The following is a 72,089-nucleotide window of genomic DNA, read 5'->3' as shown; positions in this document are numbered from 1 at the left end:
TTAAAAGTATGGCCAATTATCTGAGATTCAAGAGAAAGAAAAATGAGTTCTTTCTGAGATTTCAGGTGAAATTTAATATAGGAAACTCTGAAAGATAAAGAGCAGGACCAGCGTTAGGGTGAAGTGACCCAGGCAATCTTCTTAAGGGCAAATTTAAGGTGGTGCCAAAGATTCAGAAATCAAGATAATGTTTGTTTGTTGGTTTGTTTTTAATCCAGAAAGTTTGTGGCAAAATATTTATTAAAATCAAAATGGCATACTATGGTCCATGAGCTGCTGACCTGTTTTTTGTAAATACTGTTTTATCAGCTTTCAGCAAGTAAGAATAAAGGGTAAGGGGATTCTGGAAGAGAAAACATGAGAAAAGAATGGAAGATTTGGCAATGGCATGTGAGATGTTTAAGAATGACAACTAATGATTGTCTAAACACTAGACTGTACAACCTGAAAATACAAAATAACATTGAATGTAAACTGTAATTGAAAAATAAAATAGCCTGGCCAGCGTGACTCAGTGGTTGAGCATCAACCTATGCACCAGGAGGTCATGATTTGATTCCTAGTCAGGGCACATGCCTGGGTCAGGGGCTTGATCCCCAGTGTGGGGCATGCAGGAGGCAGCTGATCAATGATTCTTTCTCATCATTGATGTTTCTATCTCTCTCTCTCTCCCTTCCTCTCTGAAGTCAATAAAAATATATGTTTAAAAAAAGGAAAGAAAAAAGAAAAAGAAAATAAAATTTTAAGATGGCCACACCAAAAAAAAAAAAAAAATGACAACTAGCATTTTAAGGTTAAGAAGAGTATGTAAATGGAAGTGGCTGTTTTTGTTTTGTTTAATAATTAATTCTGGATTTTAGAGTCATTTTACCCTCTTTTAAAGTTACCATTCTATAAGAAGTAATGAATTAGATTAACCTTGAAGTTGTTTGTGATTTACTTGAAAACATGATGGACATTTATTAATATCAGTTGAATTGAATATTTTTTTCTTATTTTAAGAACCTAGATGGAAGGAGAGGGAATAGAGAGGGTAAGGGGTATCAAAAGGGGCATTAAGCACTTAGAAGACACACTTTCTTACTATGAAATTATCTAATTTTTCATGCATGAAACAAGTATGACACATGTGAATATGTGAAAGATTTATAGAAACCAGGTATGTACAGAGTACTAAGTGAACATGTAATAAGACCAAAGATAAGTGGAAAATAATTTTCTTTTAAGAAACAAAATTCTGTATGTATTTATATTTAAAATTTTTCCAGCATTATTAAAAATTTAATAAGAATGGTATATATTTAGGTGTACAACATAATTTTTAAGGTAAACTTGATGATTTAATACATTATAAAATGATTACCACAGTCAAGTTAATTAACACATCCATCACCTCACATAGTTACCTTTTCTTGTGTGGTGAGAACACTTAGGATTTACTCTCTTTGCAAATTTTGAGCATACAATATAGTATTAACTATAATCACTATGTGTACATTAGATCTCTAGAACTTACTCAACTTATAACTGAAAGATTGTACCATTTAATCAACATCTTCCCATTTCCCCAACCCACTAGCCCTTGGTAACCACCATATACTCTCTAGTTCATGAAATCAGACTCAGACACACAAAAATTATTATCTAATTTTTATATTGAATCTATGTATCTACTTTCAAAAAAAAAGAAAATACCTATGATGGTATAAGTTAATTGAAAACATGTGCTGTGGGAATGGTGAAGAGTTTGGAAAGGATAAGTAATTTGAAGCACATATACAACTAAATGCTTTATTCCTTTGAGCATTGTTTCCCCCACAGCAATGCTCAAAGAAATAAAAGTTACCAAAAGTGGTTTGACTAGCACTGTACCATATGAAGAATACAGTGACATATATTTTTATTTCATATAAAGGATATCATGTATATATGCATTTGAACTGCATATATATAATTATATCTGGATTTGATATTTAGCTTATTTTTTATTTTTCCATAAAGCTCACTGCTAAAATTTAAGGTAAGCAATAAATTAATTTAAATGTGGCTAATTTTTGGACTCAGGAAGAAAAAACCCTTAAGGATGTAGGGGCACCACAGCCTGAACCACCTCTTCATGACTGCATACCAACAAAGGAATGTAAACTTCCCATTCAACCCCCTGGAATCCAGATACAATATTGAAATTAGAGTGAGTCACACATGTCAACTTAACCTATTGTGTGGCATTCATTAAGTCTGTCTATGGCTGATATGCCTTTCTTAAAAACAGAAATAATACTTACAACAAACTCCATACCATAGTTATCACCAAGCTCCTTATGCGTTTCTTCACTCCCAGGAGTTTACAATAAAAAAATAAATTGTCATCAAGTACAGCATCAAAATGTAAACTGCAGTCATATTCAGATAGCTTTGTCATTTTCCAGGTTCATCATTATTTTTAGTCACAGCCTTGACTGAGAAACCACTATAAATGAACCACCAAAATGAGAGAGACAATACAACAAAGTAAAAGATGCCTAGAGCGATAGACAGGTTTTAATTCTCTTAGTCTCTCTAGTGTCTGTTTGTGATGGTTGGCTTAAGAGAAGACCCCACAGAACCCAGCACCATAAAAATATAACACTCAGTGCAGGAGCGCATCACTCATGGCTTGGGCAGGGCCTACCTCGAGAGCCCAGTCGTGTGGCAGTGGGTCACTTGATATGAATGGTCACTGTGCTGGTGTCTCATCACATGTGTATTTGTCTTCTTCCCTTTCATTTATGCAGAAAGTTATTTAAGTTATTTTTAGAGTGTAAATATTCATGTACGCAAATGTTTTTGCCATGGCTATTTTAAAATTTTGTTAGTTTAGATTTTCCATATTCAATTATATTTATTAACTTCTGCCATGAGTCTTATGATATAATTGACTTATCTACAATGATGATGGCAAAAAAAACACATCCAAATTGAGAGAAAAATAAATGAATGAATTCCCTAGTAGGAAATGAAAAACTTTTAGGTTCTAAACAAAGTCCTGAATAAATCACAGTTAGCCGACCATTACTCACTTCTCTGTAAGCTGCTGCTTACCCATTCTTTCATTACCTCTGGGCTAATTTATTCCCCCACTCCAAGTCCCCAATCTCCCCCCACTTCCTGCCTTAATGATGTTCCATTAAGACTTACAAATCAAATTACTATTTAGCCAAATTTATTCCTTCTTCGGCCAACTTCTCAAAAAAATGCTTGTGCTAGTCTTTCCTACCCTTTCACTTCTTTCAAACTTTTCCTTCAGTTTTGACCAAATCAAACTGATCCAGTCTATTCTTGTGCAAGTTTCTTACTTTAGGAATCTCTTCTTGACCTACTATGTTCCCTTATAAATTCTTTATGCAGTTATTATTAGAATTCCTGTCAGTTTCTTGGGTTGATCGTGCAGTCTCATGTCAACCTAACTATCTGTCAGAGAATTTGAAAAGCTGTGAGCCTGCTGAGACCTGCATTTAAAATGTTATGTAACATAGATGACATTCCCAGTGCGTCTTAGCACCTGAGTCAGGCTATCATGTGGACAAAATGCCCATGTCAAGAGAAGTCCTAGGCCCCGGAGAAGAAAGGCATCAGCCTTGACTTAATATTATCTATTCTTGAGACCTACTCACTCATTCATTCACTCATTAATAATTTATGTTGATTATTGATTTTTAGATTCTAAGTTTTCATATACAGAGTTATTTCTCTCGTCCTCTTCATCTCTCTGTTAGATCTACTAGAATCTTAGAGTTAATGCTTTATAAAGAATTCCTCCCAAACTGGAGGAAAATAATTTTAGTGAGTCTCTTTGTCCAAAGGGTGAACAAGAACAAAATTCAGTTTATGCTGCACTTTTATCCACGGGAGCTTGAAGTGAATGATATAAAAGGAAATAGTCTGATGAAATCTGATTACAGAGAATCTGACACCAATCAGGCACTAAACTCACTTCCCAAATGTCACTTTTCAGGTGACCTCAAATATACTAAATAAAAAGAGCCTGGAAGAAAGCAAATATAAGCAAACAACTACAATCACACACAAGGGATGCCACCAAAGCTATCTATTTAAAAATCTAACTTAATCACAAGGGATTCTTCCAAAGACTCTTAAAATATGTATTATTTTATAAAGATATATAATTACAACAAAGCTGGGTAATGTTACATATTAAAATGTAATTTGCTCTGGCTAGTGTTGTTCAGTGGTTAGAGTGTCAGACCTCAGACCAGAAAGTTTCCAGCTCAATTCCTGGTCAAGGACATGTGCCTGGATCGCAGGTTTGATTCCCAGCCCTGCTTGGGATGCGTTCAAGAGGCAGCCAATTGATGTGTCCCTCTCACGTTGTTGTTTCTCTCTCTCTCTTCCTCTCTTTCTCTCTGACTCTCCCCTATCCTCCCTCCCTTCCACTTTCTCTAAAAATCAATGGAAAAAAATATCCTCTGGTGAGGATTAAAAAAATAAATAAATGTAATTTTAAAATGTGGGAAAGATTTGGCCTCTAGAGAGACCCATAACCTCACATCAACTTTGGCAAAGACAAAGAAAAAAAAATTCCAGAACACAGTCACAAGAATTAAAAGTAGTGTAAAGTTCTTACCACTTTCAATTGAGATAAATGACCAAATGTCAGAGCAAGCTTACAGAATATCATTGTATTTGAGTTTATCTGTTAGCTTTTGATGCATAAAAAATCGTCTTAAAACGGAGAGGCTTTTAAACACACACACCACTTATTTTGCTCACGATTCTGCTAGGCAGTTCTGATTTGGCCAAACTTAACTGATGTTGACTAGGTTAGTTCATGCATCTGTAGGCAACAGGTACATTTTCTATGGGTGGCTCGGCCCAGAAGGCCTCATTCACATAAGTGGTGATTGGTCATTAGTTGGGGCAACACGAGTGATTGGGCCACAGGTCTTTCATCATCCAGCAGGATTAAATGGATTTATTAACATGGTGGCATTTTTCCTCAAAAGTAGCTAGAAAGCAAGCTGCAAGGTATGTTAATGGTCTGGGCTTAGAACTGACACAATATCACTATTGCCAGTTTCTGTCACTTAATACAAATCTTAAAACTCCCACACTCCTCCCCGGATTCAAGGAGTGAGGAAACAGATTCCACCTCTTTCTTGGAAGAGCGATAAAGTATCATGGAGGCCATTTTTGTTGTTGTTGTAATTTACCACATAGATAACAGTAGATGTTTAAAATGGTATTGTCAAGTCAAAAAAAATGTCTGTAGCTATTTACACATTCAAAAAATATTTACAATAAAAGATAATTTTCAGACTTAAAGAATAGCTTAGCTATTCCTATGGCTATTATGAAACTAATGAATGTAACAATTCTTTATAAAGTGATACAGTTTTCACTAACAGCAAGCTGGCATGGTTCTCATCTTAATAAACACCCAGTGATGTGGCACAATTTATTCCATGGCAATACAAAATAAATGAGGTAAGTGATTTGTGCATGTCCAGCACTTAAAATATTCTGTGCTTGATATTAAGTTTAAATGGCAAATACAACAGTTCTGGTCTCCATCCTCAGGGAATATACAGTCTCGTGGGTAAGACAGATAATAAAACAACAACAACAAAAAATAAACGCTTATCTACCATCAGCAAAGACTGGCATGATATATAAAATTCCAAATGGCATCTCTGAGGAAATCATCTGGTAGCTAAGGCCTAGAAAAGAATTAAGATGATTACAATGAACTACTTTACAGTACTATGGTTAGCCATGGCTGGTGTAGCTCAGATGGTTGAGCATCATCCCATGCACCAAGAGGTCCCTGGTTGGATTCCCAGTCAGGGAAAACGTCGGGGTTGGAGGTTCAACCAGCAGTAGGAGGCATGCAGGAGGCAGCTGACTGATGTTTCTCTCTCATCAATGTTTCTCTCTCTCCTTCTCCCTTCCTTCTTTCTCTCACAATCAGTAAAAACAAATTAAAAAAAATACATAAAATACTATATTTATATAAATATTAGAGTTACAAGTGACCACCAAAATAATCTAGTCTCTTTTTTTGTTATTGTTAATTCTCACCTGAGGTTATTTTTTTTTTCTATTGCTTTTTCAAAGAGAGTGGAGGGAAGAAGAAGGAGGAGAGAGAGAGCAACATTGATGTGAGAGAGCCACATGGACTGGTTGTCTTCCGCACTCACCCCAACCAGGGGCAGGGAGCGAACCTGCAACCCAGGTACATGCCCTTGACTGGAAATCGAACCTGAGACCCTTCAGTGCGTAGGCTAATGCTCTGACCACTGAGCACACCAGCCAGGGCTCAATCTCTTTTCTTTAGAGGTGAAGAACAATTGGATTCCAGATGGGAAATAATTTTCTCAAGTCTCTTCTGTAGCTGGGGATGGTATGAGATGAGGCCATGTTCAGTATATGTCACTGTGCCCTCTTTCCCTTTACTTTCAAACACAATTCCACAAAAGTCCCCTTTGCCCACTTGTGAGCTCAATAAATCTTGGCACAACAGTAAAGAATATTGATTCCAGGTGCCGGAGACCAATTCCAGCACTTCGTAATTTCAAGAGTTTCATCAAAAGGTTGATAAGACTTGGGGACTCAACAGGGTTGGAAATGGCTGAAGGCATTTCCCCAAACCTGAATAGGATACATTAAATTGATGCTTGACTGCCAGACAGTTAAAGGGCATCTTAATCTACATGTTATTGCCTCCTACTGGCCAAACACCTGAACAGCCGGAGGCTAATTCCCCCTTTCTGACAATGGACTCTGTACCAAATCCTGACCCTTTGAAGTGTATATCTCAGCCTTGCCTCAGGACAAGTTGTGTTAATAAAAAGCATGGGGTCCTGGGGACGGAGAGAACCTAAGACCTTAGACTTAAGATCTTAGGTCTTAGCTCCTTTAGCTAAGCTCCTCTGACCTCCAAATGCCTTTCAAAATTATATTTTGTCTCTGGACTCTTTATTAGTCTCTGGATTCCTATTTAATCTATGCACGGCCTTCTCCAGATTCCTGAACCCTTCTTGATGTTGGGACAAGAGCACCAACAATACTAGGGACTTTGCAGCCAGTGTGCTACTTGGGGCAAGTGCAGGCTTGTTAGGGAGCTGCAGAAAAGGTTGGTAGTGAGTTAGAGGACTTCGTTCGGTCACGTAGCTAATTTGATCTTGTGAAATCCAGCTCAGCAGCTTACATAGCCATGTGGTCTCTGACCTCTTTGTGCTTTGGTCTCTTTATCTCCAAATTGGGATAAAATTATCAATGCTTCATTCACAGGATTGGTGTTAGGATTAAGTGAGTCAGTAACTGCAAAGCATTTAGAAAAGTGCATGACACTTAATACACCTCTAAGAAATGTCATCGGTGATTAGTCTAATATTCATTCATGAGGCCTGAGGTTGGACCCCAGCAGCCTTTTCATAGCAATCTAACTTGAGAAAGGAATGAATGTGAAAGGGCGAAGGCTACGCCCTCCACCTTCCCCCAGGGTAAGGGCTACGTCCTCCATCTTACCTTGGCCACGTGTTGGGCAAGGAGCTTCTTCACGGAAGTCTAAGACTCTGCTAGCCACACCCAGGAACGGGACATCGACATGTGCCTGGACAATCGGAAAAGCACAGTCCTTTCTCCTCCCTTACTCCAACCCCCCCCTATATAACCGGTCTCTGGGAGGGGTTCGGTCTCTCTTGGCCACTTGGCTAGCCGATGTGTCGGTGGGTCTGGTGGATGGAGAACTCAAGTTAGCTTGAAATACAGATTCTTATGCTTTTGCATCGGATTGGATGGCTCCCTGATGTGGTTTCTTGGGAATCTTGAAATCTGGGCATAACATTTGGGGGCTCGCCCGGGGTTCCCAAGACCATGTAGGGACTCCCCCAATTCGTAGAATCTGCATGGCCGCGGTAAGTGTCTGTGTATTGTGTTTGTCTGTTCTGTGTGCTTTATCTGTTCTGTGTGAGCTCACTTCTGAAATCTGTATCGCCCACATTGACCGTGGACGCACAAGGGGGTCAAAGGGCGGGAGGAGTCGGGGGACGCCTCGATCCTCCATCTGTATCTGTAGGGGTGTAATTTTGCTTCCGAAAAGGCGGAAGGTCTGTAGAAACCCCAATCTGAGACGAGGTGGGTAGTTCCCGCCGGTTTGGCGTAAGCCATCGTCTGTCTCTTCCATGGAAGTGGAAGGCTGTTTTGGGCCCTGTTTGTCTGTGCCTGTTTCTCTGTTTTCTGTGGACTTACTGGACGGATGTTATGGGACGGACTCAGACTGCTCCTTTGGGTATTGTGATTGATCAGTTCAAGGAGATTGCGGGAGGCTTTAGAGCTCCCTCAGAAATTGGGAAGTTGTTAGGAATTGAATGGATTATTTAAACTCTGAATGAATGTCTGGTGAAAGTATGTAAGTGTAAAGGCAGGGGATCACTGTGCCTCGGGCCGCAGGAAAGGAAAGATGCGCCTGGATGCGGAGGCTGAAGCTGGCGCGTGGCTGCCCCGGAGCCCGGCCGCGCCGCGGGCCCAGGCAGCTCGGCTGCGGCAGCGGCCCTGGGGGCTCGGCCTCCGGCCCGGTCGGTGGCGGGTGCTGGGCCGGAGCTCGAGCCCGAGCGGCGCAGCCTGGGAGAGGCCCCAAGGCCACGGTTTTTCCCATTCGGGAGCTTCCTCGCGCCGCACGCGGCCAACGGTCGAAAGGGTTGGGGTCGCGGGGCCCGTCGCAGCGACGGGGTCCCCTTCTCCGCCCCGGTCCTGCCGGGGTTGTGGCTCGCGCCGAGGCCGAGTCGTGCGCGGGGTCGCGCCCCGGGGATGAGACTGGAGAGGCGGCGGCAGCCCAGGCAGCCCGAGCCCCGCAGCTTGGGCCTGCGCTCGGCACCATGGGTGGCGGCGCGCCTTCGGGGGGCGGCCCTGGGGGCTCGGGGCGGGCGCGGACAAGCTCGTTCGCGGAGCCTGGCGGCGGCGGCGGCAGCGGCAGCCTGCGTTGGCGGGCATTGGCCCCGGGCTTGTGGCGAGTGAGTGGAGCCAGGTGGAGCGCGGGGGGCGGGGCCGGCGCTTCGCTCACGGGAGGCGGGAGCAGCAAGGCCCCAGTAGGCGTGTCCGGGGGAAGGTCCCCCTGGGAGCCTGAGGGCCGGACACCCGGGAGGCCGGGGGCGGCGGTGGCTCTGGATGCGAGCCAGCCTCTTCCCATAGAGATCGCCCCAGCTAGAAATGTAAAAATTTTAAAATGCATCCAGGATTTCTGTGCACGTGTAGAGGGAAAAGGCCAATTTAAAAACGAGTGCGCATAGTTTTGAGCTGAACCTGACTTTTTGCTGTGTACAGAATAAAAACCCGAGACTGTTTTGGCCTTAAAAATGGCAGAGATGAACCTGACAAAGAAATCTTCGAATTGAATTGGGAAAAATTGTGTTATTGTGGTAACTAAATGCCTTTGCTTATTGGTACAGCCACCATTTTGGGCTCCAAGCCTTGGCAGCTGTGGCCGCATGGTTTGCTGCTCCCCTGGGGGCCGCCATCTTGAAACAGCAAAGGCCCCGCCCTCTGATTTACTCAGGGGTGGAGCTTTAAGGCGGAGTTTTATGGGGCTGCAAGCGTGCTTGCTTCGAGGATTTATTTTTAAACTAATCTCTTAAATCTAAAAAACCCTGCTTTCCTTAAACTAAGGACAATCAAAGGTTATGTCAAAGTCTTTAAAAGGGACTGATAGCAGTAATCTAATTTCTAAAGTACGATTATTTCAGGTAGAAACTGGTTTCTGTAAATTGATCTGTCCTTATTGCTTAAATATGTATCCTTGTTGTTAAATTTGAATGTATTGTTAATCTGAGGAATGTTAATTATTTACATGTCACCTAAAAATTAAGGCTAAAAGTTTTAACTGGAAAGCATGGCTTTGGTGTGATGGGAGGAAAGAAATGTTAAATGAATAATAGGCCAGTAAGCTGGAACTGGTCACTGGTGGTGGATTGTGAGAAGGGCTGGACACTGCCTAACTTCTCCTTCCTTGGTACCCCTAAAACATCAGAGGGTACTTCTGGCCTTGATTTTCTTGGTTTTGGATTTGTTGGTTTGTTTGTGATAAAAACCGTTTCTATCTGAATAAGACATAGGTCAAGAATCCTGTCCTGGGATGTGGGAAAGGGAAGAGCCCCACATCTTTTCCTGTCAGGCCCCCATCAGGGGACTTGGGGGCGGTGTTCCTGTTATCTGCTCAAGAGCCCAAGACTGTAAAGATACTTATTCACTGAAAAGGTGTAAGTATGTTTGTAAACACCTCTGTCTGTTTGTTTATTGGGAACTTTGATTTTCTATGTAATATTCTGTGCTGGGTTGGGATTTTGGAATTCTAGTCTGATTGGGACATTTAAGGATGGGGCTCACAATTCCTCAAGGCAGAGACTTAATGGGCCTTTCCCCCTGCCTGTAAAGGAAGACAATGGGCCTTGAAATCTGTAAAGATAGGCAAGAATGAAGCTGGTCAGGCCCCACCCCCTATCATTCCTGACTTTCTTGCTGCAAGAATTGTCTCTTTTCTTGAGAGGGCTCCAGAGGGTGCACGAGGACATTTGGCTGCGCCTTGGCGCCACCCAGGCAAAAGGCACCTCCTGGAGCCTCGATGGAAAAGTCCCTACACCCAACTCCGTGGTGCTGACGACCCCCACCGCTCTCAAGATAGACGGCGTCGCGACCTGGGTCCATCACACCCACGTCTGGTCAGCAGACCCATCCGAGATCCGGAAAAACTTCGTCATCTATCGAGAACAACGCAACCTGCTCAAGCTCAAGCTACGGCGTGCTCGACCTGCCTGATGCTGGTAACATTGAATAGACTTAGATAATGCCTGCATCTTCATGGACATGGCTCCAAAGAGACAAGGACAATTTATAAGATCACATGTTTAGTAGCAGAAGATGTGGCTGCCTAAAGCGACCATGATGCCTATATTATGTTTCATTGTATTGATGTGTTATATTGACCTTTAATTCTCTTGCAGGTTTGAATGTATGTTGGCTGTCCTGGAAGGGTACTATGTGGGGTGAACCCCAAAAAGTAAAGGGTGCCTAGCTGCCAAGAGGGCAGGTGCCCACCTGGGCAGGGAACAGTGCCCATCAGGTTTTGGTCTCTGTTGAGAGACAGCTAACAGTTGGCAGCCTGTGTACTGCTTGCAGGCCTTTGTGACCATGCCCATGTCATGGGTAGTCTGAAAAAAGCCTGTTTAGAGTAGAAGGTCTGAGGCATGGTTATGCATAGAAAGAAAGTTTAATGCCAACAATTAAAAGGAATTGGCAAGGAAAGTCAGAAAATCTTAGAGTAGATCAGTATGTCTTTCTTATGTAATTCCTCCGAAATTTGGCAATGCTAACATGGCAATACGTTTCTTTGCATAGATTCAATAAGACCGGTTCCTAATAGTGGTTTTATTAACGGAAAACTTTGACTGGAGTATCATATTTTAAAGAACCCTGTCTAAGCTCTAAAGACTTGAAGCCAGTAAAAATGCCACAAAGAAAGCCTGGTATCCTGCTTGGAAGCCCTGAAGATGGCTGGCGCTGGAGCGTCAGGCCTATGCCCTACCATCACTGGCGGTTGGTAAGAGTAGAAGGGGAGCAGTAGGGATGCCTCTACGTTCCTGCGGAACCCCCACACACTCTGGACTGCAACGGGTAGGAGGGCTACTGAGATGGGCCTTAAAGCCTGGAGCATGGGCTCAGGTGGAGTTGCTGCAGGTGAGGGATTCACCTAACTCAGCAGATACTGCAGGCGGGCCTGATGGCAGCTGGGTGGCGTGGCTTCCTGGCCCTACGGGGCACATTAAGATTCAACCATGAGATTCCAGCAAAGGTAGTCAGTCACCATTCTTGTTGTGTTTATGCAAACATCAGGACAGTAGATAAATTAATCTTGATTTGGCTTTTTGATAGCCATGGAGGAATTTTAAGAAGAAAAATCCTATTTCTTCCCCTTCCACCAGCTAGCAACGGTGGAATGGAAGTGCAGTCCGTCTCATGATTGAGCCGGAAGTTCCAAGACAAAGGGGGGAATGAAAGGGCGAAGGCTACGCCCTCCACCTTCCCCCAGGGTAAGGGCTATGTCCTCCATCTTACCTTGGCCACGTGTTGGGCAAGGAGCTTCTTCACGGAAGTCTAAGACTCTGCTAGCCACACCCAGGAACGGGACATCGACTTGTGCCTGGCCAATCGGAAAAGCACAGTCCTTTCTCCTCCCTTACTCCAACCCCCCCCCTATATAACCGGTCTCTGGGAGGGGTTCGGTCTCTCTTGGCCACTTGGCTAGCCGATGTGTCGGTGGGTCTGGTGGATGGAGAGCTCAAGTTAGCTTGAAATACAGATTCTTATGCTTTTGCATCGGATTAGATGGCTCCCTGATGTGGTTTCTTGGGAATCTTGAAATCTGGGCATAACAAATGAACTAATGGAGGGATTAGAAATTGTGAAAGTTCTGACATCTCAAATAATAGCACGGAAGCAAATTGCCAAACATGTTCTCCTTGATTTCCTGGGAGAGTGAGGGTAATTAAACAAACAAACAAACAAAAAGCAATGTCTTTGTCTCAGGAGTTGCTAGTTGAAATTTCAGGAGTTGGAGGCAAGACTTACGCTAATAAAGATGCTGTGTTTACTTTCATTACCTCTTTACTCTTCTGAGCACTGCAGGACATTCAGTGCAGGCAGAATCATTACACAGAAAACTAACACCACTGTTGTCAAAGTTCTGCAAGAAGTGCATGATTGATGCCTGTCATTGATTCACACTCTGGTAACAATGAGGAGGTTTCAGTGGCCATATGGGGTGTGGGTGGAGTTCAACCACCCTCCTTGCCACCTCACTCACACGAAGGAGATAGCTGCAAATGCCCTCCATGGATGGGTATGTCTGTGAGCTGTCAGAATTACATATTCAGACACTATAATATTTCAGATTTATGTTAATATGTCACAGGGTTAACATGAGAAGTCAGGAAGTGTCATTCACACATGACTTTGGGAACTACTTCTATGACCCCACCACACGTCTTTCCACATTCCATGCTGTTCTGGAAGTGGCTGATGTTGTAACGCTCCACATTATCATCAGATTCTTCTTCGAGAGTCCCTGACATTCCTTAATTTCTGAGTTGTGCAGTCCATGTCTGGTTAATCATAACATATATCCTCAAAAGCCTCCAGTCAATTTTCATTACCATCTGCCACACATTTCAAAGTCATTCCTGTAACGGGGTGGCCAGACTGGCATGTGTTGTAGCAAACCCTTCATGTCAAAGTGGAAAAGCTAGCTTTGATAAACTTCACTGAAAGGCAATCTGTTAAAGGGACATTACCCTTTGCTACATATATGCATCATTTAAATTCGTTTCTCTCTTTGTTCTTTTGATTAGTTTTTTCTTGTTTGGGGAGATCTTAAATCAACCATGTTTTCTTTTTCTTTAAATTGCTAGACAGAGAAAGAGAAGATCTACAATGGAAAAATAAAGGCTGCTCTGACCCCTGGAAAGTTGTTGAAACATTAGAGCGATGTAGAGAGCTGGAAAGAAATGGAATCGGGATGTTTGACGTTAATACTGAGACTTTTTGAATTTACCCAAAGAAAAAAAGCCCATGCTTATTTAGTTAGCAGTTAGATGATATTGCACTGGATAGGGTTGGGAGAATCCATTTTCCTTCCAAATTATTCTCATCTACATTAATAAAAGACAAAGATGCTAATTGACCATACCTTCGCTATGCCCAATCAGACACTATAATATTTCAGATTTATGTTAATATGAAATCAGAAGAGTATGATCGTCTCTGGACTCTTTATTAGTCTCTGGATTCCTATTTAATCTATGCACGGCCTTCTCCAGATTCCTGAACCCTTCTTGATGCTAGGACAAGAGCACCAACAATACCAGGGACTTTGCAGCCAGAGTGCTTCTTGGGGCAAGTGCAGGCTGGTAAGGGAGCCGCAGACTCTTCTGATTTGGAGGTTCAACCACCAGTAGGAGGCATGCAGGAGGCAGCTGACTGATGTTTCAGCCAATCAGAAGAGTATGCAAATTAACCCGTTAAATTTGCATACTGCAGGCGGGGTGGGGGGCAGCGCAATCTGCTGCCTGCCCTGCCGCCAGCCGCAATCTGGGCCTGCCATCTGAGACCCGGGGAAGCAGGGCAGGCACCGAGGGATCGGGCCTGCCATTTGCCACCCGGGGAGTGGGCCTAAGCCAGCAGGTGGTTATCTCCCAAGGGGTCCCAGACTGTGAGAGGGCACAGGTTGGGCTGAGGGACACCCCCCGCCCCCCACCAGTGCACAAATTTCTGTGCACCGGGCCTCTAGTCTTAAATATAACACTACTCACAGCTTAAATGTAAGTATATCTATGGTTTAAAAAAATGAATTATTGTCACAGTTTTTTATGCAATTTGTCCCAGTCTTTATCATCCTTGGTGTTACCATCTTTATCAGCATTACCCTGGCAAACAGAAAGCACTCAAACATTAGCTCTTGTGATCACTGGTTTAGTCCATTCAGGCTGCTATATCAAAATATCCAGACAGGTAGTTTAAACACAACAGAAATCTATTCCTCACAATTTGGAAGGCTTGAAGTCCCAAATCATTGGCACGTGAGGCCTCTCTTCAGGGTTACAGACATTTCTCGTTGTATCATCACATGACTAGACGAGGCTAGGGAGTTCTTCAAGAGCACTAATTCCATTCATGACCTCCCCAAACTCCCACTTCCTAATAATATCATATTGGCACTAGCATTTCAATATATAACTTTGGGGGGACACAAACACTGAGACCATACCAATAATCCGCCTCTAAGTTTTATTTAGATTCTGCTATTAATAAATCACTGTTATACATCCAAGGACTCATATAGAAGGTATATACAATAATTTCTGTTCTTAAAGAATTCCTAATTCTAATTTGAAGGAGGAAATCTGTTCAAACAAATCAATACCAAGAACAAAAGCTGCCTAATGAACATTCAAACAGAAAATATCTTTATGGAACAGGGAACCTCCTGGACTTGGAAGATTTGTTTTTGGGTCTATAATTCCAAGGTACTTAGTTAATCCCTATTATATGCCAGGCTCTGTGCAGAGTTCAAGCTCTTCCCATCTTCCGACTTATACTTTCTTGGGAATGGGATCATCAGAGCCTTGGAGAGGCTGCATCCAGCTAATGGAGGGAGGTGAAAACTTCACACTCTAATGAAGAGGCTGCTCTTCATTTATACAATGAGCAGGGGTGGAGAAGGAGCATGTAGGGGCTGTCGAGGTCTCTCATTTTCAATGAAATGCTTAGCCCCAAGAACAGTTTATCTCAAACAATAACTTCCTCCTAATCTCAGCAGATACCCCCCGTCTATGAAACTATAGAATTTAATGGGGTAGAGATTGAATGAAATACATTTTTTTTACAAGGCTTTTCAATTGATAGGATTTCCAGTTTCATTTCTTGTTGTCTCTTAAAATGGGGTTCCTCCAAGTGTTAGAAGCAAGAGTTGTGTTCTCAGGAGCAGAAATTCCATTGTTATGCAAAAACAGTAATGTTGATTTGCTGACTGAACTCTGACTTACAATGAAGGGGAGAAATACTAGTAGATTGTTGGCCTGTGCCTAATTTCTATAGCCTTGTGCATGATGGTAAGATTGTGTTACAAAATTTTCAACTGGCCTTCCCTACTGCCGTAGAAAGCTGAGGTCCTTGTTTTCTCTGACTGGCTTATTTCACTTAGCACAATGCTCTCCAGGTCCATTCCTGCTGCCACAAAGAGTAAGATTTTCTTCTTTTTTATGGCCCAATATATTCCATTGTGTAAATGTACCACAGCTTTTTTTATCCACTCATCTACTGTTGGGCATTTGGACTGCTTCCAAATCTTGGCTATTGTAAATAACACTGCTATGAACATAGGGGGGATATAGTCTTTGGAATCAGTGATTCAGGTTTCTTTGGATATACTCCAAGAAGTGGAATCTCTGTGTCATAAGGAATTCCATTTTTAATTTTTGAAGTAACTCCATACTGCTTTCCACAGTGGCTGCACCATTCTGCATTCCCATCAGAAAGGGTTCCTTTCTTCACATCCTAGCCAATACTTGTTTGTTGATTTATTGTCAATAGCCATTTTTTAAAAAATGGGACAGAGATAGAGAGCCAGAAACATCGATGAGAAAGAAACATCGATCAGCTGCCTCCTGCACATCTCCCAATGGGGATGTACCCGCAGACCAGATACATGCCCCCGACCGGAATCAAACCCGGGACCCCCCAGTCCGCAGGCCGACGCTCCATCCACTGAGCCAAACTGGCTTCGGCTGTCAATAGCCATTTTGATGGGTATGAGGAGATATCTGATTGTGGTATTAATTTTTATATTTCTAATGATTAGTGACCTTAAACATCTCTTCACATATCTATTGGTCACCTATAAGTCCTCTTTGTAGAAGTGTCTATTCAATCCTTTGCCCATTTTTTTTCATTGGATTGTTTTGGGGGGTTTTGTGTTGAGTTTTATAAGTTCTTTATAAATTTTGGATTTTTAACCCCTTATCAGATGTATTGTCAAATATATTTTCCTATTCACTGGGTTGTGTTCACATTTTGTTGATGGTTTTCTTTGCTGTGCAAAAATTCTTTAGTTTGATGTAGTCCCTTTGTTTAATTTTTGTTTCCCTTGCCCAAGGCGATATATCAGAAAAAATATTTCTATGAGAAAAGTCCGAGATTTTACTTTCCATGTTTTCTTCTATGGTTTTTATGGCTTAGAGTCTAACATTTAAGTATTTAATATGCTTTGAGTTTATTCTTGTATATATTGTAAGAAGGTGGTTTGTTTCATTTTTTTTGCACGTTTCTGTCCAATTTTCCCAACACCATTTACTGAATAGACTATCTTTACTCTCTTGTATATTTTGGCCTCTTTTGTCAACTATTAATTGACCATAAAGGTGTGGGTTTATTTCTGGGCTCTCTATTCTGTTCCATTGATCTGTATGTTGTTTTTATGCCAGTACCATGATGTTTGTATTACAATGGCCTTGTAGTATAGTTTGATACCAGGTAGGGTAATTTATTCCACTTTTTTCTTCTTTCTCAAGATTGCTGTGGCTATTCAGGGTCTTTTATGTTTCCATATAAATTTTTGGAATATTTGTTCTAGTTCTGTGAAATAGGAATTGGGTTGAATCTTAGATTGTTTTGGGTAGTATGGACATTTTAATAATGTTAATTCTTTCTATCCATGAACATGGTATTTGCTTCCACTTACTTATACCTTTTTCAATTTTTTGTTAAGTGTCTTATAATTTTTTGAGTTCTATTACATTCATGGTTAAATGTATACCTAGGTATTTTATTCTTTTTGAAGCAATTGTAAATGGAATTGTTTTCTTAGTTTCCCTTTCTGATAGTTCATTATTGGTGTTTAAAAATGCAACGGGCCGTAGCTGGTTTGGCTTAGTGGATAGAGCATTGGCCTACAGACTGAAGCATCCCGGGTTTGATTCCAGTCAAAGGCACATGTCCAGGTTGCGGGCTTGATCCCCAGTGTGGTGTGTGCAGGAGGCAGCCAGTTAATGATTCTCTCTCATTTTTGATGTTTCTATCTCTCTCTCCTCTCCCTTACTCTCTGAAATCAATACAAATATTTTAAAAAAGAAAAAAATTTAAAAATGCAACTGGTTTCTGGGTATTCATATTGTATCCTGCTACTTTACTGAATTCGTTTATCAGTTCTAGTAGTTTTTTGATGGAATCTTTAGGGTTCTCTATATACTAGTACAGTATCATGCCATCTGCAAATAACACTTTTACTTCTTTTTCAATTTATATGGCTGTCATTCATATGAAATGGAATCTAATAAACAAAATAAACCAACAAACAAAATAGGAACAGACTCATATATAGAGAACAGACTCACAGCTGTCAGAGGGGAGGGAGGTTACAAGGCTAGGTTTAAATAAAAAAAAAAACTAAACAAAGAAACTAACAATTCACAGACAAAAGAGAATGGTGATTATCAGAGGGAAAGAGGGATGGTGGGGTAGGGGGGGTGGGATAGAAGAGGGTATAGGGAGAATAAATAGTAATTAAAGGAGACTTGATGTGGGGTGGTGAACAGATAATACAATATACAGATGATGTATTATAGAATTGTACACTTGAAACCTATATACTTTTATTAACAGACAAGAGGCGCAGTGCACAAAAATTTTGCACTCTGAGGGGGTCCCTCAGCCTGGCCTATGCCCTCCTGCAGTCTGGGACCCCTCAGAGGATGTACACTTACTGGCTTATGCCCGCTCCCTGGGGAATTGGGCCCAAGCTGGCAGTCAGACATCCCTCTGGCATCCCGGCAGCCCTCAAGGGATGTCCACTTGCCAGCAGAGAGCAGACCTAAGCTGCAGTCGGACATCCTTAGTGCTGCTGAGGAGGCAGGAGAGGCTCCCACCACAACCGCTGTGCTGGCAGCCATCAGCCTGGCTTGTGGCTGAGCAGAGCTCCCCCTGTGGGAGCCCACTGACCACCAGGGGGCAGCTCCTGCATTGAGCATCTGCCCCATGGTGGTCAGTGTGTGTCATAGTGACCAGTCATTTCCAGTCATTCTGCTGTTTGGGTCAATTTGCATATTACCCTTTTATTATATAGAATAGAGGCCTGGTGCAGGGTTGGGGCCAACTGGTTTGCCCTGAAGGGTGTCCTGGATCAGGGTGGGGGTCCTGCTGGGGTTCCTGGCCAACCTGGGTGAGGGGCTGATGGCTGTTTGCAGGCTGGTCAAGCCCCCCAGTAGGGACCCACACTCAATGAGGGTTTAGCCAGCTGGGTGAGGGGCTGATGGCTGTTTTCAGGCTGCCCACACTCCCTTCAGGGTGGGGGTTCCCACTGGGTTGCCTGGCCAGCCTGGGCAAGGGGCTGATGGCTGTTTTCAGACTGACCAAGCCCTCAGGCAACCGAAACTCCAAGCCTTTCTTTTTTCTTTTTTTATCCGCTCCAGCTCCATGGCCATGGTGACTGGAAGCAGATATCTGGGATTTATTTACCTTCTATAATTGAAACTTTGTTGCCTTGAGAGGAGGCAGCAGCCAGCCGGGAAGCTTGGCTTCCTCCATTATTGGGGCAACCAAGCCTCCTGCTTGCTCCAGCTCTGTGGCTGCCAGCCACCATCTTGGTTGGGTTAATTTGCATATAGTCGCTCTGATTGGCTGGTGGGCATGGCTTGGGGCGTAGTGAAGGTACGGTCAATTTGCATGTTTGTCTATTATTAGGCAAGATATCACCCAAATAAATTCAATAAAAAAAGAAATCTTTGGTCCAATTCAATAAAACACTCCCCCAATAAAACAAAAACAACTTAGGTAATTTAGTTAAAAATAACAGGATTTATTAGGAAAGATTCAATGTGATGTTCTATCTATACTAATAAAAGAGTAATATGCTAATTAGACCAGGTATACTGGACATCTTCTAGGAATAAATCCAGACGTCCTTCCTGACAATGCTGGGGGTGTGACTGGCCTGCAAACCGACTGCGGCCCCTCACTCAGGCTGGCACCCGTGCACCAGGCCTCTATCCTATATAATAAAATGGTAATATGCAAATTGACCCTAACAGCAGAACAACCAGAACAACCACTAGACCAGTCACTATGAGGAGCACTGACCACCTCTTGGTCCCTTTCCCAGCTGGCAGACTCTGATTGCCTGATGGCCACCCATGGCAAGGGTGGGGCTGGTGAGCAGGTGGGAACCGCCCACCTCTCAGTCCCTTCCCCCAGCCATCAGGCACTGATCACCCAATGGTGAATAAGGAACCGGGGGTGAGTGGTAGCAGGGGGGTGCCAGCTGCAGGCAGCTGGGGAAGATGGCCCTGATCACAGGCCAGGCCTAGGGACTGTACCCGCACATGAGTTTTGTGCACCAGGCCTCTATTCTACACTAATAAAAGACAAACATGCAAATTGACCATACCTTCACTACACCATAAGCCATGCCCACCAGCCAATCAGAGCGACTATATGCAAATTAACCCAGCCAAGATGGTGGCTGGCAGCCACAGAGCTGGAGCAAGCAGGAGGCTTGGTTGCCCCAATGATGGAGGAAGCCAAGCTTCCTGGCCGGCTGCTGCCTCCTCTCAAGGCAACAAAGTTTCAATTATAGAAGGTAAATAAACCTGATACCTGCTTCCAGTCGCCATAGCCACAGAGCTGGAGCAAATTAAAAAAAAAAAAAAAAAAAAGGAAAGGCTGGGAGCTTTGGTCACCGGGGGCTTGGTCAGTCTGAAAACAGCCATCAGCCCCTCACCCAGGCTGGCCAGGCACCCCAGTGGGAATCCTCACCCTGAAGGGGGTGTGGGAAGCCTGAAAACAGCCCTCAGCCCCTCACCCAGGCTGTCCAGGCACCCCATGGGGACCCCCACACTGAAGGGGGTTTGGGAAGCCTGAAAACGGCCCTAAGCCCCTCACCCAGGCTGGCCATGCACCCCAGCGGGATCCTCTACCCTAAAGGGGCTGTGGCCAGCCTGAAAACAGCCATCAGCCCCTCACCCAGGCTGGCCAAACCTCCATGGGGTGAGGGTCCCCACTGGAGGGCTTGACCAGCCTGCAAACAGCCATCAGCCCCTCACCCAGGCTGGCCAGGAACCCCAGCAGGACCCCCACCCTGATCCAGGACACCCTTCAGGGCAAACCAGTTGGCCACCACCCTGCACCAGGCCTCTATTCTATATAATAAAAGGGTAATATGCAAATTGACCCTAACAGCAGAATGACTAGAAATGACTGGTCACTATGACACACACTGACCACCATGGGGCAGATGCTCAATGCAGAAGTTGCCCCCTGGTGGTCAGTGGGCTCCCACAGGGGGAGTTCTGCTCAGCCACAAGCCAGGCTGATGGCTGCCAGCACAGGGTTTGTAGCGGGAGCCTCTCCTGCCTCCTCAGCAGCACTAAGGATGTCCGACTGCAGCTTAGTTCTGTTCCCTACTGGCAAGTGGACATCCCCTGAGGGCTACCGAGCTGCCAGAGGGATGTCTGACTGCCAGCTTGGGCCCGATCCCCCAGGGAGCAGGCCTAAGCCAATAGGTGTACATCCTCTGAGGGGTCCTAGACTACAAGAGGGCATAGGCTGGGCTGAGGGACCCCCTCCGAGTGCACAAATTTTTGTGCACCAGGCCTCTAGTATTTAATAATTTGTAAATTCTTCTATCCTTTGGGAAGGGAATAACCAAGAGTTGAAACTTTTTTAAATATATTTTTATTGATTTCAGAGAGGAAGAGAGAGGGAGAGAGAGATAGAAACATCAATGATGAGAGAGAATCATTGACCAGCTGCCTCCTGCACACCCCACACTGGGGATCAAGCCCACAACCCAGGCATGTGCCCTTGACCGGAATCAAACCCAGGAACTTTCGGTCTACAGGCCTACGCTCTAACCACGGAGCCAAACCAGTTAGGGCAAGAGTTGGAACTTTTACAATGCATCTAAATGTGTATGTAGCCATTAGCAAAATATAAAAAAAAAATAAAGTTCATGCTATTACTATTCTTGGTTAAAGTTATCACAGTAGCATGATAAAGAAGCCAAATCAAATGCTTTTTAACACAAAGAAGGGTGCATATTTAAACTAATACAAAATAATATTTAATGTAAACTATAATTAAAAATAAAATTTAAAAAGAATTAAAAATAAACCAATTAGCATGTACTTTTTCAGTCAAGTATATATTAGAAGAGCAAAAAGGAAGTAGGGCTTTCATAGAAATGTGATGCTTTCCCACAGTGTGTAACCATGGACCACAAATTGGTACGTTTATTTCAAATAGGTCCTATTAAGTCAGGCTTGGCTTTAAAAGTGTTTTGTCTTGCATTTTTATAATTAATCTCATTTTGTCATTTGCATGACACGTTTTCCTAAAGGGTATGAAGATAGTTAACAAACCTAGGAGTAGAGGCAAAACAGCATGATAATTGATATTAAGTGGGTCATTTGTTAAAATGTTCCACTGCAGTAGTTCATCTCTTCCCAGCTTCAGTCTTTTTCTCCTATTCCCAAGTGATGCCAATTATCTAAAAACCTGAATAATAATTTATTAACCTTCACTTGTCACCTTATTAACTCAGCCCTTCCATTCTTTCTGCACCCTCTTCATCACACAGTTCTCTTACATCCAGCAATACTTTTAATTAAAAATAATTTTAATCTGTAAAGGTATCTATCAGGGTCCATTAATAAGTGGACTCCAAATCCAGCTTTGAGTTTTGCAGATCCTTTAAACATAATTGTGTTTTCAGTCCTCTTTTTGGCCTCTCACAGGAAGTGATTTCTTTTCTCCTCTCTGCTTTGCACTAGTATCAGATGACTTTATAGATTCAAGTGGCTTTTCTAAAGGTTTGGCAGGAAGTTTAGGTCCTACTTTGCTTGGAAACTTCCTGGCCTTATTTCTGCCACTTTCCTTGCCATTGGACTTTGTCTATAAAAACAATATTCTGCGTTTAAAAACCTCTTCGTTTCAGAGTTTGTTTTTAAAAGGCGATTAATTCTCCCTATAGACCTGTTGTAGGCACACACCTCAGGTAGGCATATTAAAATAATGAATAGCTGAGGCACATTTTGAAAATAAGTGATTTTCTATTTAGCATAGTATGTAGTAGTTGAAAAGTGAAAGAGAGATTCAAGTCATTTACCAAAGAAGATATGAATATGTAGCTACTCTGCTATATCTGCAGTTGGCCTATGGAAACATAACTCATTGATCTGGAATAAAAGCCTGAGTAGCCTACACAAAGTGGGCTCTTCTGTAATGTCAACATTTATAGCCTATAAAGAGGACAGATGTTTTTCTGACTTTCTTGGTGATCTACTGATGTCCAGGTCCCAGGTCCATCTATGCAGTGCCAAGAACTCCGAAGGAAACTAACAGTTCTGATTCCAGATATTCAGCCACATTGTCACGATAGGTTCACTTATACTTCCTAAGCATGTGTCCTTGCTTGGGATTAAGAAAATAATATACAGTCCTAATGTGAGTGACTCCAAACTTGCACTCTTCAAAGGATCAGGTTCTTAGGCAGAAAAATGTATATCTCATTGTCATGGAAAACCATTAGAAATTGAAAATATGCTTATCTCCACATTTGCTTTGGCCACTGTGTTTTTGGGATACTCATGGACCCACCCTGAAGGAGGTTGGAATTTTTTTAAATCCCTACAGTAGCTTTGGCTGCCAATCTCGGCTTAGTCAAGACACCAGGCATGTGGGTAGCACATTAGCAGTGGCTGTGTGCTGATACTATTCTCCAGAGCAAGTCTGAGGAAGATTCTGATTGGGAGAAATTTTTATTATGGAGATGAGGAAATAAACATAAGATGTGGTGAAGTTGAGCTTTTAATCCAGATTAATGGGGCTCTAAAATTAGGCCTATTACTCCTTTACCTTCATGGCCCCTGTATTAGCTTCCTAGGGCTGCTATAACAAAGTACTAAAACATGTGTAGGTTAATACAAAATAAAATTATCTCACAATTTTGGAAGCCAGAAGTATGAAATCAGGGTGTTAACTGGGTTATACTTCCTTTGAAACCTGCAGGAGGGAATCTTTCCTTGCCTCTACTAGCTTCTGGTTTTTATCAACAATCCTTATATGTTATGTCCTTGGCTTGCAGATGCATCCCTCCAATCTCTGCCTCCATTGTTTCCCAGATTGTCTTTCTCTTGTGCCTCTTAAAGGCACCAGTCATATTGGATTAAGGGTTCACTTTACTCCAAGATGACTTCGTCTTAACTGATTATATCGGCAATGACATTGTCCAAATAGGTCACGCTATGAGGTACTAGAGGTTAGGACTTCAATATATCTTTATGGAACACAAAATTCAACCTATAACTCCTCTCTTGTCCTAGTACAACATCTTCAAAGGTAATCTTGAGTCTTGTAAAAGCCCTTCTTAGCCCCAGGGAAGTTCAAGTTTAGGAGGCAGAAAGAGATTTGAGAGAGATATTTCACTTCACATAGCTCATGATTATATCTGGAGAATTTGCAGTATTTCATAAACACTAAGAACATGCTTATCTAATGCTAAACAAAATTTTTCTTGAGTTTTAACCATGTTATGTTATTCCTGCATTGTTTCAAAATTTTGTTTTATCACAGTCTCTTTGTTGGCAGTGATCAGGATTTATATTTCTTTGAATCCCCTATGACACTTAACCTAAAACAAAATAGATGCTCTGTTCAGGCTTATAGATTTAAATTGAGTTATACTGAATTGTCAAAGAGGAACAGGTAGAGCAGCAGAACATTATCTAGGGATGCCCCTTCCACTTCTGTAGATGGATTCTTAGGCTCTAGGCCAGGGGCCCTCAAACTTTTTAAACAGGGGGCCAGTTCACTGTCCCTCAGACAGTTGGAGGGCTGGACTATAGTTTAAAAAAAAACTATGAACAAATTCCTATGCACACTGCACATATCTTATTTTGAAGTAAAAAAACAAAACGGGAACAAATACAATATTTGTATTTGCATGAGGACCCCTGCTCTAGGTTCTTGATGCAGCACTTCATACAGAGTCTAAGTCTATGTTCAAAAGGGAGTGATTCTACACCATCTACTGATCCAGAGAAGGGTGCTGGGCTTATATTCCCATGAGATTAAGACAGTCCACATGGCCCAGGCTGGAGGAAATTTTAGTCAAGATTTACTTAGAAAGGAGGTTAAGATAATGGTATATAAGTCAGGTTCTTCAGATAAACAGAACCAATAAATTTTGTTTATGTTATTATTGTTATTTAATTACTAGTGGCCCATTGCATGAAGATTCATGCAATAGGCCTTCTTTCCCCTTGCTGCTGGCACCGGTTTTCCTCCGGCACCCGGGACCCAGGCCTTTGGTCTGGTCGCAGCAGCGAGGCTTGGCCTCTTCACTCTGGCAGCTCCCAGCCCCTCCTTTTTTTTCCCAGCTCCTCCAGCAGAGGCCAGGGCTGGCTGGAAGCCTGAGTCACCCCCGGCAACCCAGGCCCCCAGCCACTCCTTGAGCAGAGTTTAGGGCCAGCAGGAAGCTTGGCTTCCTCCGTCGCCAGGAGCAACCCAAGCTTCCTGCTCACTCCAGCTCCGTGGCCCTGCCATCTTCAGTAGTCTTCAGTATTTGCTCAACACCTGTGTATGCAAATTAACCACCATCTTTGTTGGGTTAATTTGCATAGTTGCTCTGATTGGCTGGTAGGTGTAGTGGAGTGGCAGAGTGATGGTTAATTAGCATGTTTTTCTTTTATTAGTGTAGATTATTGTTATTTCTATATAAATTTATTATAGTAAATTGGCTCATGTGATTATGGAGGCTGAGAAGCACTGTAATCTGTCTGCAAACTAGAGAGCTTGTGATGTAGTTCCAGTTCCTGTTCAAAGGCTATAGAACCAAGAAAGCCAATAAGATCTATTCCAAGAGCAGGAAGCCAATAGCTCAACTCAGAAGGAAGAAGGCAGAAAGAGAAAAAATTCTCCTTTTCTCCTTTTTGTTCTATTTAGACCTTTGACAGATTACCTTTCACAAATTAGACGATACCTACCAGTTTGGCTCAGCAGATAGAGTGTCTGCCTGTGAACTGAAAGGTCTCAGGTTTGATTCTGGTCAAGGGAACATACCCGGATTACAGGCTCGATCCCCAGTTGCAGAGGGCATTCTGCTTTCCTCTGTCTACCTATTCAAATTTTAATCTCACCCAGAAACATCCTCACAGACAGAGAAATGTTATTTAGGCAAATATTGTGGCATCTCATGGGCTAGTCAAATTGACACATAAAAATAGCCATCATTAAATTTGTGAGAGAATCATTCTTAAATATTTACCCATTATTTAGGAGGCACATTTCCACTCCCCTTTTTTGTACCCTGTTTTTGATTTCCCAGGCCAACTGTAGGAGGTGAACAATATTAGTGGAGATGAATGCAGAGAACCCTTTGTTGTCAACACAGGAAGCAATTCTGATGACAAAGAGCACATTTTCCCTTAAATCATAGATATGCCCACACCTATGTTTTTTCTCTCATTGTCCTCTAGGATTCCAAATTTGACCTAGAACTTTATTTCCGAAGTATATGAGAATTATAGACAAAATACATAATTGAGCAAAACAGGAAGCCAAGAATTCAGAAAGACTCACTAGAATTCCGGATTTGTTTCTCATTACCTGGAAGCTCTGGGGGCATGGCTTGACCTCTATGAACTATCAATTCTCTCTCCTAATATCAGGAGAGTAAGACATTTTTAAAGATTATTTTTAGGACTAACTGAGATAACAAAGTGATATATACGGCAAAAAAAGCTCAGCATCACAGAGCTAGTGTACAATAGAGCTGAAATTTGAAATCAGGATTTGTCTACTTAGCCCATATTCTAAAACAGGAGTCAACAAATGTCAAATCCAGCCTACTTTAGTTATAAATAAACTTTTATTGGAACAGAGCTATATGTTCATATTTTAAAATGTATTACTTAGCCCTAGTCAGTTTAGCTCAGCAGATAGAGTGTCCATCTGTGGACTGAAGGGTCCCAGGTTTGATTCCAGTCAAGGGAACATGCCCGGGTTGCAGGCTTGATCCCCAGTTGGGGATGTGCAAGAGGTAGCCGATCAATGATTCTCTCTCATCATTGATATTTCAATCTCTCTCTCCCTCTCCCTTTCTTTCTGAAATCAATAAAAGTATATATTTTAAAATGTATTACTTATACTGTTTTTGCAATGGCAGAATTTAATAGTTATGATATAGAAAAAAAACTTAAAATATTTAGTATTCATTTCATACAGAACAAGTTTGCCAATTTCTGGTCTAAGACATCACATTGTATTGTTGAAGATACGATGTTTGAATTTAAAAATATATAAAATAGTATAATAATGTTGTGTTAATGTAGGTTCATCAGTTGTAACAAATGTACTATTCTGTTGTGGAGTATTAATAGTGGGATATGGATTGTGCCTGGGTGGGGATATAGGCTATATGCAAACTCTCTATACTTCCTGCTCAGTTTTACTATGAACCTAAAACTGCTTTAAAAATTTTTTGATTTAATTTAATTAATACATATAGCTCTGACAAATAAAAATTGAAACTACAAAGCATATTAAGCCCAGCCAGTGTGGCTCAATGGTTGAGCACCGACCTGTGAACCAAGAGGTAACTGTTGGATTCTTGGTCAGGGCACATGCCCAGTAGGGGGTGTGCAGGAGGCAGCTGATAGATGATTCTCATCATTGATGTTTCTGTCTCTCCATCTCTCTTCCTCTCTCTGAAATCAATAAAAACATATTTAGGAAAAAAAGCATATTAAGAAGTGTACTTATTTCAGCAAATGAGGCAATACCTGGTCCATTCTCTGTCTATCAAGTAATTAGAGATTATATTTGGCAGCAATTCAGGTATATATTACCTCTAGACACATTCCATTTTTTGAGGTGATTGCTATTCTAATAATAAACTATTTTAATATGTCCTTACTGGTGTAAGTATATGCCATATTTGTGTGTTATGACACTATGTAATGATAGTATCTATAATAATAAAAGCATAATATACTAATTATACCAGATAGTCAAACGACCTGACGTCCTTCCAGACGACCTTCCAGACGAAGCCTGGGCTGCGAGGGCCGAGGCAAGCCGCCGCAGCTGTGAGGGCCACGAATTTCGTACATCAGGCCTCTAGTAACTACTAATATTTATGTCATTATTAACAAGTTGCCATTCTTAGTTTGACAAGGATTGCTCTGTCAGGGACAGATGGACACTATATTCAGCTAACCAATTTCTTTTTTCTACACCATGTCTAAAAAATGTAGCATCCTGTGGGTGTCTGGGTATTTCCAGTAAAGGCAAATAGGATTTAACTGCCTTCTAGCAATCTGAGTGTTGTGTCTCACCAAAAATATTTTTAAAAATAGGTCACCTGTGGATTTTAAAAGGGATGTTCCTTTAAAATAAAACTAATATCTTCCATAGTGCTCACATAAATACTTCCCAACAAATTTATCAGAATTAGAAAAGTCAGTTTCCCTATCGTCCAGATTTGACAAAATCAGTTAAAAAAAAAAAAAAAGACCTTCCAAACAATTACTTTCTGAGTTCCTACAAAAGATACTATTTAACCTGACAGATTGATTTTAAAAATATCAAAGTTAAAAATAATAAAATAAAAAATTTAATGTGAAGTTAAAAAATTAATTGATGCATGCCTGCAGATTTGCAACTGATTTTCATATAGGTTAAAAATCCTCAAGATTTAATTGATGTTCTACATTGTGGACTGAGAAATAGTATTTTGTGCCTCCTGAATGTATAAATGCTTAATTATTCTGGTAGAAAAGGTCAAAAGGACAAGGTAGCCATAAGTTAGCAATGGGTTAGAGGATCTGGATGGAACGTGAACTTAAATTACTGTGTTTCATTACCTTGTTGAAATATTATTGCTAAAATTTTGCACTGGTAGGCAGTAAACTAGGGGAAAAAAAGAAATTGAGAAAGTGTTAATTTTTAAGCAAGTTTGACAAAGATTGAGTTTCATATGACAAATATTGTCAGCAAGACAGGATTCTGTCAGTGGAAGAAGTTTAAACATTAACAATTTCTGTCAGGCTGTTGACACAATCATGGCAGACATTTCCCAAGATGCCGAGATGACTGCTGGCATTTGTCAACAATCCTGTCATAGTGACAGCAATAAGACCATGTCTGGAAATGTGACAGTTTTGGCTTTGTGCTCCCCTGAGCAATAGCCCAGGTGTTCAGAGAAAGTGTGGGAAAACCCATATTTCTGCATTGTCATTCGAACACAGAAAACACAGGAGGAAAATGAGCTGTCACTCCAATTCCCATGATGCCTTGCTGCTTAGCATAACTCTACAGTGCGGCCCTGGGTCCACTGGTCCATACTCTGACAGATAATTAAGAAAGCAGCAGCTTTTTCTAGACGGCTCTTCCTCATGATTTGCATTTTAGCCAGAGGCGACCAGTTATAAAAAAAACATGATGGAAAGATGGTAAGAAGCCAATTAGATGGATGGATGGCTGACTGACAGCTCTCTGGTATTACGACTCCAGATTTCAGACTACATAGCCTGGCAGTTTTCTACAAGAACCAACTTTTTTTGCAGGTTGGTAAAGCTGTTAAATGTGCGACCATATATAGCGCTATATAATTTTTGCAAAGTTGTACATTTTCCTTAAATAACCATGTATTCTTTTCAATCAGGGTTTGCATTAAACAAGTTTTCACAATTTAATCACAACTTGTGTCACTAAATTTAGCAATATTAAAATTCTAGACAACTTGCAGGCACATTAGCTGTGCCAGGAGAGAAGTGATTAAAAAACTGAGAACCACGTTGAGCCAGCAGAGATAAAGTGAACTAATAATTAGAGTGTCTGTGCAAATATGCCTTTGGAACTTTGAAATGTACATTGTTTGGTTTTAAGCAACTGAAAACATAAACCCTAAATTTCCTCGCCATCTTTAGATTCTACACACATATATTCGCTTATCATCTTTGTTCAAGGTTTAATATATGCTTGTGTCTGCTGCTTCCGCTAATTTTGAAATATAAAAAATAAACTGTTAGACTCAAGCTTCCAGTTTGGCTGTGATAGTCTATAGCTTGAAGCCAATAGGAGTTAACTGTTGATAATATTATCCAATTTGGAACCGTAACCAATGTTTCCTGTGTGCTGTGAGCTGTGTATGTGTACGCTATCTATACATACACAGACACACGCTCACACGCACACACTTTCTTAGAAGCAAACCATTTTCTATTAGAGTGACGTTTCATCTGTAGCTTCAAACAAGAGATTTTTTTTCAAATGATACTTCAGATATACATATTTTTTTATTTTGAAATACTAAGGGAAGGCAATTATTTTACTATAAATTGAAGTTTTAGTAAGAAACATTAACCTAAACTAAAATTGTAAAGTGTACTTTCTTACTGTGGGTAATGGATCTCCTAAAAAATGAGGATAGATATTAAACCAATAGTGGGTCTGAATAATTTTAGTTGCTTATAATTAAAATGCAAGCAATGTCCATTTCAAAGTTCCGTGTTTATCACTCAATCTAGATTTGGAAACAAAATCCACAGTACACTTAAAGCATGATTGTGGGACTGTCTTAGCATATGTATTAACCCTTTCTTTCTCTTTTCTTTTTCAACTGCACTGTTATTTGTCTTTTGCTTTATATCATGTTGTTGGAATAAGATAAGCCTGTTATACTTATGACCATTTAAAAAATATCCTACCTGTACATACTTGGAGTGTTTAAACAGAAGTTCAAGGGAATAATGACAGTTCCATAAACTACATCCCAAGTTAGGGAAGAATAAATGCATGTTAGTTTTCATTAGAAACATTTGGATTTTTCCTATAGACATAGCACAATACAAGCATAAATAAAAACTTCTTCTTAAAGAGTTTTTATAATTTTTGAAATGTTTTCTCTCAATAATGGGAACTCTTATGTAATCAAAATACACTTTCATTATTCAACCTTTTAGTTTCCTCCCAATTTGCTATTAAAGAGAGAAATGATCAATATAAAATGACCCAAAAAAGTAATTATTTAAGTAATGAAAGTGCAAACCTTTGAAACATTTGCTTATTTGACTGATCTTTTTTTCCCCATGTCCTCAGCTTGCACCAGCCACTCATACTTTTTGTTGAAATTTCACTGTTAGATTCTCTTACTTATGGCATAAAGTAATGCACTGTGTTTTCTCAAGCTCTAGGGGAAGTTATGTGTATTTTAAAAAAGTAATTAGAATCGAAATTCGAGCAATAATATACTATAGACAAATTTAAAACTAATAGCTTCCCTTATAATGCAACTGTCTTTTGTTTCTAAACTATTCATTAAGAGAGCTTTTTGTTCAAGGAAAATCCGAAGAATGATATTTATTCAATTAAAGTGAGTTCTGAAAATACTAGCTTTATATGAGACCTACTGTGTAGAGTAGAGAGATATATTTTTAAATAACAGCTAAAGTGTGTTAGCATCAAAACAAAACAAAATGCCTCGCCGTAAGACCTGTAGGCTTGTGCCTGGGTGATGCAGTAAAACTCAGTGGAGCTTATTGCTACCATCACGTTCATATTAAACTCATTTGCAATTTGAGTGGCTGGAATTTGAACATAAAACAGCAAATACAGACAAGTTTCTTAAAAATTGCTGTTCTTTAGTGTATCTGTATTTCTAATTGAATACTTGGTTATAGACGTGCTTTGTCAGATTTAAAACAATGTTTTCACAGCATATAATTGTTTTAGGTCTGCCTCTCAGGTAAATATATGCAAATAATGATTTGAGACACATTTTGAAAATAACCAATTTTATTTTCAGTGCATATTATACTAACTGAAAAGCAGAGGATAGAAAAACTTAGGTGAAAACCACATAAGATGTGGACGTTAAAAGTTATTTCCTGCGTGTGTTTTTTCCAGATGGTTTATAGAAATATAGCCTCATTGATCTCTTGATAATACATTTTATAGTCCTATAGAAAACCAAATTTTTGGTTCAATATTTATAGGATATTTCTGAAAGTAATATAACAATTGACCTTTAACATCTTTAAAACTATGTAATCAAGGATTCATATTATGTAGGGAATGTCATTAAAAACCATATTATTATGTAATAATGTTATTTATATTGAATTGCTCTTCAGTACTTCATATATGTATATATATATACACATATATTTATATATAATTGAGAGAGAAAGAGATACAGATAGAGAGAGAGGAAAATACTGGAGGAGCTGAGATAATGAGAGAGAAATAAGTCAGCAACATTTCTTTGTTATGCCATGTTCATAAATTGTTCAGAAGTTCATTAAAATAAATGGTTTGAATTATATAAGAAAGAACAGATATTAAGACATATGTAGAAAAACAGAGCCTTCCTAAAGACTAGAGAGGTATGTCAATCCCAGAAGTAAAACAAAATTTCCTCTCTTTCTGTTAAATTTCTTTTCAAACACATCACAGCTTATGCTTTGTAACTGTAAGCTCTTAAAAGGCAGGGGCTGCATCTCACTTGTCTTTTTATTCCTGCATCAACAGTACCAGGTCATAGTTGAAGTCCAATTATTTGTGATTGAATTTAAGGCAGAGCCAAATTAAAGTATGTACTTGGTTATTAGAAGACTGGATGAGAACTGATGGATAGAGACATGCATGTCCTGGTCATCCTCATCCTCACATCATAATAACCATATTAATGTGTGGATAGCTATCATCATAACCTTATCATGATCTTCCTAAGACATGACCATGGACTAATCATCTATTCTGTAGAGAACCATGTATTCGGTCTTCCATAGCAAAACTATTCTCTGTCTGCAGGTAAAATGGTAGGATATTGGTAATTTCTTATCACTCAACCCAATTTTACCTATTCAGGCATTCAAAACATCCATAACAGGTCACTCTTTTAATCCTCATTTTGCATATGTGATGTCCAAGATGTAAAAAAATAAAAAATTGAACTGAAATCTTTCTGATTTCAGTCTCTGCTCTCTGTACCAGGCCTGACTTTCTAATCAATCCATCCATCAATCAATGTTAACATAAAATAGGTTCAAATTTTAATGCAAGTGCCTGTGGAGAAAAACCCATGAATAAAGAATTAGTAGTGTTATGTTCCTTTGTATATGGACACCAACATTATTTATCTTGTCTTAGTCCCCATGTCATCAAGGCATAACAGCGTTTTTCTTATAACCTGTAGATGCTCAAATTACTAGATAAAAAAAAAAAAGAACACTAATCCTGTTTGTAAACTAAAGTTAGAGAGGTAGAAGGGGAAACATAAGGGAAAACAATACAATCTTTGTCCCCTTGGATCTCAAAATCTGTTGAAAATAGACGCAAATAGCTCTATGCAATACTTGATACACACAGTGTGATGATATGAGGAAATGAAGTTCAGTGATTGCTCTGGGAACTTGGGACGAGGCTTCATTTGTGATAGGCCTTGTTAAGTGATTATACATGTATGCTGACTGAGATACAAAAGTGAGCACTTACAGTGAGAGGAACAGCGTGAGCCTGGATGTGTAAGAATGAGAATATCCAAAGATCACATCTACCGAGAGCATAGAGAGAATCCTGCAAGAGCAAAACTGCAGGAGGCTTGAGGAGAAATGGAAAAAAATCCTAGAAAATCACCTTAGGACAAAATAAAGAGGACCCTTCCTTGCCAGGCTAAGAAGCCTGCACTTTCTTCTATAGGTAATAGCAAGTCATCTATGAGCCTCAATATGATGTGATTGGATCTGTGAATGAGGATAATAACTCTAATAGCAAAATGGAGCAGGATAGGAAAGTAACATTTTGGCAACAGAGTCTGGTGTGGGAACTGCTTTAGTGACAGGGATGGTGAGTAACTGAGATAAGAATGCGACAGTGGATTATAGAGATAAAGGTGTGGGTACAGCCAGCTCTGGTTGGTAGCATTTCAAAAACACCTCACTTTTTTGCAATTTCCTCTAGTTTCCTAACAATAATAATGGCTTTACTTTTACTAGATGTAAGCTCTAAATTTCCTGGTAATTGCCCACTTTGATTGTTAAGCATAGTTCTCTGTCACCGGGGAAGAGCTGGAGCATAGAGGAAAATGTTTCAATATTTTCTTCTTGGGAAAAAAAATATTGTATTAATATTAATTTTTCTATTTTTATTTTTTCAGCAGAAGGTCATACATATGCTATTTCAGAGTTCACAGCTAGCCCCTCACTACTCGAATTGTGGGTGTTGTTGCCAGACTGCAGAGATGCACAGAATGACTCGAGTATCAAGGAGATTATTAATGCACCCACACACACTGTTATCTCGGGGAACTCTTAATCAATGCAGGGTGAGAGCCAGTTAGAGCGACTGAGGTTAGGGCACACGGCTGTTCAGTGGAAAGTGAGGAATTAAAACGTGATTATTATTCAAATTGGGATATGAATTGAAAGGCATATTCCAGGAAAGAAGAGGGGGATGATAATAGAAATATTTACCTTCTGAATCACTTGCTATATTGTGTCTTGTCCTTTGAGGTGCCAAAGACATTATAATAAGCTTTGATAAGAGGGAATGGGTTGGGGGATTTATACTTCATCTCTATTTTGCTTTTGCAGATATGTTAAAATAGAAATTTTTAAATTCTGGGAATGTCTATGAAGTGTATCTAGACATATAGATTAAGCTCCCTTACAGAAAACTGCACTAAAATAAAAAAATCTATGTATGACCCAAAAAGTAATCTGCAAATGATAGTTAATGGTGCAGTAATTATAAAGAAAATAGGTGATGATCCAAAATTCTAGTTATGAAACTGAGAATTTAGATGGCAATTTTGGACATAATGCAATTTGGGGGCATCATGATATTGCATATACCTAAATTTAAAAAAAATTCTTAATATTTAAAAGCATGATATTTATTTAAAAAATTACTTGATTGCAAACTTAAGATGTTTTACTTATAAGTATATGCTTGCTCTGACTTCTTGATGATATTGCTTATGTAAAAACACACACACATTGATTTAAATGTCTATAAATCCTAGTGATCTGAACCATTTTACTTTATTTCTTGGGTTTCCTCCATTTTGTGTGTGTGTGTTTCCTACCTTGTGTTTTCATTCCATGTTTTTACCATATCGTTTGATTTATTGTTGTCATCGTTTTCTCCTCACTATCCAGTTAGTTTCTGGACAGTTTTTTTTCACTACTGAGAATTCAGCTGTCACTAGTGTGTGGCCTCAATGTTCAATAACTTACTATCAGCAATTACTAGAGAGGATAACATATCATGGAAATTCAAATAAACCTTGGAGAATTTTTTTTTTATTTATTTTATTTTTGTGTGTGTGGCTAATATATTTATTTTTATAATATTCATTGCAAATTGATTTTTTAATTGTTTTATTGCTTAAAGTATTACAAAGGGTATTACATATGTCTCCTTTTTTTCCCGCCCTTGACAATCCCCTGGCCTCCCCTACCCCCCAGTGTCTTATGTCCATTGGTTATGCTCATATGCATGCATACAAGTCCTTTGGTTGATCTCTTATCCCGCCCCCCTTCCTGCCCCCCAACCCTCCCCGGCCTTCCCGCTGTAGTTTGACAGTCTGTTCGAGGTTGCTCTGCCTCTGTATCTATTTTTGTTCATAAGTTTATAATGGTCTTTATTATCCATAAATGAGGGAGATCGTGTGGTATTTTTCCTTCATTGACTGGCTTATTTCACTTAGCATAATGCTCTCCAGTTCCGTCCATGCTGTTGCAAATGGTAAGAATTCCTTCTTTTTTACAGCAGCATAGTATTCCATCGTGTAGATGTACCACAGTTTTCTAATCCATTCATCTACCGATGGGCACTTAGGCTGTTTCCAGATCTTAGCTATGGTGAATTGTGCTGCTATGAACATAGGGGTGCATATATCCTTTCTGACTGGTGTTTCTGTTTTCTTGGGATATATTCCTAGAAGTGGGATCACGGGGTCAAATGGGAGTTCCATTTTTAGTTTTTTGAGGAAACTCCATAAAGTACTCTGTTCCCCTTTGTGATCATAAATACAAATGCAAGTATTGGTATGAAATTTGCATGGCAGTAAATGATGAAGGGTGAACTTTATGAAATGATCTAAAATATGATTATATAAACATTTTTCAGGTTATCACTCAAAAACTCACAAAATATGGAAAATTTTTATAAATTATTAACTTTCTTAAGACATCGATTGAACCACTAAGTTTACTGTTTTTGAAAATGCTAAAGTAGGCTGGGTGGGCTGGTAGCAGGAGGCTAGTAATATGTTACCTCCTTAATATTCATATTTTTCTTTAAAACACTTATGAGGTAAGATAATAATTTGATAGATAATAAAATACAAAATCCGATACTTAACTGAAGTTTTAATTTAGGAATCAAATTACTAAGTGCCAAAACCCATGATTTTTCCTAAATGTTTGTAATTCTGCAATAGACAAAATGAACTGTATTTTTATTTATGTTTTATTTTTTGTTAATTCTTACCTGAGGCATTTTTTCTATTGATTTTTAGAGAGAGTGGAAGGGAGGGGAAAGGAAGGGAAAAAAGAGAGAGAGAGAGAAATATCCATGTAAGAGAGAAACATCGTTTGGTTTTCTCCCACAGGCTCTCCTACTGGGGCTGGGGGTCGAACCTGCAACCCAGGTATGTGCTCTTGACGGGAATCAAACCTGTAACCTTTTGGTGCATGGGCCAATGCTCTAACCACTAAGCAACAGCAGCCAGGGCCAGAATGGACTCTATTTTTAAGTTAGCTTTAATAAGTGAATAATTAATTAAAATATTTTGCATATGACATTATTGCACTCAATAACAAAAGGTGAACTTGTTGATAAATACAAGTTTTTAGAATGCCCAGGAGAAATATGAGTTCAGTTGTACTTTTTAAACCTATTCTATCAATGTCTCAGGGCAGGACAATAAGAATTCATCTTCCAAATGTACACCAGAGCACATCCACCACCAGCACAAGGTGAGCTTCCTTTGAGTTAATGTGATGTGGTTGATAAAAGGGCTAATGTGAGCTCATAGTGCTTTGTAAATAGAGCATATTCCCATTCTGACCATACAATGCCTCTTTTACATGTTCTCTTCATTCACTCTATTAGAGTTTGGAGCTACAAGAAGAGCATTCTGACAGAGTCTACTGGAAAAAACAGTGTCTTAAATGTGTGGAGTCAGTATAACGGCAGCATCGTACCGGGTGGGGCAAATAGTAAGTTTACAGGGTTTATTCTTGTATTATTATTTATTAATTAGCGTATTATTTTCCCATACAAACAATTGTAAACCTACTTTTGCCCCACCCAGATGTTGATAAGACAGAGGGATCTTTTAGAACTCAGATCAAGAGTCCAGTTTGAATATTTGAACAGATCTCCTGAGAGAGATGATCTTTGGTCTGGAGCATAAGACATGGCACAGAGTTAGTCAAAGGACTAAAGTAAGCTAGGGTTTTGAGACAGAGTAAATATCGTGAGCAAAGGAATAGATTTGAAATACAGCCTGAGGAAACTATATAGCAAAGGGAAGTACAAAACTGAAGGTAGGAAAAGTTGGAAAATGACACTTGTCAATATGTTTTAAGATATATGTGTAGATTCGTTCCCCAATCTTTGGCGATTGCCCAAATTGCCCTTGCAAAAGGGTTATTTTTCAGAAGCCCTTTTTAAAATACCCCATTGGCCATAATCTCCCCAGAATTACCTAGAAACAGCTAAATAAATCAGGGGACAAATGACACAAGGAAAACCTTCCATTGGAATTTCATTGACCAATTCTCCGGGAGTCTCATGAACATAGCTGTGAGTCATGACTGAAAATTCTACAGTTGAAAGGTGGTAAGTAGTGTTGACTTCTAGGTAATGAATAAAAACGGCTCAAATGGCAAGTAACTGTTGTCCTTCCTAAGGTTGGTTCAGTGTACATCTTCCAGGGCCCAGTGTGGAAACTATGCTGTGGTGTAAGCCTCAGGTATAGGTGTAAGGTCACTTAAAGAGAGACCCAGCCCAAGAAACCTACTTGAGGTGACGTGAGAGCCCCAAAAGAAAGATGATGAAGAGTGAATGCCCAGAGTCTATAGGAGAAAGCATAGCTGGTAGCTGATAGTCTGTACCAGCTGTCAGAAAGTTGTTATAAATGAATCTCTGAGGAGTTAACAAAAGCATCCTCTATAATAAAAGCTTAGGTGGTGCAATGCCCTTGCGCGACATCATCACAAGATGGCTGCCACAAGATAGCCACCACAAGATGGCTGCCCTCACATCGTCACAAGATGGCTGCCACAAGATGGCCTGCAGGGGAGGGCAGTTGGGGGTGAACAGACCAGCAGGGGAGGGCAGTTGCGGGAAACCAGGCTGGTAGGGGAGGGCAGTTGGGGGCCATCAGGCTGGCAGAGGAGGGCAGTTGGGGGCCATCAGGCTGGCAGAGGAGGGCAGTTGAGGGTGATTGTGCCGGCAGGGTAGGGCAGTGGGGACGAGATCAGGCTGGCAGGTGAGGGCAGTTGGGGTGACCAGGCCTACAGGGGAGGGCAGTTGGGGGCAACCAGGCCTGTAGGGGAGGACATTTGGTTGCAACCAGGCTGGCAGGGGAGGATAATATGGGGTGACCAGGCTGGCAGGGGAGGGCAGTTGGGGGTGACCAGGCCGATGGGAGGGGGGGCAATTGGGGGCCATCAGGCTGGCAGGGTAGGACAGTTGGGGGTGAGATCAGGCCAGCAGGAGAGGGCAGTTGTGAGCGACCAGGCCAGCAGGGAAGGACAGTTGGGGGTTACCAGGCCTCCAGGGGAGGCAGTTGGGGGCAGTCAGGCCTCCAGGAGAGGGCATTTGGGGGCAATCAGGCCAGGCTAGTAGGGGAGGGCAGTTGTGGGCCATCAGGCCAGCAGGAGAGGGCAGAGGGGGCGAGATCGGGCTGGCAGGTGAGGGCAGTTGGGGGCGGCCAGGCCTGCAGGGGAGGGCATTTGGGTACAACCAGGCTGGCAGGGTAGGGCAGTTGGGGGTGAGATCAGGCCAGCAGGAGAGGGCAGTTGGGAGTGACCAGGCCAGCAGGGAAGGACAGTTGGGGGTGACCAGGCCTGCAGGGGAGGTCAATTGGGGGCAATTGGGCCGGCAGGGGAGGGCAGTTGGGGGCAATCGGGCCGCAGGGGAGCAGTTAGGAGTCAATCAGGCCAGCAGGGGAGTGGTTAGGGGGCGATCAGGCTGGCAGGCAGAAGCAGTTGGGGCAATCAGGAAGGTAGGCAGGCGAGCTGTTAGGAGCCAGCAGTCCTGGATTGTGAGAGGGATCGAGACTAAACCATTTTCCAAGGGGTCCCAGATTGGAGAGGGTGCAGGCCGGACTGAGGGACATCCCCCACCCCCCCCGTCCCGGTGCATGAATTTCGTGCACCAGGCCTCTAGTACAAGAGATAAGTAATCAACTCTAAACACCTATGACAGTCAAAGAGAAGCAATGAGAAATGACAGCTATGTCAGCTGAGTAAGACTATCCCTACCCCTTATCTCTTCCCTCTTCCTGGTTTCAGCCCTGGAGGATCAAATGACCTAACTACAGTCAAGGACTACAAGGAAGGGGCTAAGAAAGACAAGCACACCAAGTAAAGAAAGAAGGCACACAACTCATGTACTCCCATTTTGGTCTCCAGGCCCAAGTTGGATAAAAAGAAAATTTCTAAGTTTTGGTTTTTATTCAGGACTGAACTTTTTAGTTACTGAAATAAAACTATTCTGGGGAAGAAAAGTTAACAGATATTTTTTCTACCGTGAACAAATAAGCAATAGATTCTGTACAAAATTTTATCTAGGTCATTTTGGGTCAGGTTCCCTAGATGCAGAGCCCAAGATACTATCTTGTCTAAGTAATTCTTGGGGATGAGGGCTCTCAGTAGAAAGTGAATGGAGGAAACAGGACAAGGGGGAGAAGAAAGTTAAACAAGAGAGCAATCTCAGCTGGAGACTAATTTCAATTTTCAATCCGTCTAGCCCAGTGGTTCTCAACCTTGGCTGCACATTAGAATCACCTGGCTGCACATTAGAATCATTCTGGCCCAGAAATCAGGATTTTAAAAAGATTCCCAGGTGATTCTAATGTACAGCCAAGGTTGAGAACCACTGGTTTAGCCTCACCTTCACTTATAGGCTGTGGCCTATCAAGGGAAGGTGACAGGTTAGGAGATCTGGGTGGGGCACTGAAAGAACTCACCACACACGAATAGGGATGAGGAAGAAATCATCTCACAGAGATTTGAATAAGGCACAATCAAAACTGTATTCTAATTGCATCCAACCAGCCCCATTTATGCAACAACCATTTCAGTTATAGAAACTCAGCCTTCTTAATTGAGCTAATAAAGCTAATGTTTTAGGTTTTAATTCTTTAAAACCAAAGAACATTTCCTGGAAAAAAATTGGGGAGTTACATAACCATCGTCCTATTTTCAGCAGCTAAGACTGGGGAAGGACAGAGACGAAATTCTATAAATATTGGTGGAATAAGTAAACAGATGATTATAGCATTTCATTGGTGAAAATCACTTCCTATTATCAATATCAATGTTCCTGTAGTCATGAGAATGAGTTTGACATCTCTGTAAATGGGGCTCACTCAGAATTGAATATCTGTAGGCAGGTAGATAGAACAGGAACACAGGAGTTTAAATAAAATATGAACAAAAAAGTAATTCAAGGAAGAGTTAACCCGAGATTCATTTACTTGCCTTTATGAATTTTAGATTGTAATAAAAAACCTGTAAACAATAGAAGCAGCAAATTATTTAAAAGAGTATGATGCCATATATTTTGGCCTAGAAAGCTAGGGCGTATTTTATTTTTCTCCTCCATTTTCAAGTTCCTATGAACCTTGAATTAATAGCATTTGGTAACTCCTATTTGTTAAAAGACAGTGGATAAGACCAATGTCTCAGAAAAGTCACTCAGAAGGCCATACCCTGGCTTAAATTTCAAAACAGGTGGCATTGGCTATCTCCTTTGTCTCAAAAAGTATTATCCACTAAGGGACTCAAATTAAGCCCTGATCTCACCTGATAGAAACCACCATGGTGTCTAGTGACCCAAAGGCAGCCTGTTTTTTTATTTCACCAGGAGGAGGCAGGCTACTCACACTGTCAAGCTACAATAATCTTGTGAAAAGAGAATTGAGAGTGATAAGAGACCCAGTCTTCTTTCCCAGTGGCTAACAGTATTGCAGGTGCTTTCTTGAAACAGAGCTCTAAAGACTAAGCTATGTCACTGGTAGCACGGAACCCGGGAGAACAGAGAGTGATACGGGGGACAGGAAGGCTCTTGCTAGGGTTTCTTTTCACACTTCAGGTGAACTATGGTGAGGGTACCAGACCTCAGTTACACAGTTTGGGTTTGAGATAAAAGTCTTCGTGATAAGAATATCTGTGCTCCAGCCTGGATCAGAGAGAGTCCTCAGAGTGGCAAAAGAGGATCACACATAAATCCTAATTAGATGACCCAGGCCAACAAGGAGAAATGCAGAGTTCTAAGAGCTCAGGAAAATCAGAAGGAAAAAGACCAAGGAGGCATTGAAATATGAAGATAAAATCGATACAGAATTGCCCAGGAAATCAATAAGTGGGATAAAGGACGTGCCGGGGATGTGAAATACGTGTTCTGCTGCCTGTACAAGGGAGAAACCTGGCAGTGTGTTTTGAACATGCTGCAAAGCTGTAATTAAAGCTCCAGGGAGAGCGGCGAGAGGGAATCTTTATAATCAAGTCAAAAGATGCCATGGCAGTGACTGACTTCTTGTCAGCAAAACCGTTTCATAGGCAAATCTTAAGTTAAATGAACTCATGTACATAGCCAGAAGACAGATCCATACTTGTGTCTGTGCAACTGTGGTAGGAGAAACTGGGGCTTTGTTTTAGAACCATAACCCAATAAAAGTGTCATCTTCCAATAGGCCAAAGTAACTTGCTCATGAGATTACCACAAGTCTGAAGATCACAGCATCATCTTAGGGCAGTGATGGCGAACCTTTCGAGCTCAGCGTGTCAGCATTTTGAAAAACCCTAAATTAACTCTGGTGCCGTATCACATATAGAAATTTTTTGATATTTGCAACCATAGTAAAACAAAGATTTGTATTTTTGATATTTATTTTATATATTTAAATGCCATTTAACAAAGAAAAATCAACCAAAAAAATTAGTTCGCGTGTCACCTCTGACATGTGTGTCATAGGTTCGCCATCACTGTCTTAGGGCATACTGCAACTAAGAGAACATTTCCTCTCAAATGCCCAGGGTATCCACAATGGGACAGAACCCCTGGGGCAGTCTCTGACGGTTAGATGCATTCATAGAAAGCCAAGGAAGGGTGTTTATTCTTACCTTCTTACTTACTTGATACAAATAAAGCAGTTAGAGAAAAGGCCTACAAAAGTACACACACACACACGCACACACACACACACACACACACTACTTTTTGGTGATACAACAAGGTGCCATCAAGGCCTTTGTGTGGGCTTGGCCTGAGGCTGTGGAGTGGTCTTCCCTGGTCTCCTCGCTTACTGACTGCTTCTCTGTCCCCATCCTTCCTGCAGTACGAGTACAAAGAACATTTGATTTAATAAATGCTATTGTTTGCAGCGGTAAAGTACTTTCGAAGTCCAGGGGAAAACATCTTACCTAATAATAAACAAACATGTAAATTAACCGTCCCTCCACTATGCTCACCAGGCAATCAAAGAGAGTATGCAAATTAACCCAACAAAGATGGCAGTTAATTTGCATATGTAGGGGCGAAGCAGCGGAGAGAAGACTGAAGGCTCTGTTCAGAGCTGCGAAGACTGGCTCCAGCTGGAGAGAAGGCCTGGGTCCCGGGTGCCAGAGGAAAATCGGTGCCGGCAACCAGGGAAAGGGAAGGCCTATTGTGCGAATCTCTTCGTGCACGGGCCTCTAGTACATACCATAATCTGTGAAAGTCACTGTTCCTTGAATTGTTTCCCAGAGCTCTTTTCATGGACACTACACTATACATAATAGTCTCGTTCCAGGATTTGTTCAAAATGTACTCCTAATTATATACAAATTGGTCTGAACAGGAGTATGAAAAATGAAATTAGTCTTCTCATTTTAAAAACTTAACCTATCAAAACTTGCAGATTCAAATGCTGTTTGTCTCTTTCATAGGTCTAATTTAGTCAACTTATAATTAAAATGCTGCTGTTGTGCCACTTACTTTTTGAATGTCTCCCAATCCCCAATATTTTCCAAAGAGAATATTTTAAAGTTTGATTATAACCAAGAGTTACATAAAATAAAGTTTTAAGTGTTGGAGACTCTGTAAAATCTCAGGGGTATAATACTTTTTAATGCAACAGATCCACATTAAAATAAAGAAAATAGGTAGCAAAGTGTCAGAAACACAAGACAATACTTAAAATGAAACAAAGATGAAAAAGCATCTCCAGGAACAACAAAATACAAGTTCACTGAGAGAAACCACCAATAGCACAACCTATATGCTCTCAATATCGGTGCTGAAAGAAGCAGTGGGAAGCAACAGGTACCCACCAATGCTAAGCCAGGAGAATCTCAAGGCAGACAATAGATATGTGCTGGATAGTATCGTGGGCCACTATGAGAATAGTATCTGAAACTGAAAGAGGTTTTGTCTTCTCCAACTGTGGGCGAATGCATGGGACCCCTGGTAGGAAGGTCCGAAGGTGGCTGGAGTAGCATGGAATCAAAGCATCCAGAACAAAGTATTACAGAGAAGAGCAGCAGCTAAGTGTCATCAAAACTGCCTGGATCAATAAAGATTAAGGAAAGAGAAGTTCCAGGTAAGATGGGAGGAGAAAAATAGAGACAGAAAATTTGGCCATATTTTTTAACATATTAAAACAACAGGACAAAGAAATTTGTGAGGTGAGAAAAAGCTTTCCTATAATCCATATTCTTCTAATTTCAAAAAAGAAAATGATTGAGGTAGTGATGACCTATGAATCAGTAGGTCATGGTTTGATTCCTGGTCAGGGCACATGCCCGGGTTGAGGGCTCCATCCTCATTGTGGGGTGTACAGGAATCAGCCAATCAATGATTCTTTGATCATTGATGTTTCTATTTCTCTGTCCCCCTCTCTTCCTCTCTGAAAGAAATAAAAACATTTTTAAAAAAGGATTGAGGTAAAATTTCTTATCAGTTTCATGATATAAAAAATAATAACTAGCAGGCTAGCATTGATGTAAACAATAAGTGTATGTAAGAAGTATCTGTCCATAAATACATGGAAGAACAAAATAAATCAGAGTTAGAAACATTCCATAATGAGGAGACTGAATTTAGGAAAATTAGAAATAAAGTAAAATTATGTAAGAAATAAACACTACACCAGAATGATCACAAGAATCACTAAACATACAGATAATACCTTTAGGGAATATAAGATAAAAGGAGAAAAAATTTAAAATGATAAAGAAAGATAAAATATTTTGGAAAAAAGAACATAGGCAAATACTCTTCAACATTTGGATAACGAAATGCCTTAAGAAGACAATTGAAGCAAAGGGTAGAATGAATACTAGAATACAATCTAAAAAGAGTTTACTGAAAAAAAAAGAAACTACATATTGAAGGAGAACTCTAAATTCCAAAAAGGGTCATGCTAGGATGATCACTACTAAGATTTGTTCTGCTAATATCACTGATTTTTTTTTTTCAAAAGGGAAATTCTTTCTTTTGCTAATAATAGAAAAATAATTAAATAATAATGGATAAAATGCAGATTATCATCACATTTTTAAAAATATATACTTTATTGATTTTCCACATAGAGGAAGGGAGAGGGATAGAGAGTTAGAAACATCGATCAGCTGCCTCCTACACACCTCCTCATGTGCCCGCAACCAAGGCACATGCCCTTGACTGGAATTGAACCCGGGACCCTTCAGTCCACAGGCCGACACTCTATCCACTGAGCCAAACCCATTAGGGCGGATTTTTTTTACAGCAGTGCTTTATGCAAGAAAAAAGTGAAGTAATGTATTTGAGTTATTAAAGGAAAGAAAATACATGAATATTTTATTTCCATCAAATCTGGTTTTGAAGCATAAAGGATATGAACTTTTAATACATAAGGATTAAGTGAATTGTATTCATATTCCTGAAACTATACTAAAGAACAAGCATTAGACAACCAATATATCTAAAGAGACATTGATATATAAGGTCTGGGAGTGGTGGTGAACATTCAATATATATCTTACAAAACTAAGACTAAATAAGGGTTTGAAATGAGAAGCAATATTATGTAATGGCCATATTCTCTGATAAACTATAAACATGGCAGAGAAAGAGGAAGTCATATGCAAACACATGCACATACACACACACACACACACACACTTGTTTCAATTACTGGATTGGGATGACAATAGCACTATTGTTGTGGGTGTGGTTTTTTTGTGCTGCTGCACACAAAATGTGCAATAAAGAAAAAGGATAATTATAGAATATTCTACCATGCCTTGTGTCCTTGAAAAGCAGGCTTTTGATATGAAATAAAAGAATAATGACAAATTCTGAATTAGAATTGAAAGTATCAATATAAATATATGACGTATTTCACCTTCAAACATTTCTTAGTTTTTTCTATTGAAAAGTACTAGAAACAATGGTCACCCTAATCAATAGCAGAGAGTATTGACCATTACTAGCAGCTTGATAGTGGTTTTAAAATGAAACTAAACTAAATGAAACTAAACTAAACAAACAAAAAAACAAGTGCTCCAAATTTAAATGGCTGATTCTAGATTTGATGGGGAAAATGTCAACAATGTGCCTGGAAAAACTGTCATACAGGATAGCAAAGAACCTCTCAAAGACTATAGGTCATGTCAAAATAATTTAAAAGCGAATTTGAAGAGATTTCCACTGGCCAAATATGGGGGAATTTGAACTTTAATAAGAATAAACATTACAATGGATTGCAACCCATAAAATATGTTTAAGTCCAGAATTTATAATGATATTATTAAAAAATGGTTGCCTTCAGAAGTCAATATGATAAGGAGTACAAATAACATTTAATTTAATAAATGCTATTTATTAAATTTGTTTTACCAATTTTCAAAAATTGGTAAAACAAGTTAAGAAATCAAGCATTTCTTCTGTCTTTTCAATAAGAATTGTGCCACTGGGTAAACAAATAATAAATGGAGGGAAGTAATTCTTTATTAAGGAGGTCAAACTCAAAATTTTAAAAATGGAAAAAAAATAACAGAATGAAAGTATCACCATTTTACAACCTTTGTGATTAACTAATGTAGGCAATGAGCATGAATAGCTGTGTATTCAGTACAGTATCTTCTTCTCAATAAAAGAACACACTATGGGCACAGTCTTGCCAAAGGGTTCAAACCTGAATCTGATCGAAACTCTGGATTCCAATCTGCGGAAAAGACAAAGGACCAAAATTTAGTCTGATCAGCTCCATAAGTATTGGCATTTGGCAAAATACAAATTGTGAGAAATGCTACAGATCAAATGTCCTGGGTTCTACATAGATAAATTGTGAGCAACATACAGGATAGAGGGAAAACCTATAACTTCAAGAAGACTAGAAAACCTATCAAACTTCAAATGCAGGCAAGAACAAACACTATAGTGTCTAGGGATAGTATCAAATACAGACATTTTAAATAATAACTATGTAAGGAGACACAGAAAATGAATCCATAAAAGTTAGGAAAGTAATTTATTTTGGGGAGGCAGGTTGGAATTATAATTGGAGACAGTTGAGGGGCTTTGAGGGTGGCTGGAAATTTATTTGTCAATTTAAGTGTTTGTTTCAAGAATGTTCACCTTTAAATAGATTTTATATATACATATGTTATTTTATAGTATGTTATAATCATAGCTATGGATTTGTTTGGTGTAGTTTTTCTCCCTATATATTTATCCTATATAATAAAAGGCTAATATGCAAATTGTCCCCTCGACTGGAAGTTCGACTAGGAGGTTGACCAGGGGGCAGGGCCGGCTGGCCAACTGCCCACGTCCTCTCTCCCCGGCTGGCCCAGCTCGATCAGCCCCGATCAGGGCAGGCTGGCTGGCCAGACCCCACCAATTGGTGCACTGGGCCTCTAGTTTTATAATAAAATGACTTTTTAAAAGTGTTATGTATTAAGGAGGATTTAAATAAAACTGTGTTTAATATTTTAAGGTTAAAAACTAGGATGTAATAAAGTAATGAGCCTGATTTTTTGTACAGTTCACTTTTTAGCTAAAAACTATTTCAAAGTCGTTCTGCAAAGGTTTGAATAATAGTACTATTGTTTGAATAAAAATATAATATGCCTTGGTAGCTACTTTTTAAGAAAAAAATATCTTTTGTAGAAATCATTGCAATTAAATTACAAATATAATCTCTTATTACTATGGGGATATAAAGTTGGACAAGGATTATAAAATATCACTTATAAATCTCCTTTTCTCAGAACGAAACTACCTGGACATTATCCCAAAACAACATTTGATTTTGTTTTTCTTTCCCTTTCCTCACCTCTTTTTTGCCTTTCTTTTCTCCCACTCATCTCTTCTTTCCTACTCCCAAAAAGTACCAGATTAAGCTGTAGGGAATCCACTTACACAAGCCCCTCCCAAGGCTCTAGTAGGGTTTCTAGAAATGTGTCTAAAAGGACATATTTTTTAAAGTTTGAAAAAGACATTTGGTCAAGATTTGCCTTATTTCTTTTTGCCAAATGTCCTCATACCTGGTGGCACTGCCAGATAAACTAAGGTGAGTTGGGTTATTGGGAGTATTGCATATTCTCTTCAGTTTCTTACCTGGGGAAGGAATGTCTTCCACTATGCTGACGTATCACGGTGAAGTAAAGGGGCAGCGTCCAGATAACTATGTGAAGCCGTCTTCTAGCAACAGGTACTGGAAGTATATCGGTCCTAAGACAGGTACATATTCTCAGTAGAGACTTCTGATCTCGGTGCCTAATCACCCTAACAAAAGGGCTACTGTATTCCCAGTAATGCAGAACATACAATTATAAACACAATTTTTTCCTCTTTTTTTGAAGAAAATCTTACAAATTGAATTTTTCCAAATTCTTATATTGATGTTTGTGGTATTAGTCAGCTTTAAACAATATAATTTCTTTTTAAATTCTAAATGAGTAATTGCTTTTCTAGGTAATGTTGTATTTTATATTCTTTCTCTTAAATCAGACCCCCAAATTGTTAGAGATTTAGATCTTTCAAAACCTGCATCTGCCCATCTTCTCAATAGAGATCAGAGGTGATGGGAAGGCATATTGATTTCTGGCCCTTATTTCATACTTCATTCTTAAGGGACCAAAGTTAAAAGGATAAATGAATTTAATTTTGGAATGACCTATGTTAATGAATTTCTTATCTCTCACCCAGCATTCTACAGGCAGAGTATATTTATGCGCAGGCCAATATTGGGCTAATTTTTGCAATATAATATTGATTTCAAGATTAGAAAGAATGCCATCTTTGAGCTCTAAGAGGTCATTGCCCAGGGGTCAGGAGTTTCTTGTTCTACAAGAAAAAGAGGCAATATCACAACATACAAACCTGATCAACAGTGAGTAGAGGGACTCTGTTTAAGAAGTACCTAGTTAAGTCACTACTTTTAGAGGTGTGGTTTTGTTTTTTTTCAGACCTCTTGCTAATCAATTTTTACGACAGCTCTGGGAGGTAAGTGCTATCATGCACATTTTGCTAAGATGAGAAGACAAGTTCAAGGGTGTTATGTCCCTGCTACAAAGTAGTAGCAAAGTCCATATTTGAACCCAGGCCATCCTGAATGCAAAGTTCATGTGTTATTTCAAGCTTGTGTAACTAATTAGCCACATTTAAATGATCTAGTCTCAGTTTCCTTATCTGGATAAATATAACATTTGACTAGAGAAACTTGCAACGCCCCCGCCACCCAGTCTTCAATTCTGTGAAACCAAGTCAAGCAAATTTATCATCTCCATTGTTAGCTCATCCCCATTTCATATAACTTAGGAAATTTGTCTCAATTTCCTTGTGCCTCCTCTAAATTTGGTAATAATTAAAATCCATCTCCTCTGGATCTGTCCTTTGCAGAGGTGTAAAATAGCTAGTTAGTCAAAATCTTGCATAATAACTTTCTGTTATGATGAGAGAAGCAAAAGCAGGTAGGGAGGGATGAAGGAAGCCCTTGAAGTGAATGTCTACTAAGAAACCTGGACATGCTGGGGCTTCATCTCATCCCAAATATTTAAATGAGTCTCAACCCTGGCAAGCAATAGAAGAAGAAAATAATGTTTTTATTTTTTTTCATCTTTTGAGTGTTATAAGAAACATAAATGTCTAAACAACATCTAGAGAGATTTAAGTAATATGTAAGTAATAACTTGCCGATTAGTACATTTAAAAGGCATGCAAAAAGAGACTGCGCGTTTCCTTCCCCAGCTATCTGTGAAAAATCAGAAAATGTTTTTGCCAATCTGGCAACAGGAGTGTGGGGGGTCCAGGGAGGGACTCTGATTCTGTGATGTCTTAGTGGCCATGACAGGACTTTAGGCTGCAGCTTCACCTCCACTGTTGTAGATATGGCATCCATTTCTGACTCTGTCTCTTCCGCCTTATGGTGGGCTCAGCAATTGCTCTCGCTGCAGTTCCTTTGTTAGAGATTTGCCCCTTGACATATCCAAATGAAGAAGTTGCAGCGCGAAAAGAAGATTGGTGACAGAGCCCGCAATGTCATTCCCTGTAGTAGGTCCTGAAATCATATCTACATGTCATCTGGCTAATCAGAGGTCCATGGTGAGATCTGTCAGAGATTCTGTTTTAAAAAAGAAATTCAGCCAAGGTTGACAGGAGAATTGGAATGTTTTCCCCTGGTTCTGTGGCAGCTACCAGCACTGTCTATTATTATGCAAGTGCAAGCCTGAGGCTGTGGCAAAAGCATTACCTCAGGGTGGCCTCCTAAGGACATCAGCACAGGTGAGAGGAGTCCCCTTCCCCTTCCACAACAACAGAAAACAAAGAGGAACCAAACACCAAGAGCAAAAAAACAGATACTAGGTAAAAACAGAACAGTGTTAGCTGGTTTATAAGACAATATAATGCAATTCAGGAATTACACAATTAGTGAGACCATTAGTGTGAAATGGGGTAACACCATCTTTTCAAAGGGTTAGAGAGTCATACATGTAACCAAGCCAATAAAGTCCCCCAGTAGAAAATGCCTTTTGTGACTTGTGGAATTTGCAAAAATATGGAAATGAAAAGATTTACAGTTACAGGCACACGTTGGAGATTTTGAGGGTTCAGGTCCAGACCACCACAATAAAGCAAGTATCTCAAAAAGGCGAATCGTAATCGTTTTGCCTACCTTCAATTTGTAAAAAACGCAACATCTGTGAAGCACAGTAAAGGGAAGCTCAATAAAACGAGGTGTGCCTGTACAATTCTTGGCTCAGAAAAAGCAACTCAGTTCTTTGGAAGCTCTTGTCTTTTCCTCTTATTAAAGTTCAAAGTGCACTGGCCTTGGAGTCATACATCACTAGAGATGGGATGTAGACATTTATTAAACTTTTTGCAAAGTCAGTCCATGACTCTGAATAAATCCTTCTTTATTTTCTGATGCCAAGAAAAATTTTGTCTACTTAGCATGATAGGAATCAATGTAGGCTACTTTTCAATGTATTCCATTTTAAGCTCAACAAAAAGTCCATTCATTATCTTGGCTGTCATTCGCAAAGTGAAATTTGAACTTGGGTCCTCAATTATAAAAGGAGAGTAAGGCATATTAAAAATATTAGCCTAGTGTTGCCTGTTCTGTTGGATACCAGCCATCCTCATCTGCCACTCCAGATGGACCTTCTGCTTTAGAGAAGCACATGGACGGGGAGAAATAACTGAGTGGACTGGCAGGACAGTGAATGCAGCAGCGACTCAATCAACACACATTCAGGAGCAGTTATTTTAACAAAACGGGTTGAATGTGAAAAGGTTGGGAAGCATGCCTGTCATTTTGGATTGGGCTAAAAAGAAATAGGGAGAAAAACAGTGACAATTCCTCAAACATATGCCCTCCCATGGACATCCCAGGATCTCGCCTCACATTGGGGAGCAACACTTGACCCAAGAATTATTATGCTTTATGAAAACAGCCAAAGCCCCACCTGGACTCTGCACTTCAGGGTGGGCAACATTTTCAACTAGAAAGCATCCTTTTTCCCCAAAAATTATGTTTAGTCCTAGGAATGTAGCGTGACAACACAGAGTGTCTGTGAACTAGAGTTTGCTCTAAACAATGGTCTCTCTAGGAAGTAAGTCATGGAACTCATAGGAGAATAATTGCCTATTCTAGCCTGAAATATCTTTTTATTTGATCAACTTGATAGAGTTATAAGGAAAAAAAAGATATCACTTAATGAATAAATATTGCAATCCTCTGATTTTTTGTTTACCTTTCTAGATCACATTGACTCTTGTCTACCACATCCAGCCTCCTAGTGCTCACCACTCCAGCCCACACAAAGCTTTTCCCAGTAGTAATCTGATAGATTACTCACATCTAATAACACAGGCAACAGTTACATGTGGTACAGGCACTGTTCTAAGTGCTTTACATACAATATTATCCCCACAATAACCCTGTGTGGTAAGTAATATTATTCCCCCTATTTTACAGATAAGAAAAATGGTGTCAAGGCATGGTATGTCACTTGTCCAAAGTCACACAGCTAATAAGTAACAAATTCAAACTGAGGGAGTGCACTTTCAGAGTCCTTCCTCTTAACCTTAAATTGTGTTTTTAAATATAATGTTATCATTATATTTGGAAGATCTTTTTATCCTTCAATGCCTAGCCAAGTTTCATCACCTTGAAAGGCTTTGACCTTGTCTTCTTAGAAAAGTTATCCTTCACCCCTCTTGCCTTCATCACCCTGCCATTCTTTGCTAGGTTAGGCATAAGTGCCCCAGACTGCTGAGATTGCCCAGTTAGTTGTTGGTCTCCTACTTTAGACTGGGTAATTCTGCACACCGAGGCAGTATTCATTCATTTGTACATTCATGTACATGTGTATCTATGGCACACAATGGGTTTCAACAAATATTTGTTGAGTAATCACTGTAATAAGTAGAAGGAGAATATGTGTAAGGATTGAAGTTATCTTTCGTTCACACATTGGTCAGTGATCTTTAAAATATAGTTAAAATTATTTTCAGTGTTTTTGAATGGGTGTAGCTCAAAACTTCAGCTAGCACACACAAAAACCAAGTGAATTCTGTTGATATGCAGGTGCTTTTCTGAGAAAAAGAAACACTATCTATTTTTAAACTATTTTACAGTGTTTCCAAACTTAATCCACAAAGTGACAAATTTCTATGTCTTTTTTTCTAAAAAATACAAAAAAACAGCTACTCTTGGGACCTAAAGAATGCTCTCTTTAGTTTTTACAGAAGAAAGGAATATTAACCAAACAAAAGCAGATGTTTGCAACTGTATTATATTTGAGGAAAGGCTTTAGGAGACTTTTTTACTTTTATTTTTTTTTTTCCAGATACCTAACAATTCAAATCTCAAAACCAAAAAGGAATTCTGATTCCAAGTTTGAACTAACAAATATTCTTTGTGTGAAGTCTGATGACAGGAGTCACGGTGATGCTTTTAGACACCATGACATTAAGTCAATAGCTTGTTCTGAAAACTGTGCTGATGTCAATGACATCTTTATAGTAAGCAGAGGATCCAGTGTGCACTGCTATAAAAGAGGATGTCCCTCGATGATGTCACTTTCAAACGTCTCTTTCCTTTTGACCCCAACTGAGAGTGGGAAAACCACAGTGTCCAGTAGTCCCAGGTTGGAGGCATCTCACTGTCTTCATTATGCATGTGCCTCTGGAAAGAGCACAGGTTTCAGAGCCAAAACTGCCAAAACCTCAGTTAGAATCCCAGGAGAATCGTCTTCAGAAAGGCACTTCTCCCTTTCTTCTTCCTCTTGTGCTCCTCTTCTTCCTCTTCCCCCTCCTTCAGCAATTTGGAAGGTTTGCTTTATTTTGTTAAGATTTATTTTTTTAATGTAACATGGGACTCATAACAGGTATCTCATAAAGGTTTTTAAGATGAAAATGGACAATAAAACTATAGATAGTGCCTGGCACAAAGCAGCACACACACATAGTAACTTCTGTAATTGTCACCCACTATGCATTATCTGAGGCAGCAAAGGCAGGGTAGCCAATATATTAGGGTATCCTGATTTTTTCTGTGTTGGAAGAATGTGGCCTAGACTATTATTCATGTAGGAACCAGCAAGATGGATCTGAGAGAAAATCAACTTGCAATGCACCAAGCAGGCTGCAGGGCATTACCTCAAAGCTTCACACATCTGTGAGGAAAGCCCAGCAAACCCCAAAGTACCTACAGTTACAGTAACAGAACATCCCTTCCTACCCTGGGTGAGTCTCAAGAGTTTCCATCTATTGCAAGGGAGAACTTCTTTATCTTCACTGGATTTAAAATATTTATACCCTGTCCAGTCATGATAGATGTTTTGTGAAATGATAAACTGCGTGTGGAAGAGGGAAAGAAGATCTCAATGACAAAGAAGGGAAGAAGCCATTTGATTTTCATTTTATGCGTCAGTTTCTGGAAAGACCAACAGCTCTACCTAATTTTCTCCCAATTTTTCTCCTTCCCTTTTTCCATATTTGTCTCTAGCATGTTTGAGCTTTAGAAAATAAAGCAGCAACTCGAATGCCAGGAAAGTTTTTGTACAGATTAAGTAATTTGAGAAAGCCTACCATTGGATAGCTTAGGTGGAAGTCATGAGCCTCCTGTGCCTGCTCCTGTTCTGCCCTCCCTTCTCCTTGTGTTGTGGACACTGTCCTCTCTAAGGTTCTTGTGCCTTGGGTCCCGTGTCCTGAAACCTCTTCAAGATTCATTCACAATCCAGTTTCTCCAATCAGTTGTACCCTTCTGTTGATATAAAACATCATTCAATCACCACCACGTTAGAAGGAAGGAAAAAGAGGAGTGAAGGAGAGAGAGGAAAAAAGTCACCTTGTCCCTAATGCCCTTTCATGTGATACATTTTCACTATTTGTTCACCACATTTTCACATTTCTTAAAGCATTCTATACCTTTTTTTCTATAGTTTCTCTTCTTTCACTCTTTCCTCAACCAAGTGTTATTACAATTCCATTTATTCCACAAAATAGATTTCACTAAAGTCACCAACAACTTCTATGGCTTTAAATTCAATGGGCATTGTTAGTCATCATCTTATTTGACCTCTCACCTCTCAATCTATCTATAAAATGTTGGAGTTCCTTGGGGTTGAGGCTTAACCCCTTTTCCTTCCCAATCTAAGCTCTGTCCTTAGGAAAATTCATCCATGTTTGCAGCCTTAACTACATAGCACATGTTAATGAACACCAAATCAAGTCTGCATTTCTCTAATTTCCAGACCCACTAATACATGATTGCTTTCTGTTTGGTAGCTCCATTGAGGTGTCTCTAAAGTCCTTCAACTCAATGTCAAATACAAAGTGCATGTTCTCTTCAACCTACCACCCATTTCTGAAAGGTATCTGATCTTATTTCAGTGAGAGCGTCCCCAGATGTTAAAGTCACTCTAAGAAACTCTTACCTCCCATCCCAGGCCCTGAGAAGTATGTGTCTTAAATTGTTTTCCGACACACCCCGTTCTGTCCCTACACTATCATTACCCATAATTATCCAAAGCATAATCTTTCTCGATATTTCTACTAGAAAAACACCATTCTCAACTGTGTGGTTCTGAACACTCTCTATGTGTTTTCAAGTGCATCTTATTCACACCACCTCTATCTATCCTTTGCTTGAATAGACCAAGCATTTCTAGAAAGCTGAAGTTCAATGCACAAACATGCTAATTAATTGGCTATTTGGGAAATGATAGCTCATTTTCTGCTTGTTTAAAAATGGATTATTTAATGCATATGAGGTAAAAAAAAATCCATATTTATTATACATAGAAATTTGGAACTATAGATTTTCCTAAAAATGGAAGTAGTTTTGAATATCTTATATATTTTTTTTGCCCCAAAGCTTGTTTTCAGACTTTTCAAGGTATTATGACAAAATGAGTTTAAAGTATTTCCATAGTTATTACTTCACTTTAAAATAAAAAATTACTTTCTCTTTTTTATTAGAAAATAAATTTCAACTGTTAAATATGAAATCTTTATTTTTTACAAAAAGTGTCCAAAAAGTATGTAGTCAACCTTCTACATGCTCACTTTCCCTGAAATTTTCCAGGAATGATTGAAACAGATTTAAGATCATTTATTTCTTTACTCTTCAATTATGAACTTATTGAATTTTACAGAATCCTGGTAGAATTGTGTAGGCAATTGTGGAAGACAGAAGCAGAAAATCGGGTAAGAAAGAACTATTCCTTGGACTCCATACAAGATTCTGTTGGAGGAGAAAAGCATTCCACATAAAATAATGCATGCAATTATAGTAAACAGATAGAAAAAAAGTAAGAGAGAATTCAATGTCCCAGTGGATTGTGTTTTTAAAAATAGCATGATATTTCAGTGGACAGAGGAAATAGAGAGGGAAACAAAAGCTTCATGAAAGAGTGAAACTTGAACTGGGCTGAGATAAGCAGGGAGGATCTCTATGTAAAGGAAAAAGTTCAAGTCAAACTCATAGAAAGCGTGCCATTCATTTATTGACTCATTTGATTCACTGAACAAATATGTATTGCTAATTACTGTGTGCAGACATTGTTCTATATTCTGGGGATATATGAATAAGCACAGCAAAAGATAAATAAGTTCCCGTTCAATGGGACTTAGATGCTAGTGCATGGAGACCACAATCTAAAATCAGTCAATAAAATGATAACATCAAAGCACAAGAGCAAATAAACAAACAAAATTTAATATGCGAGAGTTTTAAGCACTCTCAAATAAAAATAAAAAAAGAAATGGGTTAAGATGTTGCATGTACAATTTAAGGTATTCTGGGAAAGCCTGGATGAGAAGATAACATTTCTGAAAGACCTAAAAACAAACAAACAAACAAACAAAAAACATACAATGTAAAAATCTGAAGGAAGAGCGTTCTAGTCAGTGAGAACAACAGCGTCAACAAAGTTTTTGAGATGGAAGTATGGCTGACATTTCAAAGAGGCCATTCGTGATAGGACAGAATGGGAGAGGAAGATTAAAGGGTAAGAGCTCAGATCTGTCAGGGCTTCGAAGGCTAGGATGAGAACTTTGCTTTTACTCTGAGTGAAACAGGGAGCTATTAGAGGTTTTGACACAAGAATGGCTTGATCCCATTTACCTTTAAGGAGATCATTCTAGCTGCTGTGTTGTAAATAGGTTCAAGGTGTAAATGCAAAAGCAAAGAGAACAACTAGAAAGATATCATAATAACTTAGGCAAGAACTGATTGTGTTTTGAACCAGGGTGGCAGTGGTAAATGTGACAGCAAGTAAATAGATTCTGGTAGGTGATGATGTGGATATAATGAAGGTAGAACTGACAAGACTTGCTGATGGATTAGAAGATGAGGTTTAATAGAAAGGGAGTGAACGTTGACTCCAAAGTATTTGTCTTTCAACAACTGGAAAAACAGAATTGGCATTTGCTGAGGAAAAATCTGGGAGGGAAATGATTGGGGATGGAGAAAAGATCAGTAAATCATTCAAACCTATTAAGTTTAAGATGCTTATTAGATATTAAGGAAGAAATGTCAAGAAGACAGCTATATGTATGAGACTGTTCTTGAGGAATGGTCTGGGTTGAATAAATAAATTTGTGAGTCATCAATATATAGGTAGTATTTAAAGCCATGAGCTGGATAAAATCACCAACAGTTTAGAACACATAGAGAAAAAAAAGAAGGGCCAAAGAATAAGTCAAATATAATTCAATACTTAAAAGTTGGGAAGATAAAAAGAAATCAAGGAGAAGGGGTATTCTATACAACTTTTGCCTGTCGTATAGACGATGCAGGGAGAAAAAATCAAGAGAATAAGGTGCCTTGAGAGCCCACTGAAAAGAGCATTTCAGGGATAAAGGGGTGATACTCTTTGTAAAATATTGTTGTGGGGTCAAGTAAGATAAACCTTAAGATTTGCCATTGGCTTCAGTTACACAGAGGTCATTAGTGACCTTGTTAATGCCAATGGAATTTTGGAAAACAAAGTCTGGCTGGTTGGAATCAAAGAGAGAAATCAAGGATAAATATTTGCAGAAGTTTTGCTGTAAAGGGGAGAAGAAAAATGGGGTAGTAGCCAGGTAAGAATGTGAGATCAAAAGAGTTATGTTTAAGAAAGGAGAAATTACTGATTACAATTATAAAGAAAATTCATGATTCAAGAAAAAGAGAGGAAGTGACTTGATCCATATCATTGAGCAGGCAAGAACAAGCTAGGTTGAACCATGCCTGTAAACATTTTGGTAATCAGTCCAGGTCAGCATATTTCTTTGGAGACCCGGACAAACTTAAAAGATTGCAAGGAAGCTGATATCTCTACTCCCTCCATTAAGAGTACATAAAAATACCTTCTACCTTGCAACGTTGAGAGGAGTGAATAAAAAGAGATAACTGGGACTTTAGAGAAAAAGTCCTAATTTAAGCCGAAACCGGTTTGGCTCAGTGGATAGAGCGTCAGCCTTCGGACTCAAGGGTCCCGGGTTCAATTCCGGTCAAGGGCATGTACCTGGGTTGCGGGCACATCCTCAGTGGGAGATGTGCAGGAGGCAGCTGATTGATGTTTCTAATTCTCTATCTCTCTCCCTTCCTCTCTGTAAAAAATCAATAAAATATATTTTTTTAAAAAGTCCTAATTTAAAACATTTACCCAGTTGTTGTTGAGGTAAAATAAATTAAGCGTTCTGTTTATTAAATTTATATACTTCTTAAATTTAAAATCTTTATCACTTTCCTTTCCCTCCTAAGTCCACACCCCTTCAGTTCACACAATAAGAATCCAGGATAGAATGAACTCTAAATGTGTTAGCTCTTCTAAATGGTGATATGTAATATTTAGCACTCTACACTATTTTCTTTAATCTTTAGGGCACCCTTTATATAAAAATATGTTTTTATTGATTTTAGAGAGAGAGGGAGGGAGGGTTGGAGGGAGAGAGAGAGAAACATCGATGTGAGAGAGAAATATCAATTAGTTGCCTACCATATGCATCCTGGCCGGGGATTGAACCTACAACCTATCTATGTGCCCTGACTGGGAATCGAACTGGAGACCTTTTAGTGGATGGGGCAATACTTAACCAACTGAGCCACACAGGGCAGGCTTGTCTTTAGACACAGAGTGATTAAATAGCCTCATCAATCAAATAAAGCTAATAAGCATTGAAACTCTGTTCTGCCTCAGTCTATACCTGTGCTTTACCTGTTTAATATACCAGGAACCCTCAATTGAAGATAATAAAATGTAGGCCTCTTTTAAATAAAGAAAAACAATTTTTGATGGACCAAGACTCAAAGAATTAAACAGTGCATGAGTGGTATTGCTTAGACAATCTAAAAGTTACCATACTGAATGGGGGGGGGGGGGTACTTAATAGTAAAGAAATTTGCCCTAATACACCTTTCTAGACACAATCCTGGCCATGTTCCTGACCTTGTTCCTTTCTTAATTCCTTTCTTATTCTACGATCCCTGTTCATAATTTCCCCTGATCTTTCCAGTGTAGTCTGTACTTCTCCCACCAGGTGCTACACGTGCCTGGTCCCTGATTACTAAGTCATGACTCCCTGGTCTGCTGTGCTAAGGTTTCTTAGCTCTGCTTTTCTTATGCTTAAACAGCTGTAAGCCTATCCCCTTGACTATGAAGCCGACTCTGTGTTATTTTATATACATATATGAAACCTTTATTGTCATCTGGCCAGGTAAACATCACTTTCCTTAAATTATAATGAAAAAAAAACTAGGGCTATGAGCAGTTGAATAACTTGCCTAAAATACAGAACAGTAAGGATACAAAATTAGTTCTGACATCAAAGGTTTAACCACACTAACCTGACTTGCTGCATAATTATTTAGTTTATGTACAACTGAATATACTGAAATTTCTTCTTATTAATTAAAAATCAATTCACACCCACCTGACTTGTTAGTCGCAGCCCCATACAGAGACCCCTTGTGATTGTGAGTCATATCATGATTTCACACCTGCTAGGTCTATTTAATGTGGGCTTAATATTATGGAAAGAGGATGTAATAACTCTCCAAGAACTTCAGGATGAGGGCTTAGCTATTTCTATGGGGTGAGGGAGGAGGGAATATAGTATTTCAGATAGAAGAATGTGAGTTTATGGAGCAGTAGCATAGTTTAGAGGTGAAGCATTTTGGCGGAGGAACAAGCACATGGGCCTGAATTCCAGCTCTAGCACCTGCTAGTTCACTGTGCCATAGTTCCCTTGACTAAAAGATGAGGATAATATTAATAAATGTATGTAAAGATTACCTAAGTTAATATATGTAGTTTTAAAGTACTACCTGGTGCACATACAGGGCTATATTATGATAATAATTATTATTATACTAGAGGCCCATTGCACGAAGAGATTCGTGCAATAGGCCTTCCTTCCCCTGGCTGCTGGCACTGGTTTTCCTCCTACACTCGGGACCCAGGCCTTCGCTCCGACCACAGCAGAAAAGGCAAGCCTTGAGGCTTCAATGCTCCAACTGCAGTGGAGAAGACAAGCCTCTTCAGTCTTCAGTCGTCTTTAATCTTCAATCCGCACCTGCATATGCAAATTAATCACCATCTTTGTTGGGTTAATTTGCATACTCATCCTGATTGGCTGGTGGGCATAGTGGAGTGACTCCAATTTGCATGTTTCTCTTTTATTAGTGTAGATTCACACTTTTGGTTGCTAGAGATGGTACTGGGTATTACCATTCATCTTCTAGCAATTTTAAAGGATCTCAGAACTACTGATGGTCTTCTTTCTCACTGTTGGGGCTAGAGTGGGTTTCCTGGTTAGAGGGAGCCTTAATTGAATCAAACTCCATATGTTGTTTTATTTCTCTGAAAAGATGATTTTATAACAGCACTGTCATTTAGAAGTAAAATAATTTGATTTTTTAATATTGACCCACTTTTAATGATGATCTTTCCTCAGCTTTTGTGCTTTTATAGTAGCTATGCTCATACGGTGCTGGTGCTTAGTCAGATTTTTACATTCAGGCTTAATTGCTTGACTATTCTAGGATTCCTGTTCATCAGTCGCTTAATCATGGCATCACATTTCTTCTGACCACTTCCTAATTTGCTTACATTGGTTTCAAAATGAGATGTCTATACGCAGTCGGGGCTCTGAGAATGGAATTTCTCTGTTATTAGAGGGGGAGCGACCATCTTCCTGATCCACAATCTGATGGCTCTATATCTGCATCTCTAAGTAAGGTTGGGCTTTTCTGATTCAATATCACTCCTCTAACAGCTTATAGTGTCATCTCATAAACTGTCCACCTTCCTGTTACAAAGGTCTTTGGCAATATCACTTTTTGTATTTTATTCTTCTTCTCACCTGTCTACATGCCAAATATACAAGTTTGCTTTTTCTCTAAGTGGAATCTCATTTTGTCATTTTCAGCTCCTCCTTTAAATGACATCTAATGGAGAAAGCAGTACATTGTTCTTGATACTTTAGTAGGTTACCTCCTTGCATCAGGGTCAGCTTTCCAGAGCTCAGAAGAAATAATTTCCAAGCATATATACAGGGTGGGGTACAAGTAGGTTTAACAGTTATGAGTACATGAAACAGTTTATTCTTGTATTATTATTTATTAATTATTGTATTATTTTCTAACTGGCAACCTATTTTTGTCCTACCCTGTATTTTTATTTTTTCTATGTGTGAAAAAATTGGTGCCATGTTTTATAAAATGTCCCAACTTTTTAAAATGCTTGTAGCAATTCTGGTCCAATTGTAGAAGTAAGAGGCTCATGTCATTTACTTACCAGACTGTTTCACCAGGTACACAGTTTGATAAGCATCCATAGGATAACTGATTTATATTTTGTACTAGAGGAAGAACTTGCCTTGGATAACTATGGACATCTTGTTACATTCCATTCCCAAATCTGTCAACCATTTAATGACAGCTAGAGCACATAACAATATTTTGCTTGTTCATAAGCAACAAGGCCCATGAGTAGAAATAGCTATTTTTCTAAGTGTTTATATGGCCATGGACAAGCTATATTATCCAGTCCATGTTCCTGGGAAATCATTGTAAAATGGTATATGCTGTGTTCATTTTCCATGTGTCTAATCAGTAGGATTGTGTATGCATGGCTGTCATACTGCTTAAATAACTCTGAAAAGGAAAACTCAGTGAAAGCAAGTTCTTGATGAATTTGCCCATCAATATAATTCATTTATTTCAAGAGAACATATTCAATATGCATCAAATGTAATTCCCATGATCTGAAAACCAGAATCCTCTCAATTAAGGTTTTTAAGAATTTTAGGCCACCACTATTTAAAATTAGTGTTTTGGCCAAGTTGCAACAAAAGTTCTATCATTTCTTTCACTGAACTGAACAAAAAACATTTATGGATTAGAAACTTACTATGAAAAACATTCTTACTTTTCGCCATAAAATTTGATTTCTTTGTCAAATGAGCAACACTGTTTTCCTTCTGCTCCAGCCAGACTGGAAGCATGGAGCAGCTTTGCTCTTTCTAGGAGACATGCATGCCTTTGTTAGTTCTTTCTCATCATCTCGATCTCTCAACTGTGGAGTGTAGCAGCATTTTGTTCTGGGCCTTGACTGTTTTATATATCCTCACTTACTGCTTTGGTGATTTATTGCAGTCTAGTGACTTGAAATACTATCAATGTATTCTAATATATATGAACACCTCTGAACTCTCCCTATGATATGACTCCTATGTTGACACTCCACATCTCCACTGATATTGATAACAGGCAGCTTAAACTTCATATGCCCCAAATGAGTTCCAGATCTCCTTCCTTAAACTTGTTCTTTGCAGTTTTTCCCTGTATCAGTTAATGGCAGCAGCATCTCCATAGTTCCAGGTGCTCAGACCAAATACTTAGAATCACTTCTTTCATACCTTACATCAACCAACCCATCAGCATATCCTGCTGATTCTGTGTTCTCAATGTATCTAGAATCCTACTATTTGTCACCACCTCCTCCACTGTGACCCTGCTCCATGACACCATCATCTCTCAGGAATATTGCAAGAGCCTTCTTACTGGTCTCCCTGTCCCTTCCTTTGCCTCACTCTCGTCTATTCTCAAATCAACAGCCAACATCTCAGTTTTATTAGGTTTCTCCTCTGCCCCAAGCCCTCCAATGCCTTATAAGATTTTGACATCAAATGATCTCTCTTCTTGGGTGACTGTTTTGCAAGATACCCACAAGGTTCAAATCATCTTTTCCAGTTGTTTACTCAAACACAGCTGCTCAATAAGACACACACCCTATTTTATTTAAAAACGCTACTCCCACCCTAGCTGGTTTGGCTCAATGGATAGAGTGTCGGCCTGTGGACTGAAGGGTTCTGGGTTCTACTCTAGTCAAGGACACATACCTTGGTTGCAGGCTCCTCCCGGGCCTGGGTCCTGGTTAGGCATATGCAGGATGCAACCAATTAATGTATTTCTCTCACATTGATATTTCTCTCTGTCTTTCCCTCTCTCTTCCACTCTCTCTAAAAATCAATGGAAAATATCTTCGGGTGAGGATTCTCTCCTCGGGCGAGAATTAACAAAAACAACATTAAATAAATAAATAAATAAATAAATAAATAAAAATGCAACTCCCCATACACTTCCTGCCCCTGCTATGACTTAGTTTTCTCCATAGTATTTATCACTAATAAAATGAAACCTATGTTAGTTAGATATTTTGTTTATATCTCTTATTTTAAAAAGTTAATAACTCTATTAGGACAGTTTTTCTTGTATTGTGTTCACTTTTATATCTTCAGTAGTTTCGACAATGCTTGCTACACAGAAGGCACTCAAAAGTATTTATTGGAAGAGTTAAAGACACATATGCTGCAACCTCAATTTGTTTTAAAATCACTTAAAAGGCACACTATGAAATGATGGTTAGAGGATCATCATTGTATTGTATGGTAAAAATACTTAAGAATAAAGGCAGGGTAAAATAAAACCGATTTAAAAAATGCTATATAATCTCTTTTCCATACTTCTCTTTACATCATCTGATTTCTTCAATATATGCTCTTAAAGAGTAAAACAAAGACTTATCTATAGGAGAGCAGGTTAATGTAAACGGAAAGGAAAAAGATTTAAAATGGTCTAACAACTGTAGCCCACTCCTCAACTAGGAGTGTGGAGGCCTCATATGGGACTGAGAGCTCATCCCGAAATGTCTTCACTATTTATTTCAACCAATGTTTCAGTGAAAGCCTAGATGAGACAGCTATTTACAGTCCAAAGTTTCTGTGCTAAAACCAAGCACAAACCGGTGAAATGAGAAGCTACTATGGACTCTGTACAGCAAGGGTACCATTCCTCCACATCTCCAGACAAGGGCCATTATTCTATTGTCTAAGAGGAGGAAACCAGACCAACCCAAATGCAGAACATTTTAGGCTCAGTGAGACAGTTTATATTAAAGCTGCTTTTTAAAAAATCAAGTACATTTCTCGACTTAGAGCCAACTGTAGATTCTCCTGTTTCTTCCTGTGCCTTTCTCCCTGTCTTAAATGTAATTTTCTCTTCTACAAAATCCTTCTCTTTCTTTTTTGTAACAACTGTATCTATTTTATGTGTCTGATACCCTAGTCTGTCTGCTCAGTCCTCCTAGATAACCATGTTTATAACCACAGACAAACATGTTTTTAGGAGGCAGGAGATTACAACAAGAATTATGTAAAACAAACCTAGAGAAAAAATGGCTTAAAATAAAAATCAGGTTAAGACTAGATTAAAAAATAAAGATGTTGATGTACACATACAACAGAACTGGAAAGAAGTGAAAAGCAAGACAAGAAAGGGATTTTTAAAAGTTAGATACATGAAGTATTTGAAAATAAAATTTCATACAGAGAAGAATGATAATTAATGGAATATTTATGTACATACATGAGAAAAGATGAGGGAAGATAATCTTTCTTCATCTCCTTCTTGGGAAGCTAACTAAACGAAAGCCATTGACTCCAAATTGCTGAAACTATTTCTCTCTGCCTTTTTCCAACACTTAGAACTTTCTCAGTGAAGATGGTGTAATAAATTTTTGATTGTGCCTTGCATTGTAAACATTAGTGTTTCCAGAATTTAATTAAAACCCAGTAGTTCCCTATATGTGGATGATCAAATGGTAAAGACAGGAAGGAATATAAGCTCCCCGTATCCCCATTGCCCCTACAGTTCCTGGCACAGAATAATCATTTGATCAATATTTTCTGAAATAATAAATGAACGAATAAATACAAAAATTCAAATACTAGCAGCTCACAAAACAAACAAACAAACAAACAAAACACTAAATATCAGGATGTAATCCAGATGCTACTGAGTCTGAACTGTGTGTTTATCTAAGACAGCGGTTCTCAACCTGTGGGTCGTAACCCCTTTGGCGGTCGAACAACCCTTTCACAGGGGTTGCCTAAAACCATCCTGAATATCAGATATTTACATTATAAAGTAGCAAAGAAAAAAATTTTATAGTTGGGTCACAACATGAGGAACTGTACTTAAAGGGCCAGAAGGTTGAGAACCACTGATCTAAGAGAAGGAAAAATAAGGCACTCACAGATGGACCAGGAGACCACTGTGCCCTCTGCACTCCACCACCTTCCACCACTCAATTCTCCTCATCACGCATGGCCTAGTGACTGGTGTTCGGTCAGAGGCAGGATTTCAGTTATAGTGTGTGAAATCAGTCACTTCATTTTATATTTGCTTTTGTACTGATATTATTTCCTGAAGTCTTTGGTCCTGAATAATTTCTTGTGTTTTGCCCCCTGAGTTTAGATGATCTCTGCTCAACTTACCAATGTCATCTTTCTCTCTGACAACTCATTTTACTCTCTATTGCTCATCATATCCCTAGATAAAAGGATTCAAATTACCAGTCTATAGAACTAAGTCAGTGGTTCTCAACCTGTGGGTCGAGACCCCTTTAGCAGTTGAACGATCCTGTCACAGTGGTTGCCTAAGACCATCCTGCATATCAGATATTTACATTACGATTCATAACAGTAGCAACATTACAGTTATGAAGTAGCAACGAAAATAATTTTATGGTTGGGTCACAACATGAGGAACTGTATTTAAAGGGCCAGAAGGCTGAGAACCACTAAACTAAGTGAACATAACACTAAAAAAAAAAAAGTGTCTGAAGCATTTACTAGTATATAAATCTAGCTTCTTAATGACCACTTAACAACTGGTACAAACCACACTGTGTAGTGTCAGCCTCTGGACTTTTCTCGCTTCCTGTTCCTCTACCTGGAATGCCTTTTCTCTTTATCTAGTTTCTAAGCAGCTACCAAAGTCTGTATTTATAAACATGCCTTTTATTTAAGTAGATGTTCTCTGTCTGACACATAGCAGATGCTTTGTCATATTAGCCATTTATTTTTTTCATATGGCGAGTTCTTTATTGCAGTTGTCCCTACAGTATCAATCATGGTCCACTATGAAATAGTCACTCAAGTGTTTGTTGGCTAACTAATTCTTGGCGTTCTTGTATCTTCCACGATGCCAGTTCTTTATAACATGAACCAGTAATTGATTTCATTTCTGGCACTTATGCAAGGCACTGCGCCTAGAGGCTCAATTACTGTAATCTGCAATTCTACTTCTAGACCATTTCAGATGGTTTTCAGCGGAAAGTATTGGAGAGCACAGTAAATAAGGATTTAAATATTTTTCTCTCACATAAGAAGAAGTCTGAAATAGGTGGCTGCCAGATTTGATTCACCAATTTAGTGATATCAGAGCCAGCATTTTAAAAACTATTGTGGTATTTCTGTAACAGATATAAAGTGGCTTCTAAAACCATGGGCATCAAGTTCATGTTCATTGGAAGAAGAAAGAAAAGGAAAGGGTGAAGTCGGTAATTCAGTTCCTTGTAAGAAGAAGCCAAAGCTTCCCAAGAAATAATTCTGACATCTGGCATATTTCTGCACACTTCCCATTGGCCCCTCTGAGGTGTGCAGAAGAGAGAATTAGATTGTTCATTAATATATTGGGTTACTTATTTAACAGAATCTCAAATTTTTCTCATACATATGCTCTGTGTAGCCCAGTTTCTCTGGTTATAAACTAGGCATAAAACTAACAACAGATTATGTCAGAATAGGCTGAGATTATGAAATCTATAGGGTCAAATAAGATACTCCATTAAAAACACTTGGGGAATAAAATCTTTGGTAAGTGAAATACACGGTTACACTCAGGTAAGCAGGTAATGTGGATGCAAACATCTGTTGAGCATGTACTATGTACAAAGAAAAAGAAAAGGGCCCAACTGGTGTGGCTCAGTGGTTGAGCATCAACCTATGAGTCAAGAGGTCACAGCTGGATTCCCAGTCATGGCACATGCTTGGGTTGGGGCTCGATCCCCAGTGTGTGGCATGCAGAAGGCAGCCAATCAATGATTTTCTCTTCTCATTGATGTTTATATTTCTCTCTCCCCCTCTCTTCCTCTCTGAAACCAATCTATATATATATATAAAAGCATAATATGCAAATTGAACTGACAGTGGAATGACTGGTCACTATGACGTGCATTGACCATGCAGGGGGCAGATGCTCAAGTGATTGGGGCCTGCCAGCCAACCCCTCTGTCCCTCCCCCCAGCCGGCAGTCTCCAATCACCCAATGGGGAACAGGGAACTGGGGGTGAGTGGCAGAAGACGTGGGTGGCACCAGGCCAAGGGCCCCCGCCCCACCATTCGCCCCACACACAGAGGGTGACTGGTGGCAGTGGGGGGCGGGGCCGGCAAGCGGGTGAGAATGGCCAACCTCTTGGTCTCTCCTCCCAGCCGGCAGGCTCTAATCAACATATGGGGAGCCGGGGTGAGTGGTGGTGGGGGGTGGGCCCAGTGCCAGCAGCTGGCGAACATGATCCTGATCGCAAGTCAGGCCTAGAGACCATACCCGTGCATGGATTTTGTGCACCAGGCCTCTAGTAAAAATATATTTAAAAAGGAAAAAGAAAAGGAAAAGGAGCCAAGAGTTTGCTATTAACCTCTTTGCTTTCCATCTCAGGAAAACTCATGTTCAGTAAAGAACTACCAATGAGAAGCAGACAAATGATGGCCTACTCTTGCTCATGGAAAGATACAATGCTGGTTCCATATATAATAGGAGAGACAAAACTGAATTACCATAGGAAAGCATTATAATTAAAATTCTAAATCATGAATGTGCGCTTCAGATCCCTTCCAAAGTAAAGTAGCTACACTTTGGGCATATAACATCTATATTAGCAAACTTTACATTTATTTTATTGATTTCAGAGAGGAAGAAAGAGGGAGAGAAATAGAAACATAAGTGGTGAGATAGAATCATTGATCAACTGTCTCCTGCACACCTTCTACTGGGGATCAAGCCCACAACCCGAGCATGTGCCCTTGACCAGAGTTGAACCTGGAACCCTTCGGTCCGCAGGTCAACACTCTATCCTCTTAGCCAAATCAGCTAGGGCTTTGGGCACGTATTTATTTGTGACTAAATAAGTTTTATAAAGTAGTCTAGAAATACCAAAAAATAAAGGATAGGGTAAAGGATTTATTTACTTATTTATTTTATTTTTAATTAAATTTATTGGGGTGACCTTGGTTAATAAGATTATATAGGTTTTCAGTGTATGTTCTGTGATGCATGATCTATATATTGCATTGTGTGTCCACTCCCCAAAGCCAAGTCATCTTCATCACCATATATTTGGCTCCCTTTACTCTTTAACATCCCCTATACCCTTCCGTCTGGTAACCACCATACTGTTGTCTTTTTTTCTGAATTTCAGTTTTATATCCCACATGTGAGTGAAGTGATATGGTACTTAGCTTTTTCTGACTGACTTATTTTGCTTAGCATAATATTCTCAAGGTCCATCCATGTTGTCACATGCGGCAACCTGCACAGCTAGGGTTCAGGATCTGAAGGAGGGGCTGATGCACAAATGAAAATATTATACAAGAAATATTAATTAGAAGGCATGAGGGGCCAGGTGGAGACCTCTCTCTTGGAAAGGCACACTGAAACCTGGCCTTATCTGCTTTTTATTCAGTTTTAGATACACATCTCGCCCTCAGTAAAGCACGACAAACAGGTAGCAGACAGACCGTCTCTAAGGTCAATAAAGATCAGTAAAGATCAGTAAGGTCCAGTAAACATTTACTTTGGGCTATTAGGTCAGGAAATTGCTTCGAGCCACCGCTATCTCGAAATGAATAATGGTGCTTGGTGTTAGCCCTGATAACACCCAAGGTCCATCGGCCTTCTGTGATCCTTGGTGCACTCTCATGATAGCATCAGCAGTGGGTGGTTTCCCACAGTCACAAGTGACAGTATTTCACCTTCTCTTATGGCCAAGTAGTATTCCATTGTATATATGTACCACATCTTCTTTGTTCAATCATCTATCAAAGGAGACTTTGGTTATTTCTATGCCTTGGCTACTGTGAATAATGCTGCAACGAACACAGGGGCACATATATTTTTGTTAATAAACGTTTTTAAATTTTGGGGATAGACACCCAAAAAAGTGATTGCTGGGTCATACGGTAATGCTATTCTTAATTTTTTGAGGAATCTCCATACTCTTTTTTGTAAACTGGTATAGAGGCTCTACCAGTTTACATTCCCACCAGCAGTGAATGAGGGTTACTTTTTCTCCACAGCCTCTCCAACACTTGCTATTACTCGTCTTGTTGATCATAGCCATTCTAACAGGTGTGAGGTGGTATCTCACTGTAGTTTTCATTTGCATTTTCCCAATAGCTAGTAAAGTTGAGGCTCTTCATATATCTGTTGGCCATTTGCAGTATTCTTGGGAGAAGTGTCTGTTCAGGTCTTCTGACACTTTTAATTGGCAAAGGGTTTATTTAAATCAAGTAACAACATCTATTTTGATCCTGTTACTCTAGACTTTTGAAAATTTGGATAAATGCTAGGCTGATATTTATATTTGCATTAGTTTGACACATTATTAAAATAAAGAATTGGTCGAGTTTAATCCACCTAAAAAATAAATAATTCTTAGTCATCTTAAATGCTTGGATCTGCATTCAAAAGAGTTGCTGTGATTAACTAGCTGACATTCTTCATATATATTAATAGCTCTTCAGTGACAATGTCTTGATAACCATACATAAGAGTCTACATTAAAAAAATACAAAATTGCAATTCATATGTTTCAGTAACTCACAGAGATGTCATCCCCTTAATTTCTGATTTATAATAATAAAAATTTACCATAATAGATTAATTTGAAGTGAATCATATATTTAATAAATAATGATAATATAGATGCAGTTTTCTCTGGAATAAATAGTTCTGTGCTTTGTTAGGCTAAGTGAGAAATTAGTATTTTCTATATTGAAATGATTAAAAGAATAAGAGGTAGTTTCTTTTGTAAACAAAATTTAATGTATTCATTTTTATTCACTTTTAAATTGTTAATTTTTATCTTATGTATGAATAGAGGTGTAAGATTTGGAACCAAAATGAAAATTGTCTTGAGTCCTAGATTAACATTAGGTGGCACTGTTGTCACAATGAACAATTGATGCATTCACCCACTTTCCTTCACCATCTAGAATTTTCTTTTAGAACTCTTATTTAAGACCTCACTATGATTTTCACTTTTCCAGTGTGATTAAAATATATCTATAATAAACATAAAAAAGATTAAAATTCATTTTAACAACTGCTATTCACCAAAAGGTGTGAACTATGATAACTTTTTAAGGAAGTGTTCTTTGAATTCTAGAAATTAAAATATTTGCATAAAAAAGAAATATCTCTTATGAATAAATATTATAGTTTCTTTATTCAAATATGTATATTGCTTTAATATTGAAATACTATAGAAATCGTTTTTTAAATTTATTTCTGGAAATAATTGCTGAAAGTTTATGGATACCTAATAATCACAGATCAATTTTGTATTTTTAGTGATAGAAAAATAGATCTCTAAAATATTATTTAATATGCAGTAAAAATAAAAATGAGTAAATAATTGGATTTTAAAAACATTTGCTCAAATGTTTGTGTTGTTTGTGTGTACACAGGCAAATGGACATATACAGAAAAGGAGAAAATTAAACTACTAGTCTAAGGAAAAGTACTTAATTGGAAAAAAGAATTTAAAAATTTTGGCCAAAGTTACAATGAAGAGAAATGGAGATAGAACACAGTTATTCTGGCATCACCAGGACCCTGCAGTAAGTTTACCAAATATAAAAGTGAAAGTATTTGACTCCAAATACCAATGTGAAGAGATTCCCTCTGCTTATTCTGAGTTTAGATTATGTGGGTGAGTTTGCTGAAGGCGCAGGAAGCTCACCTACCCATAGGAAGAAGATGTTTTTTAGCTCTTTGGTGAAGACTGAAGTTTAGTTTAGTGGATACACATGAGCAAACATAATTGTATTTGAATACTAGCACATAGAGGTTTGGGCAACTTATTAAACCTCCAAATGTAGATGTCCTCAGATATAAGTAGGGGGTAATGATATCCTTTTGAGTTGATTTTCAGTGATCCAACACCCCCTGGGATGGGCAGGGGGCTGCATACAGCCAGCAGGAGAGACACCGGGGCTCCTTACTGTGAGAAGCCAAATAACACCAAGTTGTCCCCAAATATTAGTAGAAGCATTAGGGAGATTTGAATCTTGAATTTTATAGTTTAACTAGAGGCCTGGTGCACAGATTTGTGCACCAGTGGGGTCCCTTGGCCTGGCCTGTGGGGATTGGGCTGAAACCGGCTCTCTGACATCCCCCTAGGAGTCCCAGATTGTGAGAGGGAACAGACCAGGCCAAGGGACCCCACCGGTGCATGATAGGGGCTGGGGAGGAACTGTGGGAGGGTTCCAGGGCATGTCCAGCCCGTCTTACCCAGTCCTGATTGGCCAGACCCCATCAGCAAGCTAACCTACCAGTTGAAACATCTGCCCCCTGGTGGTTAGTGCACATCAAAGCGACTGGTCAAACAGTTGAATGGTCCGAGGGACATTTAGCATATTACACTTTTATATATATAGATTCTACTATTAACTTCTGCTTTTCTGATATTATGCTATATTTTAGTTCAGTATGGATTTATTTTCATACATTTTCAATTTAAATAAATATTAGTTATTATAAATGTTTTAATACTGTGAGGCAGTCAGGGGTTCAAGAGTTTTAGGTCTATAGTTCATGGCCACTTTCACCAACTGCGGGAAAATTAGAAAATCTCTCTAAATCTCAATTAACCCACCTACAAAGTAGAAATAAAATTAGTAAGCCCCACCTCACAGGGGTATTATAAGGATTCATTTACATTTATTGCTTTAATCAGTGTAATAAGAAAAACTCAGAAATATCAGTTATTATTATTACTACCACCACAGATGACCCACTTGTGATTCCTCAGTCTGTGAAAGATTTTATACCTTTTTTATTTCCTTCTATTTGAAAGCATTTAAAGATTCCAAACAATGTAGTTATATGCTGACCTCTCTACTGACCCTTGAAGAAAACAGTTTATCCAAGGAATCTAGAAAAGTCATAACAATCTCAGCAGGACCATAAAAGAGGAGATATTTTTTAATGTAGACATATTGTGAGTTGCAAATCCAAATCATAATATGTCATTGTAATTTGCTGACCCTACTGTACAAACAGCAAATGCTATATTTTGACCAAATTAAAATCCTCTCCTTTTTAAAATGTGCACCAAATCAAAGAGAAGCTAACCTGTGTTTATTAGACTAATGAACCCAAAGTATTTCATTGAACATCCCTGATTATAAGTCTCCCTTCCTCTCATTATACTATTGACTGCATGATGCTCATGGTCAAGTTGGTTTCTTATTCCCAGCATTGATTTCAATCTTCATGGAATAGGCACTGAGAAGTCTTTGCTAAGGACAACAAATGAGTGAGTAAAAAACTAACAAAAACAACTATGTATCAATCAAATCATAACTGAAGCTCTTTTAAAACTTCTTCCCAGCATTTGCAATAGAAATTACTTCTCCTCAAGTCTCAACTGGCATCGCTTTAACTTGCAGGCCTTCAACTGCTGACATAGCGAGACTGTGTAAATGGGCCAAGGAGAAGCAAGCCAGATTCACATTTGTGCTGCTTCACCATTCCCCAGAAGTCCCAAAACTTCCTACTCTATCGACCTTCAGGACTTGCTACATAATACCAAGTTGTCCCAAAATATTAGAGGAAGTATTAGGGAGATTTGAATCTTGAATTTTATAGTTTAATACCA

This window comes from Myotis yumanensis, unplaced genomic scaffold (genome assembly GCF_028538775.1).
Source record: "Myotis yumanensis isolate MYYU_CA2020_CCGP unplaced genomic scaffold, mMyoYum1.0.hap1 SCAF_6, whole genome shotgun sequence".
Taxonomy (NCBI): Eukaryota; Metazoa; Chordata; class Mammalia; order Chiroptera; family Vespertilionidae; genus Myotis; species Myotis yumanensis.
Note: the sequence above shows the minus strand (reverse complement) of the source record.